This window comes from Nomascus leucogenys, chromosome 19 (assembly GCF_006542625.1).
Source record: "Nomascus leucogenys isolate Asia chromosome 19, Asia_NLE_v1, whole genome shotgun sequence".
Classification (NCBI taxonomy): Eukaryota; Metazoa; Chordata; class Mammalia; order Primates; family Hylobatidae; genus Nomascus; species Nomascus leucogenys.
In genome coordinates this window covers 71010009-71070956 of record NC_044399.1, presented here as the reverse complement: position 1 = coordinate 71070956, position 60948 = coordinate 71010009, and the positions used below count along the sequence as shown (strand labels likewise).

The 60948-nt window shown below is 42.6% G+C and overlaps 1 protein-coding gene across 1 annotated transcript; it reads right to left on the bottom strand.

Moving 5' to 3' along the window:
• Positions 1-390: 390 nt before the first annotated feature.
• On the bottom strand, positions 391-32270 carry TEKT1 (tektin 1). Its single transcript, XM_003274593.4, has 8 exons — positions 32178-32270; positions 30609-30815; positions 19653-19818; positions 16669-16797; positions 15994-16137; positions 13658-13880; positions 3133-3329; positions 391-2619 (listed from the first exon to the last, which is right to left on the bottom strand). The coding sequence occupies exons 2-8, from the start codon at positions 30796-30798 to the stop codon at positions 2412-2414; spliced, it is 1257 nt and encodes a 418-aa protein (XP_003274641.1). The 5' UTR covers positions 30799-30815; positions 32178-32270; the 3' UTR covers positions 391-2411.
• Between the last annotated feature and the right edge of the window lie 28678 nt (positions 32271-60948).

Here is a 60948-nt window from a genome sequence, read left to right as displayed (position 1 = left end):
CAAAATCCTGTGCTAGCCGGGAGGATTCCCACTCGTCACTGCCAAATGAACCACGGAAGAGACAGAAACTTTGCTCCTGGGTTTCTTTTAATTATGTGGATTATAGACATGTTCAACTTTGGTTCTATGTTAAGAAAATTCAAGTTTAAATGACTCCCAATTTAAGTGATGGTATTTAAAAATAAATTTTGTATTATCTATGAAGAAAGTTGTGTTTCATTTTGAAAAGATATCTGGCTTCGATGGGTCAGAGGGGTATGGAACAGGGTGGCCTTCATCAGTAGCTACAAAGGCTAATTGCAAATGTCCTTCATGAAACACAGGCTAAGACCAGATTTCATTTGTGAAACACGCTGATACCCAATAAGACCTAGGAATTGCATGAGCAGGTTTACTAACAAAACATTGATTTCTTGAAATCTTAGATGTTTCCGCATTTTGTGTCTACATGTTGAGAAATGGCCTCAACCATAATCAAAATCACATTTCCCTTAAAAGCAGCGTGTTCCAGAACTATGTTGAGAGCCTTCCACACGTTATCTCGCCAATCTAGGCTTTATTAGTCTTATTTACAGATTAGGCAACTGAAGCTCGGGGCAGTTGAGTAACTTGGCTGGGATCACACCACAGGTAGAGCGTGGAACTGATCCACCAGCTGATCTGAATCACATCTCCCTGCAGAGCCTGAGATTTGAATCCACCACTGAGGCTGGCTGCCTCTGAGAGCTGTATTCACAAGGAAGGATTTTGCCCAATGTCTTCACACCCTGCTGGCCACATCCTCTGGCACAGACCTCATAACCCTGCTAAGTTAGCAGAAACTCTGAGGTCTGCCCAGTGAGCTGGGAAGGCCTATTTGGACTCCTCCGAGCCAGAACAGAAGAGCACCCAGAGGCTTCCCAGTGAGCAGAGAGGGGCCTCCCTCCTTGACTGGGGCATGGGAAGGGCTGTGTATTTGCTGAGCACTCTGAGAGGAGACGTTCAGCACTGGGGTAGCATAAATCAGAATTAACAGAATTAAGCCAGTGCTTTTGGCCTCAAAGGGGGTTTCTCCATCCCAGATTGGGAACATCCCTTTCTGATGGCAAAGAGTCTCTGAACCAAGGAGCACCTAGATTGCAAAGCTCCCAGGAATTAGGCCCACACTCTGAATTATCATTGTGCCCTATGACACCATATGTGCAGCTAGACAGCCAGATTCAGGGAACAGCAAGGTTAGGAAGAGTTCCGGACGATATAGTCCATTCCTTACTTTCCAGGTGGCCCTAAGGAAGGAGAGACACTTTCCTGGTAGTGCTGGAACTAGAAGCTAGGTCTCCTGAGCCCCACACCATCAGGTGCCCAAAAGCATCAGGGAACCAAATGTTAGCAGAGTGTAGCAGCAGCTTCGCACATGGTGCTGAGATGGTAAGCCTCATCCTTGGAAGGTGTTCCTTCAGTGTTAGCGGAATAAGGAACGAATGAGCAGTTTCCCACAGCAAAGGTCTTCCTTTGACAGTTGCCCACATAGATCTCTGACCTGCTGCAGCTCAGCGGAAGGCAACCTCCCACAAGTAGAGCTCTTTTTGGAAAAGAAACAGTAAGTATATAAAACAGTCTTGCTGAAAACTTGTAAAGAGGTACGTAACCATTAAAATAATTATAAAGACAATTTAGCAACATGAACAAAGGCTTGCAATAATTAGCAGTGAAGGAAAAAAATAATCCTGAAATTGAGTTTATGCCATGAGTACAATTGTGCAGAAATTATGTTGGTATAGGGTGGGACTGCTCACAATGGCTCACATTCATTAAACACTCACTGCCCCATGATACAGGCTCAGTACGAAGCCCTTTACGGAGGTGATCTCATTCAACGCCCCCATAGCCCTGTGAGTAGGGATGATTGGAGGTCCTATACGCAGATGGCAGACTCCAGAACCTACAGTCTTAACCATTGACTTGAACCCATGGCATGAATGGAATTTTTTTTTTCTTTATGTTATTTGAGTATTTCAGAGTAAAAAAAACACATTATTTTCTAGAGAAAAGAAATTTTGCGAGCCAAGAGAAAGGTTAGCATCCCATCTCATGAGCAAGAGGGGCATGGTCTACATACGTGATCCAGCCCAACTACTTTATTGAATTGAATCTGAACTGAAATGTCTTGAAACCCTGTCCTGGGGCCCCAAGTCCTGTGATATTATAAGAGTGGCCTGTGCTAAAATATGGAGTTGAATTGTTAGGCAAACACCACGCCAGCATAAGAAAAGAAACTTGCCCCAAAATCAGCCCCCTGAGCAGGCTTGGAATGCCAGCCAAGAGGTTGCAGCAGGCTGGCTAGAGGCCCTGCCAGCCTGAAATGAGAGGTCTGTACTACTCTAACTACTGTTTATGATGTGGTTTAATGAGAATTGGAACTAGCCTTACTATTAGCAGACAGCATCAGGGCGGAGGCCCCCGGCCCAGACCCCATGGTCTTCCCCATCCCGAAGTGGGATGGATTTCCTCATCTGCATACACAGCACTTCATCGATATAAATGGTGTTCTCTTTGACCTGGATCTCCTCCTGCAGGGCAAGCTGTCTGCGATGCAGCCCTCTCAGCTCTGCCTGAGCTTGGGCTAAAGTTTCCTTTAATCTAGGAGAAAGGGAAGAACAGAAGAGAATAATTTCTCTCTATGCATTGCTTTTTCAAGGGAAAGAATGTTCCCCAGTGTTCAGTGCAGGAGCCAAATTGATATGTGCTCTTCCCCTTCCTCTCTCCTCACGAAGACAGAGATCTCACTAATTTTAGAATAAAATGCATACTGAAAAGGCCATAAAAAAAAAAAAAAAGACAGAGATTTCAATTTGGTGGCCACAGGCCAGATTCATGACGTAGACACCTTATGAAATGCTGATGTTTAAAACTGCAGATTTGACCTAAACATCTGGATTTGGGCTTCTTGAGAATCATTCAATATTGGGATCCATTTTCTCCAAGGCAACCATTTTGGCGGGAGGTGGTGGAGGCTGCCCTCTAGGGGGCATTCCTCAAGCGTTACAGAGCAGGCCGGCTTCATTGACCCTGCTGGTCACTATCTAGCCTCTGCTTGAAATCCAGGTTGGGATTGAGACCCGAAGGGCCTCTGCCCACTGGCTGCTAGCCTACCTTGCAACGTTGTGGGTGATCTCTTGAACCTCCTTCATTAGCCTATACTGTGCGACATCACGACACAGCTCCACGTTCGGCCGGTGTGTCCTGGTCTCCAAGCGCGTATGAGCCACCTTGGCTGGCCCTTCTTGGTCAAGGATGGCTTTTTCAAGAGCTTCAATATTTTTCTCCTGGGAAGCAATCTCTTCCATGACCTTACAAAAAGGATTAGAGTAGGTGAGGCCAAGCTCTGCTCCTCAAAACTCAACAGCTGACAGCAGATGGGTTGTAATTTTCGGAAGAGGGAACCTCAGATTTCTTCTTCAGCAGCATGCTAGAGTGAGTCTGATCTCTCTTCCCTAAAGCAGTGATTGCTGGTGGGCAAGGTCACAAAAGACTTAGAACCTTATGGACTCAAGGGACAGGACGGGCCATTGTCACCTCATCTACCCACAGGAGAATGCCCTCAGCAAAGGCCTGGCCAGCATGGGGATCTCACTACTGCTCAAAGCCGCTTGCTCACCTTGGTACAGGGTACCTTTGTATCATGAGCAGAAAGCTGCCCTATTTCCTCACCACTCCTACCCTGCTAGCACCAGCTCTGTCCTCTGGAAGCATGGGGAAAGAAGGAGCAGTTAGGTCTGAGTTTGGTTGTTATTTTTGTGAGTGACTTTATGCACAGAAAAAGACTACTTTTAGGCCAGATGCGGTGGCTCACACCTATACTCCCAGCACTTTGGGAGGCCGAGGCAGGCAGATCATGAGGTCAGGAGATCGAAACCAGCCTGCCAACACGGTGAAACCCCAACTCTACTAAAAATACAAAAATTAGCCGGCGTGGTGGCACACACCTGTAATCCCAGCTACTCAGGAGGCTGAGGCAGGAGAATTACTTGAACCCGGGAGACGGAAGTTGCAGTGAGCCAAGATCGCGCCACTGCACTCTAGCCTGGGGGACAGAGTGAGACTCCATCTCAGAAAAAAAAGAAAAGAAAAAGACTACTTTTAAGTTACTTGGTTTTAACAAAATTAATATTTAACTGGTTTAAAATGTATTTCTTCATTAAGCATTTTTTTAAACTTGTACATCTACTTTTGCAATATACACAAAAGTAGATAGACTAAGGAACCTTGCACACTCATCATCAGTTTCAGCAATGAGCAGTGTGTGGCCAGTCTTGCTCCATCTATACTCCTGTCCATCAGCTTAGTTATTTTAAAACTGATCCCAGATATTATGTCCTTTTAGTTAAATATTTCACTTAAATATTTGAGTGTGTATTTCTAAGCATAAGATTCTTTTTTTTCTTTTGACATAACCACAATACCTTTATCACACCAAAAAAAAGACAAAAGACTTATTCTTTAATATTATAATAATATTTAGTGATCAAATTTCACCAATTGTTCCATATATTTTGGTAGAGTTGGTTTGTCCAAATTACATCCCAATGAGGTCCAGAAATTGCACTTGGCTTTCTTAAGCTTCTTTTTAAACACTTCTTAAAGTTTTCATAAGTCCAGTTCACAGATATGCTACTTTTAAATTTAGCAGATATTAGCAATTACTTTAAGCTGATTTCGACTGATAATTGCTCCCACTTCAAACTTACTTAAAGTCCTTTGAATATTTATTTAAAGCAGCATTTATAAATTTGATATATAACTTTTTAAAATATTTGAATTATCTTAACAAATAAGACCTTCTGGAGTTCTTAAATAGATTTGTCAATCTAATAAATTAGTAAAAAAAAAAAGATGTTTTAAATTTTCTTAAATATTCTAATGCTATCTTCAAATTTAAAGTTTCAACCAAAATCATAAGGCTAAAACAATTATTTAATTATATATTTTAAAGAAATTTTTAAAAAACAGGCCAAATCTCTTTTTTTTTTCACCTTTCATTGCTATTCTTTTTTATTATTATACTTTAGGTTTTAGGGTACATGTGCACAATGTGCAGGTTTGTTCCATATGTATCCATGTGCCATGTTGGTGTGCTGCACCCATTAACTCGTCATTTAGCATTAGGTGTATCTCCTAATGCTGTCCCTCCCCCCTACCCCCACCACACAACAGTCCCCGGAGTGTGATGTTCCCCTTCCTGTGTCCATGTGTTCTCATAGTTCAATTCCCACCTATGAGTGAGAACATGCGGTGTTTGGTTTTTTGTCCTTGCGATAGTTTACTAAGAATGATGTTTTCCAGTTTCATCCATGTCCCTACAAAGGACATGAACTCATCATTTTTTATGGCTGCATAGTATTCCATGGTGTATATGTGCCACATTTTCTTAATCCAATCTATCGTTGTTGGACATTTGGGTTGGTTCCAACTCTTTGCTATTGTGAATAGTGCCGCAATAAACATACGTGTGCATGTGTCTTTATAGCAGCATGATTTATAGTCCTTTGGGTATATACCCAGTAATGGGATGGCTGAGTCAAATGGATTTCTAGTTCTAGATCCCTGAGGAATCGCCACACTGACTTCCACAATGGTTGAACTAGTTTACAGTCCCACCAACAGTGTAAAAGTGTTCCTATTTCTCCACATCCTCTCCAGCACCTGTTGTTTCCTGACTTTTTAATGATGGCCGTTCTAACTGGTGTGAGATGGTATCTCACTGTGGTTTTGATTTGCATTTCTCTGATGGCCAGTGATGATGAGCATTTTTTCATGTGTTTGGCTGCATAAATGTCTTCTTTGGAGAAGTGTCTGTTCATGTCCTTTGCCCACTTTTTGATGGGGTTGTTTGTTTTTTTCTTGTAAATTTGTTTGAGTTCATTGTAGATTCTGGATATTAGCCCTTTGTCAGATGAGTAGGTTGCAAAAATTTTCTCCCATTCTGCAGGTTGCCTGTTCACTCTGATGGTAGTTTTTTTTGCTGTGCAGAAGCTCTTTAGTTTAATTAGATCCCATTTGTCAATTTTGGCTTTTGTTGCCATTGCTTTTGGTGTTTTAGACATGAAGTCCTTGCCCACGCCTATGTCCTGAATGGTATTGCCTAGGTTTTCTTGTAGGATTTTAATGGTTTTAGGTCTAACATTTAAGTCTTTAATCCATCTTGAATTAATTTTTGTATAAGGTGTAAGGAAGGGATCCAGTTTCAGCTTTCTACATATGGCTAGCCAGTTTTCCCAGCACCATTTATTAAATAGGGAATCCTTTCCCCATTTCTTGTTTTTGTCAGGTTTGTCAAAGATCAGATAGTTGTAGATATGCGGCATCATTTCTGAGGGCTCTGTTCTGTTCCATTGATCTATGTCTCTGTTGTGGTACCAGTACCATGCTGTTTTGGTTACTGTAGCCTTGTAGTATAGTTTGAAGTCAGGTAGCGTGATGCCTCCAGCTTTGTTATTTGGCTTAGGATTGACTTGGCGATGTGGGCTCTTTTTTGGTTCCATATGAACTTTAAAGTAGTTTTTTGCAATTCTGTGAAGAAAGTCATTGGTAGCTTGATGGGGATGGCATTGAATCTATAAATTACCTTGGGCAGTATGGCCATTTTCACGATATTGATTCTTCCAACCCATGAGCATGGAATATTCTTCCATTTGTTTGTATCCTCTTTTATTTCATTGAGCAGTGGTTTGTAGTTCTCCTTGAAGAGGTCCTTCACATCCCTTGTAAGTTGGATTCCTAGGTATTTTATTCTCTTTGAAGCAATTGTGAATGGGAGTTCACTCATGATTTGGCTCTCTGTTTGTCTGTGATCGGTGTACAAGAATGCTTGTGATTTTTGTACATTGATTTTGTATCCTGAGACTTTGCCGAAGTTGCTAATCAGCCTAAGGAGATTTTGGGCTGAGACGATGGGGTTTTCTAGATATACAATCATGTCATCTGCAAACAGGGACAATTTGACTTCCTCTTTTCCTAATTGAATACACTTTATTTCCTTCTCCTGCCTGATTGCTCTGGCCAGAACTTCCAGCACTATGTTGAATAGGAGTGGTGAGAGAGGGCATCCCTGTCTTGTGCCAGTTTTCAAAGGGAATGCTTCCAGTTTTTGCCCATTCAGTATGATATTGCCTGTGGGTTTGTCATAGATAGCTCTTATTATTTTGAGACACATCCCATCAATACCTAATTTATTGAGAGTTTTTAGCATGAAGTGTTGTTGAATTTTGTCAAAGGCCTTTTCTGCATCTATTGAGATAATCATGTGGTTTTTGTCTTTGGTTCTGTTTATATGCTGGATTACGTTTATTGTTTTGCGTATGTTGAACCAGCCCTGCATCCCAGGGATGAAGCCCACTTGATCATGGTGTATAAGCTTTTTGATGTGCTGCTGGATTTGGTTTGCCAGTATTTTATTGAGGATTTTTGCATCAATGTTCATCAAGGATATTGGTCTGAAATTCTCTTTTTTGGTTATGTCTCTGCCAGGCTTTGGTATCAGGACGATGCTGGCTTCATAAAATGTGTTAGGGAGGATTCCCTCTTTTTCTATCAATTGGAATAGTTTCAGAAGGAATGGTACCAGTTCCTCCTTGTACCTCTGGTAGAATTCAGCTGTGAATCCATCAGGTCCTGGACTCTTTTTTGTTGGTAAGCTATTGATTATTGCCACAATTTCAGAACCCATTATTGGTCTATTCAGAGATTCAACTTCTTCCTGGTTTAGTCTTGGGAGGGTGTATTTGTCGAGGAATTTATCCATTTCTTCTAGATTTTCTAGTTTATTTCCATAGAGGTGTTTGTAGTATTCTCTGATGGTAGATTGTATTTCTGTGGGATCGGTGGTGATATCCCCTTTTTCATTTTTTATTGCATCTATTTGATTCTTCTCTCTTTTCTTCTTGCTAGCGGTCTATCAATTTTGTTGATCTTTTCAAAAAACCAGCTCCTGGATTCATTAATTTTTTGAAGGGTTTTTTGTGTCTCTATTTCCTTCAGTTCTGCTCTGATTTTAGTTATTTCTAGCCTTCTGCTAGCTTTTGAATGTGTTTGCTCTTGCTTTTCTAGTTCTTTTAATTGTGATGTTAGGGTGTCAATTTTGGATCTTTCCTGCTTTCTCTTGTGGGCATTTAGTGCTATAAATTTCCCTCTACACACTGCTTTGAATGTGTCCCAGAGATTCTGGTATGTTATGTCTTTGTTCTCATTGGTTTCAAAGAACATCTTTATTTCTGCCTTCATTTCATTATGTACCCAATAGTCATTCAGGAGCAGGTTGTTCAGTTTCCATGTAGTTGAGCGGTTTTGAGTGAGTTTCTTAATCCTGAGTTCTAGTTTGATTGCACTGTGGTCTGAGAGACAGTTTGTTATAATTTCTGTTCTTTTACATTTGCTGAGGAGAGCTTTACTTCCAACTATGTGGTCAATTTTGGAATAGGTGTGGTGTGGTGCTGAAAAAAATGTATATTCTGTTGATTTGGGGTGGAAAGTTCTGTAGGTGTCTATTAGCTCCACTTTGTGCAGAGCTGAGTTCAATTCCTGGATATCCTTGTTAACTTTCTGTGTCGTTGATCTGTCTAATGTTGACAGTGGGGTGTTAAAATCTCCCATTATTATTGTGTGGGAGTTTAAGTCCCTTTGTAGGTCACTCAGGACTTGCTTTATGAATCTGGGTGCTTCTGTGTTGGGTGCATAAGTATTTAGGATAGTTAGCTCTTCTCGTTGAATTGATCCCTTTACCATTATGTAATGGCCTTCTTTGTCTCTTTTGATCTTTGTTGGTTTAAAATCTATTTTATCAGAGACTAGGATTGCAACCCCTGCCTTTTTTTGTTTTCCATTTGCTTGATAGATCTTCCTCCATCCCTTTATTTTGAGTCTATGTGTGTCTCTGCACATGAGATGGGTTTCCTGGATACAGCACACTGATGGGTCCTGACTCCTTATCCAGTTTGCCAGTCTGTGTCTTTTAATTGGAGCATTTAGCCCATTTACATTTAACGTTAATATTGTTATGTGTGAATCTGATCCTGTCATTATGATGTTAGTTGGTTATTTTGCTCGTTAGTTGATGCAGTTTCTTCCTAGCCTTGATGGTCTTTACAATTTGGCATGTTTTTGCAGGTGCTGGTACCGGTTGTTCCTTTCCATGTTTAGTGCTTCCTTCAGGAGCTCTTTTAGGGCAGGCCTGGTGGTGACAAAATCACTCGGCATTTGCTTGTCTGTAAAGTATTTTATTTCTCCTTCACTTATGAAGCTTAGTTTGGCTGGATATGAAATTCTGGGTTGAAAATTCTTTTTTTTAAGAATGTTGAACATCGGCCCCCACTCTCTTCTGGCTTGTAGAGTTTCTGCCAAGAGATCAGCTGTTAGTCTGATGGGCTTCCCTTTGTGGGTAACCCAACCTTTCTCTCTGGCTGCCCTTAACATTTTTTCCTTCATTTCAACTTTGGTGAATCTGACAATTATGTGTCTTGGAATTGCTCTTCTCGAGGAGTATCTTTGTGGTGTTCTCTGTATTTCCTGAATCTGAATGTTGGCCTGCCTTGCTAGATTGGGGAAGTTCTCCTGGATAATATCTCACAGAGTGTTTTCCACCTTGGTTCCATTCTCCCCGTCATTTTCAGGTACACCAATCAGACGTAGGTTTGGTCTTTTCACATAGTCCCAAATTTCTTGGAGGCTTTGTTCATTTCTTTTTATTCTTTTTTCTCTAAACTTCTCGCTTCATTTCATTCATTTCATTTTCCATCAGCGATACCCTTTCTTCCAGTTGATTGCATCTGCTACCGAGGCTTCTGCAATCTTCATGTAGTTCTCGATACTTGGCTTTCAGCTCCATCAGCTCCTTTAAGCACTTCTCTCCATTGGTTATTCTAGTTATCCATTCTTCTAATTTTTTTTCAAAGTTTTTAACTTCTTTGCTATTGTTTTGAATTTCCTCCCATAGCTCGGAGTAGTTTGATCGCCTGAAGCCTTCTTCTCTCAACTCGTCAAAGTTATCCTCCATCCAGCTTTGTTCCGTTGCTGGTGAGGAACTGCGTTCCTTTGGAGGAGGAGAGGTGCTCTGCTTTTAAGAGTTTCCAGTTTTTCTGCTCTGTTTTTTCCCCATCTTTGTGGTTTTATCTACTTTTGGTCTTTGATGATGGTGATGTACAGATGGGTTTTTGGTGTGGATGTCCTTTCTGTTTGTTAGTTTTTCTTCTACCAGACAGGACCCTCAGCTGCAGGTCTGTTGGAGTTTGCTAGAGGTCCACTCCAGACCCTGTTTGGCTGGGTGTCAGCAGCGGTGGCTGCAGAACAGCGGATTTTCGTGAGACCACAAATTCAGCTGTCTGATAGTTCCTCTGGAAGTTTTGTCTCAGAGGAGTACCCGGCCAAGTGAGGTGTCAGTCTGTCCCTACTGGGGGATGCCTCCCAGTTAGGCTGCTCAGGGGTGAGGGACCCACTTTAGGAGGCAGTCTGTCCATTCTCAGATCTCCAGCTGCGTGCTGGGAGAACCACTACTCTCTTCAAAGCTGTCAGTCAGACAGGGACATTTAAGTCTGCAGAGGTTCCTGCTGAGTTTTTGTTTGTCTGTGCCCTGCCCCCAGAGGTGGAGCCTACAGAGGCAGGCAGGCCTCCTTGAGCTGTGGTGGGCTCCACACAGTTCGAGCTTCCTGGCTGCTTTGTTTACCTAAGCAAGCCTGGGCAATGGCGGGCGCCCCTCCCCCAGCCTCACTGCCGCCTTGCAGTTTGATCTCAGACTGCTGTGCTAGCAATTAGCGAGACTCCGTGGGCATAGGACCCTCCGATCCAGGTGCGGGACACAATCTCCTAGTGTGCCGTTTTCCAGGCCCGTTGGAAAAGCGCAGTATTAGGGTGGGACTGACCCGATTTTCCAGGTGCTGCCTGTTACCCCTTTCTTTGACTAGGAAAGGGAACTCCCTGACCCCTTGCACTTCCCGAGTGAGGCAATGCCTCACCCTGCTTCGGCTCGTGCACAGTGCACTTCACCAACTTTCCTGCACCCACTGTTTGGCACTCCCTAGTGAGATGAAACCGGTACCTCAAACAGAAATGCAGAAATCACCCGTCTTCTGTGTCGCTCAGGCTGGGAGCTGTAGACCGGAGCTGTTCCTATTCGGCCATCTTGGCTCCACCCGCCAAATCTCTTAAATTTTACAAATACCTTAACCATCCAAAATACATGGATAACAATACACTTATAATAAAACTACTACTGCTATGAGTGAGATCAAGAATCAGCAAACTATGGCCTACAAACTAAATCCAGTCTGTAACCTGTTTTTGTACAGACTGTGAAACAAGAATTTTTTTTTTAAGTAATAGTCTTCAATTTTTTTAGAGCCGTTTTAGGTTTAAAGGAAAATTGAGCAGAAAGTAAAGTTCCCATATGCTTTCTCCCCCTACCCAGGTTTTCCTAATTATTAGCATCTTCCATTAGTGTTGTACATTTGTTATTAATACAATTGGTGAGCCAATATTGATATATTATTATTAACTAAAGTCCACAGTTTACATTAGAGTTCACTGTTTGTGTTGTACATTCTGTGGGTTTTGTTTGTTTGTTTTGTTTTTGAGATGGAGTCTCACACTGTCGCCCAGGCTGGATAGCAATGACATAATCTCAGCTCACTGCAACCTCTGCCTCCTGGGTTCAAGCAATTATCCTGCCTCAGCCTCCCAAATAGCTGGGATTACAGGCATGCGCCACCACAGCCAGCTAATTTTTGTGTTTTCAGTAGAGACAGGGTTTCACCATGTTGGCTGGGCTGGTCTTGAATCTCTGACCCCAGGTGATCCACCCGCCTCAGCCTCCCAAAATGCTGGGATTACAGGTGTGAGCCATCGCGCCTGGCCGTGACATCTTATTTTATTGTTTTATTACCAGTGTGTCTTTGTTTCTGCTCCTTAGCCTCTTCTCTTCCTCTCTTCTCTTCTCAGTGCTCTCCCCTCCTCACCCCTCTCCTATCTCAGATCCATCTTTCAAGGCTTATACTAAGTTCTTATTCCACTAGGAAGTCTCTGGATTATTCTTTGGCTATCATCATCATCATCTCAATCAACTAATTTTTATTATTTATATGTATGATATATGTTGATCATATATGCAAATTCTGTGTGTGTGTGTGTGTGTGTGAAGTGTATACTTGCCAGGTGCTGTTCTAAATATTTTATATGAGTTGTCTAACTTAACTCTGGCTGAGGAAGACTATTGTTTCTCCCCATTTTATCAAGGAGGAAACTAAGGAACAGGGGGCTTCAGGGTCTCCCTAAGGTCACACAGCTAGTGTTGAAACCACGATTCAAACCCAAGATATCTGGCTCTGATGTCTACCCATTTCCACTAGGCTCGTCTACCTCTCCATTTGCTGAATATTGCAGTTTCACCCTCGATGATACTGTGGTTTCTCCTGCACATCACAGAAATAAATCTTGTCCACAACTGGACTCTGAGCTCTGGGAGGGAGTATTCAGGATGTGGCAGCAGGGCAGGGATTCAGGGGCTGAGAAGGCCTGGGCTCCACTCCCACCCTGCCGCCCTGGGGCCCTTCCCCTCTCTGTTTCAGCTTCACCAGCAGTAAAGTATAGGGTGGGCTGACAGTGGCCTGCTGAAATGGGTAGCTTGAAATCCATGAATGTGGGAGTACTTGTACTACAGGCATCAACAAATTCCACAGGAAGGACCCTAATCTGTAGAATTTGCCGGTATCTGTAGTACAAATGCTCCCACTTTGTATTTGCAGTACAAATACTAACCCCCTCTGATATGGTTTGGCTCTGTGTCCCCACCCAAATCTCATCTTGCATTGTAATCCCCACATGTTGAGGGAGGAATCTGGTGGGAGGTAATTGGGTCATGGGGGCAGCTTCCCCCATGCTGTTCTCATGATAGTGAGGGAGTTCTCAGGAGATCCGATGGTTTTAAAAGTGGCAGTTTCCCCTGCACTCTTTCTGTCTCCTGCCGCCTTGCGAAGAAGGTGCTGGCTTCTCCTTCACCTTCTGCCATGACTGTAAGTTTCCTGAGGTCTCCCCAGCCATGTGGAACTGTGAGTCAATTAAACCTCTTTCCTTTATAAATTACCCAGTCTTGGGTAGCTCTTTACGGTGGTGTGAAAGTGGACTAAAACACCCTCTGAGAGCCAGTTTACCAGCACAACACTGGATAACCAGGAGAAACGACCAGCTAGAGTCCTAAAGCTCCAACCAGGTTTGGAAAAACTGGCTACATCGACTCCTGTAACTTCAGAGTCCTAAAGGACACGTGAGAGCATGTAGTCCATTTCCGTATTTCACATACGGAGAAATGGCAACTGGAGTGGGAAGACAGCCAGGCACAAAGCTGCAGCCAGCCCCTAAGCATCCTGTCTCTTGCCTCAGGGCTCTGTCATCTGCATTTCTGTTCTCTGCAGTAGTGAGTGACAATGAAGACCCAGAGTGGGGCAAAGTCCCACTCCAGTCCCCAAAAATGCAAAGCCTGCTGCTAAGCTGGAGAGATATGAGTGACACTTGCCCACAAGTTAACCCAATATCCCAAGCCCAGAAGTCTAGCGGTCTGGCCCAGGGGGCATTCTTGTTTTCCATGGTGAAAGCTCCTGAATCTGCTCTTCTTCCATGCTCCCTCAAGGGACCTCACCTTGGCCAGATGAACAGCCAGCTTGTCCCTGGCATCCTTGGTATCCTTCAGCCCATTCTTGAATGCCGTGTCCACCACATCACACTGCTTGCGCAGATCATTGGCTGTCTGGGACAGGATTCGATCCACCAGGGCTTTCAGCATCAGGGAGTTGTTCCGCTGCTTGTCAGCCTTCTCCACATTGGTGCTGGAGAAGTCCAACCAGTCTTCCAGACTCACGGAGCTGAAACAGATCCCACGCTTTCATTCACAGCATATTTGGGGTGGGGAAGGGGGTTGAGAGAGAGGGATGAGCTACACCTTCCTCTCATCAGAAGCACCTAGAATGATACCCTGTCTCTAGGCAGAGCAAATAGTGGTCTGGCAGTATCAATAGCTGTCACTTTGGGCAACCTCCCTACTCTGGCATTGGGCTGGCAGCTTACAGACATTATCTCATTTAATCCTCATGACGGCCAAGTGAGCTAACTTTTCTAATCCCCATTTTACAGATGAGGGAAACTGAGCTCAGAAAAATGAAGTAACTTGGGTGAGAATGCTCAGCTAGAGATAATTTGAACATCAAAATAAATACTAATGTAATAGATTACACTGAATAAAATAGAAACCATCCATCTATACAGATTTAAATAAACAAGTGAATAAATTACTCATTTGAAGAGGAACTATCTTCTGGAATGACACTGATGAACTTCAAAATAATGTTAATTGGAAGAAACCAGACACACACACACACACACACACACACACACACACACACATATCTAGTTTATAATGCTGTTTAATGAAAAGCAGGCAAAACCACCCTATTACAAGTCAGGAAAGTTATTACCTTCAGGATGGAGGGAGGGACTATTGATTGGAAGAGGACAGGATGATAGGGATGGTGATAATGTTTTCTTTCTGGACCTGGTGGTGATATGAGGCTTGTTCAGTTTGTGATTAGAGGCAGCCTCTGAGATGGCCCTTAGTGATCCCCCCTCCTGGTGTTCATGCCTTTGTGTAGTCCCCTCGCCTTGAGTATGGGATGAATTTATTGACTTGCTTCTGACAAATAGAAGGATGTCACTTCTGGGATTAGGATATAAAAAAGACTGTGGCTTCTGTCATCGGCTCTCTCTCTCTCTCTCTCTCTCTCGGATCACTCATTATGGGAGAAAGCAGTTGCCATGTCATGGGACACCCCATGGTGAAATTCACAAGGCAAGGAACCAAGGCCCACCATCACCCACAATCAGCTTGGAATTGGACCCCACCCAGGTCAAGCCTTCAGATGGATTGCAACCCTGGCACCTGGCTTGACTACAACCTCAGAAGACATCGAGCCCGGGGCATCCTGTTGAACAGGGCCTGGCTTCCCCACCCAAGGAACCATGAGATAATACATGTTTATAGTCTTAAGCTGCAAAGTTTTGGGATAATTTATTATATAGCAAAAGCTAACTCACACAATGAAAATGCTACGAACTTCTGCGCTTTTCTATATGTATGTTTCATTCCAAACAGAAGGTTTTAAAAATTAGAGTGAGTTAGGCTGTGATATAATGTTAACTGAAAAATGCAAATTAGATGTCACAGAAAAGGTACATAGTATCATCTCATTTTTATAAACTAAACAAAGTTTACCATACGTGTGTGAGTGCATATGTACATATGTTTGTATGAACATGCAGCTAACACCAGTTATCTCAGTGGATGTAAAAATGGAAAGGGGAGGCTGGGCGCAGTGGCTCACGCCTGTAATCCCAGCACTTTGGGAGGCTGAGGCGGGCAGATCATGAGGTCAGGAGATCAAGACCATCCTGGCTAACACGGTGAAACCCCGTCTCTACTAAAAATACAAAAAATTAGCCGGGCATGGTGGTGGGCACCTGTAATCCCAGCTACTCAGGAGGCTGAGGCAGGAGAATGGCGTGAACCCAGTAGGCAGAGCTTGCAGTGAGCCGAGTTCGTGCCACTGCACTCCAGCTTGGGCAACAGAGCCAGACTCCATCTCAAAAAAAAAAAAAGAAAAAAAGGAAAGGAGAAAAATTAACTTGCTCTTCATACATTTTTAGATTCTTTTACTTGTTAAAAACATGTATAGATAAAGGAATAAATTGTTTTATTCTTTCACGGTTTAAAGGTTTTATGTCAGACTTTCTTAGTTAGTGGGCCTAACCTGGAGGATCAGCAGCCTCTGGGCCCGATGCGAAGGTCACCATTCAACACTGTCTTTGCCCCAACCCACCACTTCCAAGCTCTCAGCCAGCTGCAAGGACGAGCCGCTAGGTCTTGCCTGTCTGAGAAGCACTAGGACATCACCAGCAAGGAGGAAGACGGTCAGGCCCACTCACTTTGGCTCAATCCTCACGGCATTCTCGGAGTATCTGATGTTTGGTGAGTTGTTGTTGAGCGAGAAGCAGATATCATCTATGGTCAGGGCCACAAACTTGTCCTTCAAATCCTTCTCAAGATTGTACTTGGCAGAGCGGTTCATCCTGAAGGGAGAAAGCAAACTGGGTTTCTGCCTCTGGAGTGCCCAGGTGGCACCCACAGGTCCTCGGGGAGGTCCTGGAAAGTGAAGCTGCAGCTAGGTCTGGTGCAGGATGATGGTGCTGACCCCCCCCCACCCATCACCCCAGCACTCATCCGTATACCATTTGATGCCCGGTGACAAATCAACGTAACCAAACATGGACTTGGAGATTCTCCCTTCTACTGTGACATTTTCCAATGTCACCATCGCAGCCTACTATATGTGACGGGTCAGCCTCACCAGTGGGTTCCAGCGTCCTCCAGTTTATAACCAGGGTGAAATCCAGCTCCAGCCCCACCCTTACCAGAGGGCGGCTGCCATGTATGAGGGATGTGGCCAGCTCTTACCCTGAGTGCTGGGGCGATCTGGGGACACAGTGGGAGTGGGAATATTGAACCCCTTTCTTTCTGTGCCATGGAGCCCGGCTTTTGTGGACACTGCCTCTTCTCAAAATTCCCAGTGGAGATTTGGAGGGCAGGCCAAAGAGTCATACCGAATCTGCTCAGAAGCCTCCTCCAAGGTACGGGTCAGCAGAGCCATAATGCCCCGGATGATCTCAGCCTCCTTTATCAGCTCATGCTCCACTGTGTCATGCACCAGGTCAGTGCCAAAGCGTTTCTCCCTGGCAGGGGGAAAGGCAGCCACTCAGCCAACACGTGCAACATGAGGTGACTCAACGTTGGCTAATGTCTGCACACTCAGAACTACCTGTACAACTGATTTGAGTGTCACCCGATCCATCCGATGACACAGTGGGTGACAGATATTAGTTGGTGTCTATGTGACTTCAAAATATCCAAATGAATACAATTTGAATACAATGAAGAAAAATTGATTGATGACTGGTCACTTGGTCTGAAACATGCCAAATGGACTTTTTTTCTCTCTCTCTTTTTCTTTTCTTTGTATTTTTTTAAAATTATACTTTAAGTTCTAGGGTACGTGTGCACAAGGCGCAGGTTTGATACATAGGTATACATATGCCACATTGGTTTGCTGCACCCATCAACTCATCATTTACATGAGGTATTTCTCCTAATGCTATCCCTCCCCCAGCCCCCCACACCCTGACAGGCCCCATTGTGTGATGTTCCCCACCCTGTGTCCAAGTGTTCTCATTGTTCGACTCCCATCTGAGTGAGAACATGCGGTGTTTGGTTTTTTTGTCCTTGTGATAGTTTGTGCAGAATGATGGTTTCCAGCTGCATCCATGTCCCTGCAAAGGACATGAACTCATCCTTTTTTATGGCTGCATAGTATTCCATGGTGTATATGTGCCACATTTTCTTAATCCAGTCTATCATTGATGGACATTTGGGCTGGTTCCAAGTCTTTGCTATTGTGAATGGTGCCGCAATAAACAAACGTGTGCATATGTCTTTATAGTAGCATAATTTATAATCCTTTGGGTATACACCCAGTAATGGGATTGCTGGGTGAAATGGTAATTCTAGTTCTAGATCCTTGAGGAATCGCCACACTGTCTTCCACAATGGTTGAACTAATTTACACTCCCACCAACAGTGTAAAAGTGTTCCTATTTCTCCACATCCTCTCCAGCACCTGTTGTTTCCTGACTTTTTAATGATGGCCATTCTAACTAGCATGAGATGATATCTCACTGTGGTTTTGATTTGCAGCCAAATGGACTTTTTTTCCATTTCCAATAGTAATAATAACTATGAATAATAATAACTATGAATAATAATAACGCCAATAGTAATATTGCCTCTGCCAGTGAGCACTTCACTCCGTGACAGGCATTGTGCTGAGTTTTATTTATATATAAACATTCTTTCTTAGCCCTTTCAAGTACAGATGGGGAAACTGAGTTTCTGAGAGATTAAGTGGTCTACCCAGTGTCACAGAACTGTGTGTCACATGTGCTTCTAGCCAAGATGCCATCCTCCTCCCGAACTGACCCTGCTGCATGACGTTTTGCTCTTTTTCAACCCGCATGATAGTGCTTGGAAAGGAGGTTCCCCTACTCACTAGCTGGGTGCCCTCAGCCACCATATAACCTACCTGTGCCTTGGTTTCCTTTTCTGTAAAATAGGGGTAATTATTAGTACTTCATAGGATTGTAGCACACTACAAATGAGCTATAAAAGCATAAGCTACAGTACCTGGCACATAGTACATGCTCAATAAACTTAGCAGCCTCTACATTATCATTATTCTTAGGTTTAGATTTGAGCCAACTGGGTGTTGAGCTCTTTGATGAGCTGCTATTTCTCTTTGCTTCATAGACTTTCTAAATCTAGCTGGGGAGACTGCTGCCTGGTTCCTGCAAAGGGTCCTGGTTAAGCTTATGGAAGGAATAGGGCTTTCCAGGAAGACAGGGGCATGGTGCATTTGAGAAACTGCAAGTAGCTCTACACACCTAAGCACATCCCACTACTGGGGACAAGATATGGACCCAGAGAGGTCACTGGGGGCCCTATTATGAAGAACCTTGGTTTGCTAAGCTAAGAAGCTTAAAATTTATCTTGAAGCCATTGGGGTTTGAAGGATTCTAAGCATGGCGGTGACCGGGAAAAACTTGCATTTGGAGAAGTTCACTCAACAGGCAGTGTGGAGGGTGCACTAGATTATAGGGGACTATGCTAACAGCAAGAAGACCTGTCAGGGCACTCCAGCTAGGGCTGCGGCAGGACCCAGGTCTGGAAACCAGCATCACCCCAGAGTAGAAAGGATCGTTCTACTCACTGGATTTATAGGAGGGAAATAATAATCAAAAGCATGTTCCTATGGTGCTGTCTGGATTACAAAGTGCTTCCGTGTGGCTCTGCGTGGGAGAGACAGACTGTCCCCTGGGAGCTGTAGTGTCTGTTCTCACCTTCTTCCTTGGCAACAGAACCCCTGGCTTTTTAGCTGAGCACCTGGCTGCCCAAAGTAAAACCAATCATTTCCCAGCTTCTGTTGGTGTGGCCATGTGATTAAGTTCTGTCAGTAGGATGCAAATAGAAATGATGAATGCCAGAACCCACTCACTCCTACTTGCTGGAATGTAGACATAATGGCTGGAGCTCCAGCTGCCATCTTAAACCACGAGGTAACATTAGGAGTGAAAGCCATGTGCAGTAGAACAAGAAGATAGACAAAGCCTGGAACCCTAAAACTGTGGCCCACCATTCCAACCCTGGACTGACTATCTCTAAGCTCTTTGAATGTAAGAGAGAAAGAAATCATTTTCTTTAAATTCAATGTTATTTTAGAGTTTTCTGCTACCCACAGCCAAACCTAGTCCTAACATATATTTGAGTTGAGTTAGTCAAGAGCAGAGTTGAGGCATGAACCAAGTCCAGTGCCCCTTGCACTGCCCAGCACCAGGGGCATGCCAGGATAACTTCAGGCTCTAAAAGAACACCTGCTCAATTGCCGTGTTCTAATTCACCATCGCGCACAGCCAGCATTTACTACCCAGCATCTCATTTGTCACAACACGTGAATCATTTGAGGGCCCTTCACTCCTACCTGTATGCCAGGCACGTCTCAGTAATGTGCAAGGGCTCTTTCAATCTCTCCAGGGCTTTTTCCAATCTGATCTTATATACGAGTAGATCATTGATTACATTCACAAGCTGCTCAAGTTTGTCATCTAACTCCTTCTTCCAGAACCGGACTTCCTCAAGTCTCTGTTCTGAAGCACACAGGGAAGTTACACCAGGGTTAATCTACCCCAAGGTAGCCAACATTTGAATTAGAAACTTGAGGACTGTTTTAAAACTACCTATGATATGCTCTTTTCCTCTTAGCGCTGTGCTATTTGGGGTGTCTTTTCATCTTTTTAAATGTTTATTTGCAGGAAGGAAGGAAGATATATTTTCTTACAGTCCACATCAGATTTATCATTCTATACCCACTAGTTCTTTGGTGCCCACTGTTTTTAATAACTTTTAATTTTATCAAAGATATAAGTGTATGTTGTTTGAAAAGTCAAATAGTATCACAAAGAATTAAAACTCTCTGACCTGTACCCACCCATGCCCACCTTCTGGGGCAGCCACTTTAAACATGCTTATCACTTTCTTCTGACATTTGCTTATACTGCTATTCACTCATTATCAGTTTTGATATTATACATTAATTTCCTGTGATGAAAGATAATGATTTGCTCTTAACCAGCTCACACAGCATACTTCCATCTCCCAATATGGTTGTATCACCATTTTGTTAAACAATAAATAAGCAAACTTATTGTTTATTTATATTTTGTAAATATATAAATGTTATTTACACCTGAGCCCTATCATACACTGTAGTACATTTCTTTTCTTATAAAATTTTCTGTCTCGGGGAGGAGTTAAAATGGCATTTTTGCTTCACTTTCTTTTTTAAATGATAATTAAAGGCAGATTTATTAGGCACTATCAGTAAAAAATGACTGATTATACTAGGAAAACTATATATTATATATATATTTAATTGATAATGAGTAGTTCAGCATTTGAATCTTAAAGTCATAATGTGCTGGTTGTATTGTAGTGTCAGTTTCCACTTCCATAAACTGACTCTGTTTTTTAAAAAAAAAGTTATTGTATATATTTGAGGTTTGCAACATGACATTATGAGATAGTAAAATGGGTAGCATAGTGATTGCTTCACTGTCTTTATATTATTAATTTTTTCTCAATATGCCCTCAATATATTCCAACCCACCAAGTAAGCTATCAGTTTTCTTTCTTCCTTGGAGATGTCTCTCCTAGAGCACCTTCTCCCCCTGCTGGATGAGTTGCTCTCTAGTTTGCTGTGTAGCTGTCATTCTATGACTTTGCTTCCGGGAATCCCCTTCATTCTTCTCATGTTGCTGTCCCATTTCCTGGATTGTATTTCTTCCTCTTCCTTGATTTACTCTTTCAGTATGCTGAAGCATATCCTTCAGTAACTTCCTAAGAAATGGATGCATGTGAGGTAAAGTTTTTGAAAACCTGCAAGTCGGCCGGGCGCGGTGGCTCACGCTTGTAATCCCAGCACTTTGGGAGGCCGAGGCGGGCGGATCACGAGGTCAGAAGATCGAGACCACGGTGAAACCCTGTCTCTACTTAAAATACAAAAAAAATTAGCCGGGCGTGGTGGCGGGCGCCTGTAGTCCCAGCTACTCGGAGAGGCTGAGGCAGGAGAATGGCGTGAACCCGGGAGGCGGAGCTTGCAGTGAGCCGAGATTGCGCCACTGCACTCCCGCCTGGGCGGCAGAGCGAGACTCCGTCTCAAAAAAAAAAAAAAAAAAAGAAAACCTGCAAGTCTGCAAATGTCTTTATTCTACCCTCACCATTTCATTCTATTTGGCTGTGCCCTGAGTTACAGTTTGTAACTCTTTTTTATTTAGAATTGTGATTGTGTCCCTCCATTTCCTTCTAATTTCTGGAGTTTCTGTTGAGAAGTGTGATGACATTCTGATTCCTGATTCTTTGTATATGACCTGTTTTTTCCACTCTGAAAAATTTTAGTAATCTATTTTCCTAGTGTCCTGAAATTTCACACCGGTGTCAAACTTATTTAATTGTTGTGCCACATGCCAGATATACCCTTTGATATGGTTTGGATCTGTGTCCCCACCCAAATCTCATCCCCAGCTCTAATCCCCACCTGTTGAGGGAGGGACTTGGTGGGAGGCAATTGGATCATTGAGGCAATTTCCCCCTTGCTGTTCTCCTGAGAGTGAGTGAGCTCTCTTGAGATCCAAAAGTTTTACAAGGGTCTCCTCCCCCTTCACTTTCTCTTCTCTCTCCTGCCACCATGTGAAGAAGGTCCTTGTTTTCCCTTCACCTTCCACCATGATTGTAAGTTTCCTGAGGTCTCCCTAGCCATGTGGAACTGTGGGTTCAGAAGAAGACAGAAAGTTTTGGGAAAGTTTGGAACTTCCTAGAGACTTCTTGAATGGTTTTGATCAAAATGTTGACAGTGATATGGACAATGAAGTCCTGCTGAGGTAGTCTCAGATGGAGATAAGGAACTTACTGGGAACTGGAGCAAAGTTCACTCTTCTTATGCTTTAGCAAAGAAACTGGCAGCATTTTGCCCCTGCCCTAGAGATCTGTGGAACTTTGAATTTGAGAGAGATGATCTGAAATTGGAACTTATGTTTAAAAGGGAAGCAGAGCATAAAGGTTTAAATAATTTGCAGCTTGATCATGTGGTAGAAAAGAAAAACCCATTTTGGCGGGAGGAATTCAAGCCAGCTACAGAAATTTGCATAAGAAACAGGAAGCCGAATGCTAATTGCCAAGACAATGGGGAAAATGTCTCCAGGGCATGTCAGAGATCTTCACAGCAGCCCCTCTCATCACAGGCCCAGAGGCCTAGGAGAAAGAAATGCTTCCTGGGCCAGGCCTAGGGCCCTGCTTCCTCATCTTCTTCTTTTTAGAGACAGGATCTCACTCTGTCACCCAGGCTGGAGTGCAGTGGCACAACCATAGCTCACTGTAACTTTGAACTCCTGGGCTCAGGAGATCCTCCCACCTCAGCCTCCTGGGTAGCTGAGACTACAGGTACACACCACCACACCCACCTAATTTTCTTATTTTTGTAGAGGCAAGGGTCTCTCTATGTTGCCAAGGCTGGTCTCAAACTCCTGGTCTCAATTGATCTTCCCATTTTGGCTTCCCAAACTGCTGGGATTCCAGGTGTGAGCTACCATATCTTCTCCATTTTCTCTATGCTCTTTCTGAAACTCCTATTAGTTATTGAGACTCCCAGATTGATCCTCTAATTTCCTTGTCTTTTCTTTGCTGTTATTTATTTTGTTGTCCTTTTTTCCCACTTTCTGGAGATTCTCAACACTTCTTTTGATTTTTAAAATTTTTCTGCTCTTATATTCTTAATTTCTAAGAATGCCTGTTCTCCAAATGTTCTCTTTTTTAAAGACTCCTCTACATGTTCCAAGGATGCAATCTCTTCTGTAAATTCTTGATGGATTTGATAGTGTATTTCTTCATTTTCTCTATGCACTGTCTGTCTCCTGAGTTTCTGTGTCTTTGATTATTTGTTTTGGTGTCTGCCATGTTAGTGGCTCTCCTCAATTATTTGGTTATCATCTGATTTAGACTGAGATGCTAAAGTGCTACCTGGAAATGCTGTCTACAGGGACAGTGCTTGTCAACCAGAATGCTTTATTGTACAGAGTGATCAGGTGAGACCCTGGCATCTCACAGGAGAATCCTCAAATGTTAATATTTATAGATCTTTCCTTTTGGGGCCAGTTACTTTCTACTTTCTCCACAGAAAAGTCCTCCATTCTCCTGTCTGAGGGTAGAAGCCTGGCTACCAGTGTCCTAGGAACCAGCTGGAAGAATTACTATGTAGACATAAGAATGAATGAATCACTAAGTAGACATTCATTGAACCCTTTAACTTTTAACCTTCTGCTGGGGTGAGGGAGAGCCAGAATGAAGAGGAAGCTCTTTATAAAGACTTTCAACCAATCTTGTTTCTGGTTCTATCCTGACCCTCCAGCTTCAGAAGTAACTGGATGCATCCAGTTTCGAGCATTACAAGATTTCTGCAGCATGAATCAGCTGGCTTCTTATTGTTCTCTACCCACCCTGATTTTCTGCAGTCCCTAGGTCTGTTACAGGCTGACATTTGCTTTCTAAAATCTTGATTTCATTATTTGTCTACTGTTGCTTCCTCTCTAACTCTGTGTGTGTGTGTGTGCGCACGTGCGCTTGCATGTGTATGTGTCTCAATCTCTCTCATGCTTGGGGCATAGCTTTATTATTCATTTTGTTAGCTTTACTGTTATTAATTCTTTACTGCTATTTTGTTGGAATTCTAAAAGGAAGAGAAGACACTGCATGTGCTTCATCCACCATATAGATGGGCATCTTCCCATTGACACCTTGTAACTGATTTTCACCTCTACTGTGTACCCTCCACTATCCTACTGGACATCTCTTATCTCAGAGGTCACCAATAATCTTCAAGTCACCAGTCCATATTTATTTTGGCTCAGCTCTCAGCCTCTTTGACATTTAGACAACCACTGATACAATAGAAGACTTCCTCGCCTGTGAAACCTCATCTTTTTTTCTTTTTTTTTTTTTGAGACAGTGTCTCACTCTTTCACCCAGGCTGGACTGCAGTGGCACTATCCCAGCTCACTGCAAGCTCCGCGTCCCAGGTTCACGCCATTCTCCTGCCTCAGCCTCCCAAGTAGCTGGGACTACAGGTGCCCACCACCATGCCCAGCTAATTTTTTGTATTTTTAGTAGAGACGAGGTCTCACCACGTTAGCCAGGATGGTCTCGATCTCCTGATCTCGTGATCTGCCCACATCGGCCTCCCAAAGTGCTGGGATTACAGGCGTGAGACACCGCACCCAGCCAAAACCTCATCTTTTGGCTTTCATAACCTTGGTCTCATCTTTATATTCTTCCACCTGAACTTATGTTCCTCAGCTCTTCTCTTGGTCCTCTTCAACTCATGTGCCCTTTTCTTCTCTTTTGATGCATTCTTTGGGTAGTCTAATCTACCCTTATGGCTCCCCTCACCCATCTTTATGTGATTACCTCCAGATTTCTAGCGTTACCTCTTAAATTCTAACAGGCTACCCAATGAACTGAACATTCCAAAATCAAGGTCTTCCTCAGACTTGACCCTGCTTCATCTCCCTCTCATCTTCATCACACTGCTCTTCCTCATGTACTCTATACATCAACTTGGACCTCTCTACTCATTCCCCATAAATGTCACACTCATCCTGCCTTTATTATTTTGTCCAAGCTATCTCCTTGACTTTTGTTGTTAAAATTCATTCATAAATCTGACATACATATTATCAAACATGTTTTCTCTCCATCTTTACTGCCATTGCCTTCATCTAGGCCAGCAACTTACAATAATTTTAGTTACTTGTCTTTTTACTTGTGTTGTGTCTCTTTTACATAGTAGAATGTATCAGTCTTTTTTCAATTTTATACTCCTAAGCATTTAGCACAGGGTCAGACCTATTTGAAGGATGAATGAATTAATGAATGAATAAGCTCTGGTCCCATTAACCAGGATAGGGAACTACAGAAGCAGAAGCAAGTTTTGAAGGACAATGATGAGTTCATCTTGGGATATACTTATTTTGAGGTGCCTGAAGGAATCTAGATGGCAATATATAGCAAGTAGTTCTCTATTTCCCCAAAAAGTTCTCATGAGAAATTAAAGCTGAAGATTTCTATTTGCAAACCAATAACACAAAGAAAATAGTGATAAAATTTCTAATGAGATCATCAAGAGAGATTGCATAGAGGGAAGAGAAGAAAAAGCTAAGAAGACCAAGAACAAAACACTAAAGAATACCAATAGGAAATGAATGGGGAAAGCAGCATCAACAATAGAGAAGAGGAAGAAATGGCCAGAGAGAAAGGAAATGAATCAGGAAAAATTTGTGTCATAGAATTCTAAAAGTAACTGGACACATCCAGTTTTGAGCATCCAGTATTATAGAGAGATCAAGTTGGATGAAGACTAAGTGATCATTAGATTGGAAAATTGAGTAGTCATTTGATGTGACCATTTGGAAGTGATTTGCCCTCTCCTCCAATCTGACGGTGCCTTATTGGTGCCTCTTATGGGATGAAGCACACCATATCCTGGGTATCCTGTACTGGACTCATCTCTACTTTCAGACTGCAAGCTCCCCAAGGGCAAGCACCAGTTTAGTGTGTCTATATCATCAGAACCAGCACAGGTACTTGCAAGTTATTTTTAACTTTTTATTGAAGCACCAAAAACCTATAGAAGAGTACACATATCATAAAATCATAAAATTCAATGTATTTTCATAGTGAACACACACATATAAGACCCAACTCAAGAAACAGAATATAACAGAATATAACTGGCATCCTAGGAGGTCTCTCATGACCCCTTCCAGTTCCTATCATTCCACACACCAAGGTATAGATTAATTTTTCATTTTATTTGGTTTGTTTTACTTTACATAAATAGAATAATATGGCATGTACTCATCTGTGTGTCATTTATTTCACTCAACATCTTACTAAGTTTGTAAGATTCATAGGTAGTGTTGTATATAGCTGTAGGCCACTCATTCTCTTTGCTGTGAGGTATAGCATATTTATCTATCCTACTGTTGATGCACATGTGGGTAATTTCCAGTTTGGGGCCATTACAAATGGCACTCCTTTGACCATTGCAGCATACATCTTTGGTAAACATATATTTCTGTATGATAAAACTCTAAAGGTAGAATAACCAGGTGAAAAGTATGCATGTCTTCAACTGTAGTCAATACTGCCAAAGCTTTCCAAAGTGATTATAGCAATTTATATTTCCACCAGCAGAATATGACAGTACCAGTTGCTCCACATCCTCTTTCCTCTGCTTTCTTCTTGTTCTCTTCCTTCTTTTTAATTGTAGCCATTCCATGGCTGTATAATGGCATCTCAACTTGATTTTAATTTGTATGTCCCTGATGACTCATAAAATTAGAGCACCTCTTCACATGTTCATCGGCTGTTTGAATGTCCTCACTTGTAAGGTGTCTGTCAAGATTTGTCCATTTGTTTATTGAGTTATCTGCCTTTTTCTTTTGTATTCTTAAAAGTTCTTTATATATTTTGGATATGGATTTGTCAGATATATATATTGCAAATATCTTCTCCTACTCTTTAAATTGCTGTTCAGCCTTTTGATGAGGTATTTTTGTTAAACAAAACTTCTTCATTTTAATATAGTCTAATTTATTGTTTTTCTTTTCTATGAATGGTTCTTTTCAGGCCTGCTTAAGAATAAGAAATCTTTGCCTTCTCCAAGTCATAAAGATCATAAATATATTCTCCCCTAAGTGTCATTGTTTCACCTTTCCCATTTAGATATGCACTCCACTTAGATTTGCAGATAGATAGATACATAGATAGATAGATAGATAGATAGATAGATAGATAGATAGATAATAAGAGGTAAGGGTTGGGATTTTTTTTTTTTTTTTTTTTGCGATGGAGTCTCGCTCTGTTGCCCAGGCTGGAGTGCAGTGGCACTATTTCAGCTCACTGCAAGCTCCGCCTCCTGGGTTCACGCCATTCTCCCGCCTCAGCCTCCCGAGTAGCTGGGACTACAGGCCCCCGCCACCACACCTGGCTAATTTTTAGTATTTTTAGTAGAGATGGAGTTTCATCATGTTAGCCAGGATGGTCTCGATCTCCTGACCTCGTGATCCGCCCGCCTCGGCCTCCCAAAGTGCTGGGATTACAGGCATGAGCCACCGCGCCTGGCCGGGATATCATTTTTTTATATGAATATCCAATTGGCCAATTCATTGAAAAGGCTCTCCTTTTCCCATTAAACTGTAGTGTTGCTTTTGTCATACTCAGATGAATGAATGTATGTGGGTTTGTTTCTGGACTCTGTCATGTTTCATTGGTCAACAGGTCTATCCTCACTTATACTTTGCTGTCTCAATTACCATAGCTTTGTCACAGCTCTCAGTACCTGTGGTAGAAGTCTTCCAACTGTGTTCTTCTTTAAGATGGTTGTGCCTTTTTCTTTTTTTGAGATGGAGTCTCGCTCTTGTCGCCCAGGCTGGAGTGCAGTGGCGCAATGTCGGCTCACTGCAACCTCCGCCTCCCAGGTTCAAGCGATTCTCCTGCCTCAGCTTCCTGAGTAGCTGGGATTACAGGCACCCACCACCACGCCCAGCTAATTTTTTTGTACTTTTAGTAGAGACAGGGTTTTGCCATGTCGGCCAGGCTGGTCTCCAACTCCTGACCTCAGGTGATCCACCTGCCTCGGCCTCCCAAAGTGCTGGGAGCCAGGCATGAGCCACCACACCCAGCCTCATGCCTATTCTTGACGCTTTGCATTTCCATATGAATTTCAGAAGCAGTTTGCCAATTTCACCGTAAAACCTGCTGAGATTTTCATTGGCATTGTATTGAATCTATAGATTAATTTTTGAAGGGAATCAACTTTTTAAATACTAGGTTTTCCAATCCATTAACTCATAAATCCCTGCATTTACTAAGAATTTCTTTAATTTCTTGCAAAAATGATTTTTCAGTGCAAAACACTTGCACATCTTTTGCTAGATTTATTCCTACGTATTTGATGTTTTTAATGCCTAATGGCTAATTTTTAAAATGATTCTATCAATCAATGAAGGTTCACTGTTTTCCCATATCTACTGAAACACAGTATTGTGAAAATGAATAATGCCTTCTCTTTTTTTTTTTTTTTGAGACAGAGTCTTGCTGTCACCCAGGCTGGAGTGCAGTGGCATGATCTCAGCTCGCTGCAACCTCCACCTCCTGGGTTCAAGCGATTCTCCTGCCTTAGCCTCCTGAGTAACTGGTACTACAGATGCGTGCCACCATGCCCCACTAATTTTTTGTATTTTCAGTAGAGACAGGGTTTCACCGTGTTAGCCAGGATGGTCTCAATCTCCTGACCTCGTGATCCGCCCACCTTGTCCTCCCAAAGTGCTGGAATCACAGGCGTGAGCCACCATGCCCGGGCGCCTTCTCATTTTTAACACCTACCTATTTGTACAATTATTTAGAACAGGCCTGTCTACAGGGTGGTATCAATGTTAAGGGTCAACCTATCAGGAGAGCCTAACATCTAACATTGCTGACCTGAATGAAGGTTTTGTTTATTGGAAATTAGAAAACTACAGTCCTCAGACCAGGTTTGATCCATAAATGTGTTTGTTGAGCTGGCCCAGTGTTATAAATAAATTAAGTCAGTTACCAACATTTAAAACGTGACTAAATTCCAGCTTTCCAGATTTTCTTGAAAAAATCGGACAGTCAGGCAACACTGGGCCCATGTTCTTTCTTGGAAGCAATGGGTTGAAATCGAGTAGCAGCTTCCTCCTTAGATGGGGCACACGTTCTCCAGGTCCCCACAGTCCATACTAATCCCTAATGCCTTACATTCAACCCCTATGCTACCTGCTTGGTCCCTATAGATAGTTTAGTTGGTGACCTCTGGTTAATCCCTTTTGGCATTTAGCAGATGTTGGTTGTTTGTTTTGTTTTATGATGTTTATTTTTGTTTTGATTATTTAAGGACACTATCTTTTTATTTTAATGTGCTTTCCTGAGATCTTTGCTAAAGAACGCTACCTTTTAAATACTGTTTTAGGCCGGGTGCGGTGGCTCGAGCCTGTAATCCCAGCACTTTGGGAGGCTGAGGTGGGTGGACCACCTGAGGTCAGGAATTCAAGACCAGCCTGGCCAACATAGTGAAACCCCATCTCTACCAAAAATACAGAAATTAGCTGGGTGTGATAGTGCACACCTGTAATCCCAGCTACTCAGGAGGCTGAGGCAGGAGAAGCGCTTGAACCTGGAAGGCAGAGATTGCAGTGAGCTGAGATTGTGCCACTGTACTCTGGCCTGGGTGATGGAGTGAGACTCTGTCTCAAGAAATTTAAATAAATATAAATAAATACTGTTTTAAGTAAGGAATTGTCAAGAGAAAATGACTCTTCTTTGAAGACTCAAGTAAACGTTCTTCCTAGAAAATCTTTTCCAATTTTTCGTGTCTATTCCACCGCTGTCTTTGTTCCCCTACCCCAGCACCTATCTGGTTATACAACTGCCCCTTGGTATCCTTGGAGGATTTGTTCCAGAGTCCCTGGCAGGCACCAAAATCCATGGATGCTCAAGTCTTTTATACAAAATGGTGTAGTGTTGCATATAACCTATGCACATCCTCCCATATACTTTCCTTTTCTTTCTTTTCTTTTCTTTCCTTTTCTTTTTTTTCTTTCTTTCTTTTCTTTTCTTTCTCTCTCTTTCTTTCCTCCTTTTCCTTTTTTTTTTTTTTAAGAAACAGGGTCTTGCTATATCACCCAAGGTGGTCTCTAACTCCTGGGCTCACAGGATCCTACTGCCTCAGCCCTCCAAGTAGCTGGGACTACCAGCACATGCTACCACACCCAGCCAGTATACTTTAAATCATCTCCAGATTACTTATAATACCTAATACAATGCAAATACTATGTAAATAGCTGTTGAACTATATTGCTTTTATTTGTATTCTTTAATTGTATTGTTATCTTTTATTGGTTTTTTTCCTAAGTGTTTTGGACCTACAATTGGCTGAACCCGTGGATATGAAGGGCTGACTGTATTCTGATGGTTAATTTTTGTATCTTTATCCTCTTCAAGCTAGAAGCCCCTAAAAAGCAGAAATTCTGATCATTCCCTGTGATATGCCTAGTGTGTAGTACATAGATGCTCAATAACTGTAGATCAAATCAACAAATAAATGAATGATGGGTGGCTGAAAATCAGGTTGGGTTACCTTGCATCTGTCTTAGGGCAGTGAACTTAAACATAGAACCTGGAGAATACACATGATTTTCTCTAATATTCAAAAATAATATGTTGCCACACCTGAACATGACACTATAGCTAAACTCAGCAGCCTCATCCTAGCATGTTCACGAATATGCCAAGCATGTTGTCTTACCTAGTTTCTTGTTCACATCGCTTTGAGATTTTCTTGTGGTCTTTTCAATTTCATCCACAAGCCTCTGGCTTTCTGCGACCAGGCGTTCCGATCGGGACCTTTGAGCGTCTGCTCTGTGGCACTGGTTCTTGTTAGCAATGTGCCACTCTGAGGGCAGGAACTTGGGCGGAGGTTGTAATAGTTTAGCCATCTGAGGTTTCCAAAGTCCTGATCAAAAGCAGACTCTTTTAGATTAAATGAAAGCAATTTGTCCTTTTTTATGGCAATTTTTATTCAAGCGTGACATATATATGGAAAATTGCATAAATCATAATCTGTACACAAAATGAATCCGTCTGTGTAGCCGGCACCCAAACCGAGAATCAAGCATTACCAGCATCTCTAACTTCTTCCCAGTTACTCCACCTCAAGCCCCTCAGGGTAACCAGTATCCTGACTTTTAACACTACAAATTTGTTTTGCTGTTTTTGAATTTAACATAAATGGAATAATACAGTGTGTATTATTCTGTCTCTGACTTCTTTAGCTCAACGTTATGTTTGTAAAATTCATCCATATTGTCTATATGATTGCAGTTTGTTCGTTCTCATTGCTGTGTAGGTGACATTATATGAATAAAATCTAGCTTTCTTTTCTACTGTTTATGGATATTTGGGTTGTTTACACTCTAGGGCCATAACGAGAATGCTATTAATAGTCTCATACATGTCTTTTGGTGAACACATGTATGCATTTTTATAACTCATTAGAATTGTGGGTTCATGGAGTAATGTTCTGCCAAACACATGAGCCCAGACATGTTTTCTTTAAAAAAGAAGAAGAAAGAAGGAAGGAGAAGGAGGAGAAGGAGGAGGAGGAGGAGGAGAAAGAAGAAGAAGAAGAAGAAGAAGAAGAAGAAGAAGAAGAAGAAGAAGAAGAAGAAGAAGAAGAAGAAGAGGCAGAGGCAGCAGGAGGAGGAGAAGAGGAGGAGGAGGAAATGTAACATGTGTAAACTGACAACTGGGTATTCAACTTGTTCAACATATAAAAGAATCTAAAAACTTCCAGGACAAAGAAAAGGAGAGAACAGGAAGGGGAACAACACAGGGGAAGCCAGCTGGCAGAGGCTGCCGGCATTGGAAACGCTAAAATTACCCACTTCATCTTCATACAACTCTGATGGACCGTGAGGACTGCCTTCCTCAGACAGGGCTGAAATCTGCCCCTACTCCCATCTCTGCCCTAAAGTCCGAGCCCCTGCTCTTAGGGCCCTCTGGATCTCTGAAGCCTTCACATATATAAGGATGAAACTAGAGTCAGATCTTGACCAGGCTGAGAACCTCAGCCCACTCAGCCCCCTCAGACAACATGGAGTTTCTCCATTTCTTCCTAGCTCGGTCCCTTTTATGGCTTCTACCAAATTTATCTGAGTGTGGAGCCTAGCATTTAACCCAAGACTCCTGGATAAGTCTGAGTAGCCCCCAGAGAGGTGGGGACCTAAATTAGGGCTCATCCCAACGGCATAAGGATTTGGTTAGGCGGGGAGGGTTGCAGGTAGGGGTCGGTGGGGTGGGCTCAAGGTTTACTTACCTCAGCGCCACACAGAACCACCACGCAAGCTCGGAATGGGAGCCTCCTTACCCAAACTGGAGCTTCCAGCTCCTGCAGAACAAAGAGGTAAACATCGCGGTCTCCATGACAACAAGTGACACGCGTTGCCAGGGCAACGAGGGCGGGTTCCGCCGCTGAGCAGCCTGGCCAAAGGCTTGGCGCAGGCGCAAATTCTGCGGACCCCATAGCCAGAGACCCAGGAGTGTGGCGCGTGGGAAGGGTAGGGCCAGATGCTCCGGCCACCTCAACCTATCGCGAAGACGTGGGGCACCAAACAGAAGACAGCAGCCAAAGCCCCGAGCTGGGAGTCAGGAGACCTGCGTCTAGTCCGGGCCCTCCCGCGGGCGGGATCATCTCGGGTCGCGCTGTACCCCAGGTCTCGGACTCCCCGGCTATACAGTGGGGTTGGGCTGGGTGATGCCTCCAGGCCCTCGCAGCCGCAGGCGAAATTGAGGGTTAAAAATCAGGAAGCCAAGTTGATTGTTTCTGTAAGCTACAGTGAGTTTCCTCCAGAGTTTGTATAGGTCTGTCACCACAACTGGCTTATTTCTGCGTGGAGCGCCCGACGGGGCACACTGTGAGGGCAGGTGTGAGTAGAACGCCTTCAGGCAAACACTCCAGAAGTCACTCTGCATCCACTAGGAGATGGAAAATATGGGAGAAAAATTAAATCGGAGGGCATAGCTCCAGAAGATTTAATATTTATCAAGTAGGACTTCCAGAAAGAAAGAAAAAAGAGAGCAAATGGCAAAACAATTGTGAAAGTGAGAGAGAGAGAACTTGAGCCGAAGACTCAAGTCTTTGGATTAACGACCCACTTGAAATTAACACACACACGCCCACTCCTTACATATAGTCCTCCCTGTGCATTATACATATAATCCATAGAGTGATTAGCTCCAGGATCCCCCTCAGATACTGAAATCTGCAGATTCTCAAGTCTCTTATATAAAGTGGTGTAGTATTTGTATATAACCTATGCACATCCCTAGATAGGCATACTTTACATCATCTCTAGATTGCTACAATACCTAATACAATGCCTAATACAATAGCTAATATAGTGCCTAATACAGTGCCTAATACAATACATAATACAACGCCTAATACCTAATATAATACCTAATACAATGCCTAATACAATGTCTAATAGAATACCTAATACAATGCCTAACAATGCCTACTCATCACTTCATTCACATGGATTCAACATAGCACTCAGGGTGCAACAAATTCAAGTTTTGCTTTTTGGAACTTTGTGGAATTTTTTTCCTGAATATTTTTTATTTGTGTGTCATCGCATCCAAGGATGTAGAATCCACGGATATGAAGGGCCAACTTTATACCTATTCTGGTAGAATTTCTTAATTCAAAGAATAAGGAGATAAAGAAAGAATAGGAATCAAGCATTTCATCTCTAACACACGTGTCTAGAAATGATGGTTGCTAGAAATGATGCTAGAATAATGCCTTCAAAATTCTATAGAAAATTATTTCAAATCTGGGATTCTACAACCAGTCAAAGCGTTTCAAGTATGGGAGCAAAATAAAAGACTTCTTTGGACACGTCAGTACTCAAAATGGTGAGCGCACATTCTTTATGGAAAAAAATAATAGAGCAAAAGTGAAAAATCCAGAAAGAAGAAGATATTGGACGTAAGACATAGTGGAACCAACCCAGCTGTGTGATGAAAAGAAGGCTCAGTGTAATAGCTATAGAACTAAAAAGCAATCAGTCCAAATTACAACTGAAAGTCAAAAGAAGTTTTGAACAATATCTTTAAGAAGAGTTATACAATCTATGATTCATAACCCAGAAGTATAATCACATGGTGAGTTGAAATTATGTCTCTTCTGATCAATAAAAAGTAGATAAATGATGACAGGCTCCGTGATGCATGCCTGAGGTGCCGTCACTTGGAATGCCTGGGAGGGATGGCTTGAGCTCAGGAGTTTGAGACCGCAGTGAGCTATAATCACACCATTGCACTCCAACCTGGGTGACCCAGACCCCTGTCTATTAAAATATTTTTTAATTTTTATAAGTTAAAAATAGACAAATACAAATTCTGAGAAAAGTTAAAAGCTGCACAAGGGCTGAGCATGGTGGCTCACACCTGTAATCTTGGCACTTTGGGAGGCCAAGGCGGGAGGATTGCTTGAGCTCAGAAGTTCAAGACCAGGTTGGGCAACATGGTGAGACCCTGTCTCTAAAAAAATAAAAATAAATTAAAAACCTACAGAAGAAAGTTATAAGTATGAAGAAAATTAAATTTTGATGTCATTTTCAGAGTAGTATATGAAATACAATAGATGGTGCCAAAAGTCACCATCTCCGTCATGATCATCCCAGCTGAACTCATTCATTCTCTGAACTCACTCATTGATTTGTTCAACAAAGATTTGTTGACCACTCTCTGAACTCGTTCTCTGAATTCACTCATTCATTAATTTGTCCACATACCTATTGAACATCTATGAAGTATCAAGACCTGTGCTAGACACTAAGGATAGATGAAGATAAAACACAGTCTCTGCCTTCTGTGGAGATTACAGATGCACAGCTATTGACACAGCAATTCAATTCCACACCTAGGGATTTATCCTACAGATACATCTGCACATGTGCAAAATGATGTAACTGTGTGTAAAAAGTTATTCATTGCAAAATTGTTCTTAATAGAAAAAAATTTAAATATCCCAAATGTCCACCAAGAGGAGACTGATTAAATAAATTATGAAACAGTCATACAGTATTTTTTACTGCAAAATACATAATTGGAAATCTTTTTTACATCTCTTTGATATGGAGTGACCAACAAGATATATTAAATGAAAAAAGCAAGGTTCAGAGGAATTATATATATAGTATTTTACCATTGTTATGATAGAAAATGGTAAAATGTAATTGTTTGTGTACCCGTAGAATTTCTCCAGACAGATACATAAGAAACTGGTAACACTGGTTGCCTCTGGAAAGAGAACTGGATGGCTGGGGTGTGGAGGGGAAAGGAGGCTTCACTGAATAATCTTTTGCCTTTTGAGAGTTGTACAATATATTATCTCTTTTAAAAGAATATAAAAATGCAGAAACTCTTTATAATAAATGATTTCAGTAAATGAATGACACAAATAGGGCAGCCGATAGAAGAGCAGGAGGTGTGAAAGCATTGAGAAAGAGCTAACTAGTTATTTTGAAACCAGAAGAATTTGGAGGGAGATGAACAGAGGCGGTACGTCTAGGAGACGACACACTTAGCCAGGGACCTGAAGACTGGCTTCCAGCCTGGATCTCACCGCGGACGAGCCTCAGGTTTCCCATCCTCGATAAATCTGTCATGCTATCCTGAGTATTTTATGGATGCAAAAGTGCTACCCAAACATCAGATCTTATTCACTTCTTGTTTAACTTTCATACAGTGGCCACTGTGACCCTTGACCTCTGTTTTGGTAGCATGGCCAGTGGTATCGGGATCTGTGTCAACTTCCCCACTGAACTGCACCTGGATGAGGGGGGAAAAGAAACTTCCTTCATATAAGGGTATTGGTAAGATGTGAATTGTTTTCCATCTTCGGTTTCACTGTGGAACAGTGAGTTCATTGATAAGAAACCACCAGCCTTTTATGCTCGCTATTCCTTATAATAAGTGTCAATATCACAGGCCATTGTGTGAAGCTGGGCATTCAAGATCCCAGTGTCCTGGGTCTGTAGCAGGGACTTAGTCCCCTGTTGTGTGACGCTATCCCCAAATTAGCAGCTGACAAACATGATAACTTAAAAGCTCTTCACTGGAATTTTAACCTACCAAATAACTGTGGTGTGCTTTTAAGAGGCCCTTAGGGGAATAAGAGGATGTAAAGCATGTGCTTCCCCTTTGAAATAACAGATTTTCACTGCCAGTAAGGATGAAGAGATGTTCTCCACCATCTTTTCTTTCAGGTGTTCACAGCAAATCAACAAGGAAGAAAAAAATGGGAAAGTTTCATAAGACACTGATCAATTACAGGACTGTATGGCACACACCAGGATGTCCCAGCACAGTTCACAAGCGAGGCCCCATTCAGGGTCCCCATTTCTCATTTCTAGAAGGTGGCTTTTCTCTGTAACTGACACCACAGTACAAAATAAATCAAAATCCTGAGGCTAGAAACATGATAGTCAAGAATATGTGCAACATGTATTTATTTCTACAAGTCGTCACGAAATTTTAAAGTAGCTTGTGGTATAGAATTAAGTTGTGAAATGCTTTCTGTTTTTCGAATGATCACCACCACCACCATTTATCAAGCATGTAGTGTGTGGCAGGCACTGTGCTTTGGAGATATTATCCCATGTAATCTACACACAGCCCTTTAGGCGAGCTGTTATTAATGACCCAATTTTTTAGAAGAGAGGAGGCACAAAGAAGTTACCTACAGCTACTACATGGTTTAAAAAAGGGGAGGATTTTAATCACCTGACCCTAGAGCCTGCAATGTTAACTACTATACCCATTGTCAGAGCATTATATTGACTCACATGCTCCTAAGAGACAGGTTAGTTCTTTTCAAGGTAGTGCATAATGATCTTTTCATTGTGTAATGTTGGAGGCTTGACTAGACCTTTCTTAAGTCTGGTTCCTATTTGCCTTCTGGAGTTTGAGCAAAGTGGCTATTTCCTGCCCGCTGTATGGTTCTCCTTAAAGAAAAACCAGGCATGTGCGTGATCCTTTGAGCACCCCATCTGCCTCCACGGGCTCTCCTGTAAGCTTCTTCACCCAGCCGACAAGGTCCTGAGCAGGAGCCTTGTTTCCAGGCTGTCTCCTACGTCTGGAAGTCTGGGCTCTTGAATCACAACAGGATCCTGACTGTGCTTTGGCAGTCTGAATTTGAGGATGATGAGCGGCACTCATCTCCAAAAACTACTGGAGTAACTTTTATGAAACTCTTTTGTTGTCAGGGTCTAAGGTTTTTGCTTTGGAGACTCTCAGGGAATATGTATCTACTCGATCAGGCTTAGAAGGCTTGCTCTTGGCTGCTTTGTAGGCAACCAAACCAAATGTTGAACATATTCAGGGTTTTACCAAGTACTCCAAAAACAAGACCAAATATAATCAAAAGTAAGCGAGAAAGAAATGATGAGACGGCTTTAAAATGACACCTGCATGCACAATGTTATTCATTCCAGCATTGCTGGTAATAGGAAAAGACTAGAAACAACTTGCATGCCCATCAATAGGTATCTTGCTAAACAAATTATGGCACATCCTTACCATTGGAAACTATGAAGCTACAAAAGAATGAGGAAGGACCTTTTGTAGCCAAATGAAATGGCCTCCAAAGGATAATTTTCAGTGAAAAACAATAAAAAAATCAATGTGATCCTCCTGCCTCAGCCTCCTGAGTAGCTGAAGCAGAAAGGTTGATATTCCCTATTTTGTCCTCAAAAATATTTCTATAAATAAGAGGGGAGGAACAAAACATATATACATACTTGCTTGTAAATGCATAAATATCTCTGGAAGGATACACAAGAAACTGGTGACCTTGGCCGACTCTGAAGCAAACTAGGCGGCCAGGGACAGTGGTAGAAGGAGACTTTTCACTGAATACCCTTTTGTGTCTTTTACACTTTGAACCATACACATGTATGTACTACCTTTGCAAAAATATAATTGAATTTTATTTTATTATTATTAAAATTAGTTCTAGACCAGTATTGATAAGTAGGAACAAGATAGAAAATCTTATAACAAGTAAGACAAAGGGCTAGAATATTTCAGTTACAATGATGGGCTATGAACCGGGTCAGGACTAGCCAGTTAAAAGAGTTACTACATCTGGTCATTTGCTGTAAAGAAAGCCGAAATCAAATCTGTGCTTTGGTGAAGCCATTACATAACCTACATTTGGATTAATTCCAGTTCCTAATCATTGTTTCTTCTTGCAGTGAGGCCCCAGAAGTGATTCAGGCAGAATAATGAATAGAAATTTCGTAGTTTTCCTGAATAATAGTAGTTGAGTGCCTGTATATCAGAAAGTGTTTGCATTATTTATCCATCATTTAATAAGTCTCTTTTTAAGCTCTGCTCCCTGCATCTCACAGTGCTAGGTGCTTCAGGGTGGGTAGCACGGGGTCAGCCTCTGGTATCAGACCCAAGTTCAAGTCCAATTCAGGCTTATTCTACTTGCAGGATTTGTTTCCCTTGTTTTTTGTTTGTCTGTTTGTTTGGGGGATGTTTAGTTTTATTTTTTATTTTTATTTTTTTGCCAGGGTCTTGCTCTGTTATTGCCCAGGCTGAATGCAGTGGCAGCAATCGTGGCTCACTGCAGCCTCCAACTCCTGGGCTCAAGTGATCTTCCCACCTCTGCCTCTTGACTAGCTGGGACTATAGGCATATGGCCACCTGCCACTGTGCCTTGCTTTCTTTCTTTCTTTCTTTCTCTCTCTCTCTCTCTCTCTCTTTCTTTCTTTTCTTTCTTGTTTTTTTTTTGTAGAGTCACAGTCTCCTATGTTGCCCAGGCTGGTGTCAAACTCCTGGTCTCAAGCGATCCTCTGGCCTCAGTCTCCCAAAGTGCTGGGATTACAGGTATGAACAACTGTGCCCAGCCCCAGCTGTGTGATGTTGGGCAAATTGCTTGTCTCTCTGCATCTGTTTCCTCATCTGTGACAAATGAACACAACAATATCTACCACATAGGGCACTATAAGGATTAAATGAAATCATGTATATGTATTAGTCCAGTTTCATACTGCTATAAAGAACTGCCCGAGACTGGGTAATTTACGAAGGAAAGAGGTTTAATCGACTGACAGTTCATCATGGCTAGGGAAGCCTCAGGAAACTTACAGCCATGGCAGAAGGCAAGAAGGAAGCTAGACACCTTCACAAGGCAGCAGGAAGAAGTGCAGAGAGAAGAAGGAAGAGCCTCTTATAAAACCATCAGATCTTGGCCGGGCGCAGTGGCTCACACCTGTAATCCCAGCACTTTGGGAGGCCAAGGCAGGTGGATCACCTGAGGTCAGGAGTTCGAGACCAGCCTGACCAACATGGTGAAACCCCGTCTCCACTAAAAATACAAAAATTATCCGGGCATGGTGGCGGATGCCTGTAATCCCAGCTACTCAGGAGGCTGAAGCAGGAGAATCACTTGAACCTGGGAGGTGGAGGTTGCAGTGAGCCAAGATCGCGCCACCGCACTCTAGCCTGGGTGACAGAGCAAGACTCCATCTCAAAAAGATATATATATATATATATGTCAGATCTTGTGAGAACTCACTCACTATCACTCACGATCACTATCAGAACAACACGGGGAAACTACCCCTAAGATTCAATTACCTCCACCGTATTGATACGAACCATATCACTAGGCAAATTGCAACAGATGCTCAATAAGTATGTTATGTCCTTCCTTTCTCTTTAAGGTTCTTGGTGTCTTAACATACTCCGGAATATTTATTTACAAGGCAGCATATTGTAACAAATACGTGATACAAACAGCGTATATCACAGGACAGTAGTTCCTAACTAGCAGCTCATATCAATAGCAAACAAAAACCTTCTTATAAAGTTATTCTTAGACCTGCTCACTTAGAGTCATCAAAGGTAGGGCTAGGGCATAAAAATTCAATATGTATCTATTTCCTGTTAAATCAGTAATATGTGCTGAGGATTAAAATTTTAAATAATATAAAGGGGAATACAGTGAGAAGTAAATCTCCCTCCCATTCCTATCCCTCTGGCTCCTTTTTCCCTCCAAAAGGCATTCATTTTGTCCAAAGATATGTCTCATTATTTTTTTTTCTAATCTTTGTTCTATGTGTTCCTCAAATTGGATAAGTCCTATGTTTCTATCTTCAAGCTTGCTGACTTTTTTTGGTCGTTTTCATCCTGCTGTAAGCCCATCCAGTGAATTTAATATTTTAGATATCGTATTTTTTTAGTTCTAGAATGCAACCATTTGGTTGTGTTTTGGTAGTTTCTATTTCTCTGATGAAATTTCCTATTTGTTCATTCGTTCTGAACATATTTCCATTTATATCCGGTTCTTATCTCATGAACTATTTCCCCTGAATCACAGACTAAAAATACATATTTTTCCCTTCTATTTAATTCTTAGATGGATTCCCTGTCTAGAGAATGAAGAATTTAGATTCAGTGATCATCACAGAAATAAAATTGTTACAATCTTTTAAAATCCTTTTATTCACCTTGAAAGCAATTTTGGATTTCGGACTTTAAAAATAATATTTCACGTGAAAACTGTCTCAAGCATCTAACGTAAATGAAAACAGCAGGAATTCTGCTAAGTGATTTGAAGAAAGACATCAAAACACACTGACTGACTTTTGCACATATATTTTTAATTGAGACAGAGTCTTCCTCTGTTGCCTAGGCTGAGCGCAGCAGTAAAAACATGGCTCACTGCAGCCTTGACCTCCTGGTTCAAGCAATTCTCCCACCTCAGCCTCTTGAGTAGCTGGGACCACAGGCACATGACACCACATCTTGCTATTTTTTAAATTTTTTGTAGGGACAGTGTTCCACTATGTTGCCCAGCCTGGTCTTGAAATCCTGGGTTCAAGTCATCCTCCTGCCTTAGCCTCCCAAAGTGCTGGGATTACATGCGTGAGCCACCTCACCTAGCTTGCATATTTTTAATTGGGAATTTTTGGGCTCTCTCTCCAGTGCCTCATTATGTAAGGTATATAACTTGCAGGGCATGACCTCAGGGAACTTCCTAGTTGCCTGAACTTTCTAATGGCAACAACTAGGACACCAGAACACTTTTGCCACCTGTCCTACTGTTGCTAGAATAATGTTGGCCCTTGAGTTCATAGACAAAGAGAAAGCATTTCTCTCCTGGCCACTCAGGGGCAGAAAAAGCATCCCCACTCCTCTGCATTAGGAGAAAACATATCTTCTACACATGAAAGAAAAGGAAGCAGAACTTCTGCTAAAATGATGCCCAGGAAAAACCATTTCTTTTGAAATTAACTATTCTATCTTATATTAGTCAATAAGGCAGTGTATAGTATATAATCGATATATATTATATTCACTGAAAATTGCTTTAAAGATGGTGCTAGGCCAATACTGAAAAGAGTGCCTGTAACAAAATAGGCACTCAGTAATCTTTTTTAAAATTCATAAGCAAAAAAATATATATGTATGGTTAAACTGGATTGCATTTCCCATACAAATACCAGAAACTTCCAAGAAAAGTATATTTTGAGAGCCTTTTTTTCTCGAAGGGCATTTTTTTTCATATAAAGTTTGTATTGAACAAACTTTTACAAAGAATAATTCTATGCTGTGGCAGAGTATGTCTGCACATCGCAGTTGTCTTTGTTCTTTATGATGAAATTATCAAACACATTAATAAGATCTGAAGGTCCAGTTTCCAAGAAAGGAAGATAGTCATGGATGCTGGTGTAAGCCTTCTAGAAAATTTTCAGGCCTTCAGAAAAATTTGAACAACTGCCTGATCCGTTGAGTTGCGAAAGGTATTTTAAAATTAGTATTACGGCCGGGCGTGGTGGCTCACGCCTGTAATCCCAGCATTTTGGGAGGCCGAAGTGGGCGAATCACAAGGTCAGGAGATCAAGACCATCCTGGCTAACATGGTGAAACCCCGTCTCTACTAAAAATATAAAAAATTAGCTGGGCGTGGTGGCGGGCGCCTGTAGTCCCAGCTACTCGGGAGGCTGAGGCAGGAGAATGGCGTGAACCCGGGAGGCGGAGTTGCAGCGAGCCGAGATGGCGCCACTGCACTCCAGCCTGGGTGACAGAGCGAGGCTCCATCTCAAAAAAAAAATTAAAAATAAAAATAAAAATAAAATTTGTATTACATAGTAAAAATTATGTGTTAATTATTGTTAATAGTCTTCAGTGTTAATTATGGACTTACTAATTGCATAAATCATGACTATTCCTTAATGTTTTATTTCAAAGTAGAGTTTAGGATGCTAAACATATGTTTATTGTTTGCAAATACCTATGTGCTGGCATTTATGTGAGCCAAGCAAAGTCTGATTGGGCCAAACCCTGGGAAACGTAAATATATTTATTCTTATTTTACTATTTGGCGCAGCTTGTGTCTCCTGATAATTGTAATAGTGTCTGCTATTGAATCTTGGCAGACACCATCCAGTGTTTCTCAGAATACAGGCAGCCCTCCTACACTCTGCATTAGAGCCCCTCCCGCAGGGGATGCTTGTTGAAGGATGGATTCGCAGGACCCGCCGCCAACCTGCTGATCAGAACTTAAGTTTAAAAAAGGCTGCACCTTCACGGGTGCTTGCTCCGTCCTACCAGTGAGCTTCCCTTTGGTTTCACGTATCCACAGGAAACAGGACATAGATCTAAAACTGCCTTTGCACTTGGACTGGTTTCCTTTGCTGATCTAATACAGAATAGCTTTTTGTACTGTGACTGCGAGTGCGTTGAACAGATCCTCTGTATTTTAGGAGAAGAAATTTAGTGCCTCGTTGCTCACCATCACCACTGGCCTTGGTAGCCCTGCGGATAAACCAGCTTGGATTTCACCCTTGAGGATTAACATTGCAACACCGCATAGGCACATAAAGCCACCTGAAAGTCAAGACGAGGCAGGGAAAACCCTGCCTGGAACCCTGGGATCTCGTGTGGTTGGTTTCTAGTCATTTGCCATTTGTCAGGCACAGCAGCTGAGGTTGCTGAAGCGGGTGAGTAACTTTCAAGATCCGAACCAACTGCAAGAAGCTCTCCTGGAAAAGGGCATCAAGGCTGCTGACCCTCGTCCTGCCCCTCTGCCGACCAACTCCACACCTGGGATTAGAGGGGAGGAAACCTTTATCCCATACTCTCTTATGTTCTATTCCTGGGGACCTGCAAATTAAGCTGATAAAACACAGATTAACAAGAGAAAAACAATACCATTTTAATTGATGTTAATATTTTTATGTTCACTGGAGCTTCACAAAAAGAAGTGAAAACCCAAATAAGTGGTGAGACATGAGAAAGTATATACTATTTTCACAAAGGGTGATAAATTATGGTTAAGTGACTGGACAAAGGAAAGAATGTTTGGGCTTCTGGAGTAATCAATTGTGAGAAAGTGCTTAGGAATATATGGGAGAAAATGATGAAAGATTAAAGTTCTCTCCATAAGGTTGGTTTATGCAGATTCTTCTCAATGCAACTCCCGTCACCAGTGATAAGAGTCACTCTTTTTCTTCCGGGTATAGAGGGGCATCTTCTTCAAAGCAAAATTTAGGTCCTGCATTTAGGCAGATAAGGGAAGGCAGAAAACTTTTACTGTATCTTTTGTTTCTTCCTTGCCTATAGCTCAAAATATTCTTCTGCCGAGGTACCATATTTTGGGGGTGGCATGTTCTGACCCTCTTTAGGATCATCAGCACCCCCAGCCGGGGTGAGGCTGGACAGGGGCTGGCACAAAGGAGGCTTTCAGGCAGTTTCCTTGAGTTCTAACCGCAACCCCTGCGGAACAATTGTCCTGTGGCCTGTGGCCTGCTCTCCCCACTATGCCTGAATTGCTGTGGACTAATTTATGAGTAGCCCTCTGAACCCAGGGGAAGCTCGAGGAACAGAACCGACATACCCATCAGGTAGAATCGCTGTAGGAAGACAGAATCAGTGAACATCAAGACACCAAGTTCAAACAATTGAAAATGAAATAATAATTAATTTTTAAAAGAGCTTTGTGAAATATGTGGATAAAGCATACTTTCCGATGAGCCTAATACTATGAATGATAAATTATAAATGGGAGTCCTATTTCAAATCTAAGCAAGGATTTTAATCAAGGAAATCAGTATGTTCCACAAGAGGGCAGTATAGTAACTCGTTTATGAAACAGTAGGCTCAGAAGAGCCAAGGACGTTTGTGATCAGTTTTTAAATTTGTGATAAGAACTGCTTTGAGCAGAAACAAAAATCAAATACCATTTTTACCATAAAGAGTTTTTCTATATGACATGAAAGCTACTCAAGAAGATTGGGGAGTTTTTTAAGTCTGAATGACATACTTTTGAAAAAGTAAGCTCCTGGACTTGGAACTGTACAGAATTGCTTTCATTACTGGCTATGTTCCTCGGTTGCTATATGGTCTAGTAAAAGCTACAGACAAAATCAAGGAAATCACATTTCCTCTGATTCCTGAAGTTGTGCCTGACAAAGTTTGTGGGAGAGTCTAAACTGGGAAAGATAGTAATCCTTACAGCTAGCTTTATATGAACTCTGAGTACCAGGCTGGGCCCTTTACGTGGATTATTTCTTTCAGCCCCATCATAGCTCTATGAGTTAGGAACTATTATTATCTTCATTTGATAGATGAGGAAACCAAGGCCCATAGAGGACTGAGTGCTTGCCCATGGGACATGGCTCATGCAGAGTTGGGATTCAAATCGGGCACATCAAATCTAGATCCCAAGTTTGAGCTATTTCTAGGCAATTAGTAGCAAAGACAGAACTAGAACCCATATCTCTTTGTTACAAATTAAAGAGTGACTTTAATGTTGAAAACGATGTGTGTGGCGGGACTGAGTAGAAGAAACCTTTGGAAGAGGGCTGATGGGCCAGACACAAACTGACTGTGTTTGCAAAAAGACAGGTTCATGCCAAGAAACGAGAACATTCCAGGCTGAGCTGGGATGCCCCATTTATGCCGATTACGCAGTGTCAGAGTGGCCAAGACCAGAGGGATGTCTCCATTTCCTTCTCAAACTCCAAAGAGCTCTGAGATCCACAGGCTGGTGGGGTCCCCAGAAGCCTGCAGAAGGTGCTTCCTCCTTCAGGGCACAGAAGAGGACGGAGAGAAGTTCCCCTAAATCCCCAGAGCCCTTAGTCAAGTTCATCCCCAAACTATCAGAATAATCATCACTGCTATCCCTTGAGAACTCAAATGCCAAGCCCCGTGCTAAGCATTTTACTTGTGTTAGCTCATTTAATCCTCATAGCAATTCAATGAGGTGGGTCCTATGTTCACTATCTGGGAATTTCACAGGCTGGCCCCTCTCACAGGAGTTTCATCATGTAAGGTATGCGTACATATATGCATGAGAAAGTATGTCTTGTACACAAATTGGTTTTCCTAAACCCTCCCTCATCTTTGAGCGATGCAGCCGATTTTGTTTTTAAAATGCAGCCCACTTCTGAGTAAGCATGGCAGATTGCTCACTTCCCGCTTCCAAAACTCCACTGAAATGGCAATAAAGGAATCAAGAATATATAAACTCATAAGGGGATAAAATGAGGGAAGAGATGAACATGGATGAGAGAGTCCCAAATATCTGGAAGAGGGAGAGGAGCAGGAGCTGACTTGGCAGAGCTGGGGATCACTACCTGGCTCCCTGCAGACGAGGAAACTAACAAGCAGAAGGGGGGTGGTCTTGTAGAACTCTAGGTGCTGAGGACGGGGAGATTGAAATCTACAGAAGGTGGGCATAAGGCATGGGACTAAAAACAGGGGGGCTACGTGGCCTGTATAGGGGGTGGATGGACCCCCTTCCTCCTCCTACAGCAGGCGCACCCCAGCTCTCTCCACCCACCCATTGCACACCTCCCCACCCTCACTGCCAGCAGGAGGTTTGACACATTCTCTCGGGATAACCGACTGGCTCCAGACAAAAGACCTCCACATTCTGACATCTTGGAGTCCCGCCCCAATTTAAAAGCCAGTTTGCTGTCCAACGACCTTGTTGTAAGTCCTTCTGTGGACAAGCCTCACCTACTCCCTCAGAGTTCTCATTCATTTTTTAGTGAGTCACACTTAGACAGGAACAGGTAGCCCAGGATCGCCAAATGTTTAAAGACAGCCTCCAACTTGGAAGAAAGTGATCCAAACAAATAGGAAAAAGGAACTTGGAGAAAGCAGAAATGATGGAAGACGTAGAAAAATATGTGAAAATAAAAATTTCATAAGCAATTTCTTCAGAAAAATAAAATAAGGTGTTATATCCATTAATCAAGAGTTAGATTTTTTTTTATATACTTTAAGTTCTGGGGTACATGTGCAAAATGTGCAGGTTTGTTACATAGTAACATACACGTGCCATGATGGTTTGCTGCACCCACCAACCCATCATCTACATTAGGTATTTGTCCTAATGCTCTCCCTCCCCTTGCTCCCCACCCCTTGACAGGCCCCAGCGTGTGATGTTCCCCTCCCTGTGTCCATGTGTTCTCATTGTTCAACTCCCACTTATGAGTGAGAACATGCGGTGTTTGGTTTTCTGTTCCTGTGTTAGTTTGCTGAGAATGATGGTTTCCAGCTTCATCCATGTCCCTGCAAAGTACATGAACTCATTATTTTTATGGCTGCATAGTATTCCATGATGTATATGTGCCACATTTTCTTTATCCAGTCTATCATTGATGGGCATTTGGGTTGGTTCCGAGTCTTTGGTATTGTGAATAGTGCTGCAATAAACATATATGTGCATGTGTCTTTATAGTAGAATGATTTATAATCCTCTGGGTATATACCCAGTAATGGGATGGCTGGGTCAAATGATATTTTTGGATCTAGATCCCTGAGGAATCGCCACACTGTCTTCCATAATGGTTGAACTAGTTTACAGTCCCACTAACAGTGTAAAGTGTTCCTATTTCTCCACATCCTCTCCAGCATCTGTTGTTTCCCGGCTTTTTAATGATCGCCATTCTAACTGGCATGAGATGGTATCTCATTGTGGTTTTGACTTGCATTTCTCTAGCGACCAGTGATGATGAGCTCTTTTTCATGTTTATTGGCTGCATAAATATCTTGTTTTGAGAAGTCTCTGTTCATATCCTTCACCCACTTTTTGATAGGGTTGTTTTTTTCTTGTAAATTGGTTTAAGTTCCTTGTAGATTCTGGATATTAGCCCTTTGTCAGATGGGTAGCTTGCAAAAATTGTCTCCCATTCTGTAGGTTGCCTGTTCACTCTGATGATAGTTTCTTTTGCTGGGCAGAAGCTCTTTAGTTTAATTAGATCCCATTTGTCAATTTTGGCTTTTGTTGCCATTGTTTTTGGTGTTTTAGTCATGAAGTCTTTGCCCATGCCTATGTCCTAAATGGTATTGCCTAGGTTTTCTTCTAGAGTTTGTATGGTTTTAGGTCTTATGTTAAAGTCTTTAATCCATCTTGAGTTAATTTTTGTATAACGTGTAAGGAAGGTGTCCAGTTTCAGTTTTCCACATATAGCTAGCCAGTTTTCCCAACACCATTTATTAAATAGGGAATCCTTTCCCCATTGCTTGTTTTTGTCGGGTTTGTCAGAGCTCAGATGGTTGTAGATGTGTGGTGTTATTTCTGAGGCCTCTGTTCTGTTCCATTGGTCTATATATCTGTTTTGGTACCAGTACCATGCTGTTTTGGTTACTGTAACCTTGTAGTATAGTTTGAAGTCAGGTAGCATGATGCCTCCAGCTTTGTTCTTTTTGCTTAGAATTGTCTTGGCTATGAGGGCTCTTTTTTGGTTCCATATGAAATTAAAATAGTTTTTTCTAATTCTGTGAAGAAAGTCAGTTGTAGCTTGGTGGAGATAGCATTGAATCTATAAATTACTCTGGGCAGTATGGCCATTTTCATGATATTGATTCTTCCTATCCATGAGCATGGAATGTTTTTCCATTTGTTTGTGTCCTCTCTTATTTCGTTGAGCAGTGGTTTGCAGTTCTCCTTGAAGAGGTCCTTCACATCCCTTGTAAGTTGTATTGCTAGGTATCTTATTCCCTTTATAGCAATTGTGAATGGGAGTTCACTCATGATTTGGCTCTCTGTTTGTCTATTATTGGTGAACAAGAATGGTTGTGATTTTTGCACATTGATTTTGTATCCTGAGACTTTGCTGAAGTTGCTTATCAGCTTAAGGAGATTTTGGGCTGAGATGTTGGGGTTTTCTAAATATACAATCATGTCATCTGCAAAGAGAGACAATTTGACTTTCTCTTTTCCTATTTGAATACCCTTTATTTCTTTCTCTTGCCTGATTGCCCTGGCCAGAACTTCCAATACCATGTTGAATAGCAGTGGTGAGAGAGGGCATCCTTGTCTTGTGCCAGTTTTCAAAGGGAATGCTTCCAGTTTTTGCCCATTCAGTATGATACTGGCTGTGGGTTTGTCATAAATAGGTTTTATTATTTTGAGATATGTTCCATCAATGCCTAGTTTATTGAGATCTTTTAGCATGAAGTGTTGTTGAATTTTGTCAAAGGCCTTTTCTGCATCTATTGAGATAATCGTGTGGTTTTTGTCATTGGTTCTCTTTATGTGATGGATTACACTTATTGATTTGCATATGTTAAACCAGCCTTGCATCTCAGGGATGAAGCTGACTTGATCGTGGTAGATAAGGTTTTTGATGTGCTGCTGGATTTGGTTTGCCAGTATTTTATTGAGGATTTTCACATCAATGTTCTTCAGGGATATTGGCCTGAAATTTTGTTGTTGTTGTGTCTCTGCCAGGATTTAGTATCAGGATGATGCTGGCCTCATAAAATGAGTTAGTGGGGATTCCCTCTTTTTCTATTGTTTGGAATAGTTTCAGAAGAAATGGTACCAGCTCCTCTGTGTATCTCTGGTAGAATTCGGCTGTGAATCTGTCTGGTCCTGGACTTTTTTTGGTTGGTTGGCTATTAATTACTGCCTTAATTTCAGAACTTGTTATTGGTTTATTCAGGGACTCGACTTCTTCCTGGTTTAGTCTTGGGAGAGTGTATGTGTCCAGGAATTTATCCATTTCTTTTAGATCCTCTAGGTTATTTGCATAGAGGTGTTTATAGTATTCTCTGATGGTAGCTTGCATTTCTGTGGGATCAGTGGTGATATCCCTTTTATCATTTCTTATTGCATCTATTTGATTCTTCTCTCTTTTCTTGTTTATTAGTCTTGCTAGTGGTCTATCAATTTTGTTGATCTTTTCAAAACAACGAAACAGGTTGTTTTGAAATTAATGAAACAGGTCCTGGATTCATTAATTTTTTGAAGGGTTTTTTATGTCTCCGTCTCCTTCAGTTCTGCTCTGATCTTAGTTATTTCTTATCTTCTGCTAGCTTTTGAATTTGTTTGCCTTGCTTCTCTAGTTCTTTTCATTGTGATGTTAGGGTGTTGATTTTAGATCTTTCCTGCTTTCTCTTGTGGCATTTAGTGCTATAAATTTCCCTCTAAACACTGTTTTAGCTGTGTCCCAAAGATTCTGGTATGTTTTGTCTTTGTTCTCATTGGTTTCAAATAACTTATTTATTTCTGCCTTAACGTCATTATTTACCCAGTAGTCATTCAGGGGCAGGTTGTTCAGTTTCCATGTAGTTGTGTGGTTTTGAGTGAGTCTCTAAATCCCAAATTCTAATTTGATAGCATTGTGGTCTGAGAGACTGTTTGTTATGATAGCCATTCTTTTGCATTTGCTGGGGAGTGTTTTACTTCCAATTATGCGGTCAATTTTAGAATAAGTGCAACGTGGTGCTGAGAAGAATGTATATTCTGCTGATTTGGGGTGAAGAGTTCTGTAGATGTCTATTAGGTCTGCTTGGTCCAGAGCTGAGTTCAAGTCCTGAATATCCTTGTTAATGTTCTGTCTCGTTGATCTGTCTAATATTGACAGCAGGGTGTTAAAGTCTCCCACTATTATTGTGTGGGAGTCTAAGTCTCTTTGTAGGTCTCTAAGAACTTGCTTTATGAATCTGAGTGCTCCTGTATTGGGTGCATATATATTTAGGATAGTTAGCTCTTCTTGTTGCTTTGATCCCTTTACCATTATGTAATGCCCTTCTTTGTCTCTTTTGATCTTTGTTGGTTTAAAGCCTATGTTATCAGAGACTAGGATTGCAAGCTCTGCTTCTTTTTGCTTTCCATTTGCTTGGTAAATATTCCTCCATCCCTTTATTTTGATCCTATGTGTGTCTTTGCATGTGAGATGTGTCTCCTGAATACAGCACACTGATAGGAATTGACTCTTTATCCAATTTGCCAGTCTGTGTCTTTTAATTGGGGCATTTAGTCCATTTACATTTAAGGTTAATATTGTTGGCCGGGTGCGGTGGCTCACACCTGTAATCCCAGCACTTTGGGAGGCCGAGGTGGGTGGATCACGAGGTCAGGAGATCAAGATCATCCTGGCTAACATGGCGAAACCCCATCTCTACTAAAAATACAAAAAATTATCCAGGCATCATGGCGGGTGCTACTTGGGAAGCTAAGGCAGGAGAATGGCATGAACCCAGGAGGTGGAGCTTGCAGTGAGCCGAGATTGCACCACTGCTCTCCAGCCTGGGCTACAGAGCAAGACTCCATCTCAAAAAAAAAAAAATCGTTATGTGTGAATTTGATCCTATCATTATGATGCTAACTGGTTATTTTGCCCGTTAGTTGATGCAATTTCTTCATAGTGTTGATGGTCTTTACAATTTGATATGTTTTTGCAATTGCTGCTACTGATTGTTCCTTTCCATGTTTAGTGCTTCCTTCAGGAGCTCTTGTAAGGCAGGCCTGGTGGTGACATAATTTCTCAGCATTTGCTTGTCTGTAGAGGATTTTATTTCTCCTTTGCTTATGAAGCTTAGTTTGGCTGGATATGAAATTCTGGGTTGAAAATTCTTTTCTTTAAGAATGTTGAATATTGGCCCCCACTCTCTTCTGACTTGTAGGGTTTCTCCAGAGAGATCCGCTGTTAGTCTGATGGGCTTCCCTTTGTGGGTAACCCAATCTTTCTCTCTGGCCCTTAACATTTTTTCCTTCATCTCAACCTTGGTGAATCTGATGATTATGTGTCTTGGGGTTGCTCTTCTTGAGGAGTATCTTTGTGGTGTTCTCTGTATTTCCTGTATTTGAATGTGGCCTGTCTTGCTAGTTTGAGGAAGTTCTCCTGGATAATATCCTGAAGAGTATTTTCCAATTTGATTCCATTCTCCCCTTCACTTTCAGGTACACCAATCAAATGTAAGTTTGGTCTTTTCACATAGTCCCGTATTTCTTGGGGGCTTTGTTCGTTCCTTTTCATTCTTTTTTCTCTAATCTTGTCTTCACGCTTTATTTCATTAAGTTGATCTTCAATCTGTGATATCCTTTCTTCCACTTGATCGATTCGGCTATTGATACTTGTGTATGCTTCACGAAGTTCTCATGTTGTGTTTTTTACCTCCATCGGGTCATTCTCTAAACTGGTTATTCTAGTTAGCAATTCATCTAACCTTTTTTCAAGGTTCTTAGCTTCCTCGCATTGGATTAGAACATGCTCCTTTAGCTTGGAGGAGTTTGTTATTACCCACCTTCTGAAGCCTATTTCTGTCAATTCGTCAAACTCATTCTCCATCCAGTTTTGTTCCCTTGCTGGCAAGGAGTTGTGATCCTTTGGAGGAGAAGAGGCATTCTGGTCTTTGCAATTTTTAGCCTTTTTGCACTGGTTTCTCTCCATCTTCATGGATTGATCTACCTTTGGTCTTTGATGTTGGTGACTTTTGGATGGGGTTTTGGTGTGGACGTCCTTTTTGTTGATGTTGATACTATTCCTTTCTGTTTGTTTGTTTTCCTTCCAACAGTCAGGCCCCTCTTCTACAGGTCTGCTGGAGTTTGCTGGAGGTCCACTCCAGACCTTGTTTGCCTGGGTATCACCAGCAGAGGCTGCAGAACAGCAAAGATTGCTGCCTGCTCCTTCCTCTGGAAGCTTAGTCCCAGAGGGAAACCTGCCAGATGCCAGCCGGAGCTCCCCTGTATGAGGTGTCTGTCAACCCATGCTGGGAGATGTCTCCCAGTCAGGAGGCATGGGGATCAGGGACCCACTTGAGGAGGCAGTCTGTCCCTTAGCAGAGCTCTAGTGCTGTGCTGGGAGATCCACTGGCCTCTTCAGAGCCAGCAGGCAGGAACATATAAGTCTGCTAAAGCTGGGCCCACAGCTGCCCCTTCCCCAAGGTGCTCTGTCCCAGGGAGATGGGAGCTTTATCTATAAGCTCCTGACTGGGGCTGCTGCCTTTCTTTCAGCGATGCCCTGCCCAGAGAGGAGGAAACTAGAGAGGCAGTCTGGCTACAGCGGCTTTGTTGCACTGTGGCAGGCTCCACCTAGTCCAAACTTCCAGGTGGCTTTGTTTACACTGTGAGGGGAAAACTGCCTACTCAATTCTCAGTAATGGCGGATGCCCCTCCCCACACCAAGCTCAAGCATCTCAGGTTGACTTCAGACTGCTGTGCTGGCAGCAAGAGTTTCAAGCCAGTGGATCTTAGCTTGCTGGTCTCCATGGGGGTGGGACCTGCTGAGCAAGACCACCTTGGCTCCCTTGCTTCAGCCCCTTTTCCGGGGGAGTGAAAGGTTCTGTCTCACTGGGATTCCAGGTGCCACTAGGGTACCAAAAAAAAAAAAAAAACTCCTGCAGCTAGCTCAGTGTCTGCCCAAATGGCCACCCAGTTTTATGCCTGAAACCCAGGGCCCTTGTGGTGTAGGCACCTGAGGGAATCTCCTGGTCTGCTGGTTGCAAAAACTGTGGGAAAATCATAGTATCTGGGCTGAATAGTACAGTCCCTCATGGCACAGTCCCTCATGGCTTCCCTTGGCTACAGGAGGGAGTTCCTGACCCCTTGCACTTCCTGGGTGAGACGACGCCCCACCCTGCTTCTGCTCGCCCTCCGTGGGCTGCACCCACTGTCTAACCAGTCCCAATGAGATGAACTGGGTACTTCAGTTGGAAATGCAAAAATCACCCATCTTTCTCATTGGTCTCACTGGGAGCTGCAGAATGGGGCTGTTCCTATTTGGCTATCTTGCCAAGTTCCCCTCGCATTTTCTTGAATTATAGCTTTTAGTATTTTTTCTGATCCTTTGCTTTAGTTTTTGTTCATCTTTCCATTGTGCTTTTATTTTGTGTAATGATATTATTTTGTCCTTTATTGTCTCTTTTCTTATAGTAACTTTGTATGGGATTTGACTTCACTACTTTTCTATTGCCATTTTTTGTAGGGACCAGCCCCACAGGGTCAGCGGGTTTCTCCCTGTGTGCGGAGACAAGAGAGTGTAGAAATAAAGACACAAGACCAAGAGATAAAAGAAAAGACAGCTGGACCCGGGGGACCACTACCACCAAGACGCGGCGACCAGTAGTGGCCCCGAATGTCTGGCTGCGCTGTTATTTATTGGATACAAAGCAAAAGGGGAGGGTAAAGAGTGTGAGTCATCTCCAATAATAGGTAAGGTCACGTGGGTCACAGGTCCACTGGACAGGGGGCCCTTCCCTGCCTGGCAGCCAAGGCAGAGAGAGAGAGGGAGAGAGAGAGATGGCTTACGCCATTATTTCTGCATATCAGAGACTTTTAGTACTTTCACTAATTTTGCTACTGCTATCTAAAAGGCAGAGCCAGGTGTACAGGATGGAACATGAAAGCAGACTAGGAGCGTGACCACTGAAGCACAGCATCATAGGGAGACGGTTAGGCCTCCGGATAACTGTGGGCGGGCCTGACTGATGTCAGGCCCTCCACAAGAGGTGGAGGAGTAGAGTCTTCTCTAAACTCCCCCGGGGAAAGGGAGACTCCTTTTCCCGGTCCACTAAGTAGCGGGTGTTTTTCCTTGACACTGAGGCTACCGCTAGACCACGGTCTGCTTGGCAACAGGCATCTTCCCAGACACTGGCATTACCGCTAGACCAAGGAGCCCTCTGGTGGCCCTGTCCGGGCATAACAGAAGGCTCACACTCTTGTCTTCTGGTCACTTCTCACTATGTCCCCTCAGCTCCTATCTCTGTATGGCCTGGTTTTTCCTAGGTTATGATTATACAGCGAGGATTATTATAATATTGGAATAAAGACTAATTGCTACAAACTAATGATTAATGATATTCATACATAATCGTGTCTATGATCTAGATCTAGTATAACTCTTGTTGTTTTATATATTTTATTATACCGGAACAGCTCGTGCTCTCGGTCTCTTGCCTCGGCACCTGGATGGCTTGCTGCCCACAATTTTTATGTGAATTTTGTTTTCCATGTTAATAAAAAGAAGCTTGTTCAGATAACACATCTAACTTCTTGGATCCCCATCCATTTTTGTTCTTGTAATGTTCAAAAACATGATGGCCTGCTTTCCGAGATTTCCTGGCTTTGTTTCCCCGCCCTGTGCTTTTCTGGATCTTTTCTTTCACTTATTTCAGTTGAGTTTTTCCAAGGGTTTCTCTGAAGTGTTCCACTCCATCCTGGAAGACAGCCTTGGCCGACCAGTTTCAGGAGTTCCCTTAGGCCCTTAGGTCTTATCACAGTGCCTGGCACCTACTTGCTATTAGAGTGGTGATAGGCTTTAGATCTGTGTCCCCTCTAAATATCACGTCAAACTGTAATCCCCATTGTTGAAGGTAGGGCCTGGTGGGAGGTGACTGGATCATCGAGGAGATTTCTCATGAATGGTTTAGCACCATCTCCTTGGTGCTGTTCTTGAGCTAGTGGGTGACTTCTCCTGACATCTGGTCGTTTAAAAGTATGTGACACTCTTTTAGTCTGTTCTTGCATTGCTATGAAGAAATACCTGAGACTGGGTAATTTATAAAGAAAAAAGGTTTAATTGGCTCATGGTTCCACAGGCTGAACAGGAAGTATGATGCTGGCATCCACTTGGCTTCTGGGAGGCCTCAGGAAACAAAATCATGATGGAAGGTGGAGGGGGAGCCACATGGCTGGAGCCAGAGGAAGAAAGAGAGAGGGGAGAGGTGCCACACACTTTAAAGCAACCGGATCTCATGAGAACTCTATCATAAGAACAGTACCAAGGGATAGTGCTAAACCATTCATGAAGGATCCACCCCCATGATCCAATCACCTCCAACCAGGTCCCATTTCCGACATTTGGAAATTACAATTTGACACAAGATTTAGGTGGGGACACAGATCCGAACCATATCAGGCACCTTCTCCCTCTCTTCCTTGCTCCTGCCTTCAGGATGTGATGTGCCTGCTCCCCCTTTGCCTTTTTCCATGCTTGGAAGCTTCCTGAGGCTTTCCCAGAGGCAGAAGCCACTATGTTTCCTGTACAGCCGGTAGAACCATGAGCCAATTAAACCTCTTTTCTTGTAAATGAGCCAGTCTCAGGTATTTCTTTACAGCAGTGCAAGAATGGCCTAAAACAAATGGGCATGATCCCTCCTAGTTCCAGCTGTTGTTCCCAAATTGGCCTACTACAATATTACCATTTTCAGGTTTGTCATATGTCCTGTTGTTTTCTTCCACGTTCTCTTGCACAGGTGAGATGTGGATAACACACAGGTCTTATGGCTATTGGTGGTTTGTCCTGTTTTGGAGTTCACAGGGATTACTTGTCTAGCTTTTTGTAAATGTGATTCATGAGTATTTGATTTTGCTATCTAGCTGTTCTGTCTGTTTTTATGTGCATATCCAGGAAGATCCAAATTCTATGCTGCCTCCACTGAAACTATCTTCCCAGAAATGTATTACTTTTTATCATTAAAAAGGAGGTATAGGAAGATTAATCTACGCACTGAATTTGGAAAGGTGTTTGTTCGTTTGTTGTTTATGTTTAGGTTGCAGTGATGGCAGGGAGCCAGTACTGATTTCTGATATGGGAAGATGATGATCAGAGCAGGTCATCTGAAAGATTAACGTGGCAGAAATTTGAAGATTGACGAAAGGTAGTGGAGTGAGAAGGCCAGTTCTGACACTACATCAGCAGTCCAAATAGGAGATGATAATGAGGGAAAGGTGAGTGGGAAGGGCAAGGAAAAGACAGCTGTGGGGAATTCAATAAACGCTGAATCAGCGGCTTGGTGGTAAGGGAAGGGTGAAGAAGAGTTAGAAGAATCAGAATTGACCGAAAATTTGTAGGATGAATGTCTAGGGGAATAACGTTACCCAAAACACCAGTGTAGATGAGGACAATGATATGGTGACAGTAACAATGAGGGGTTAGAGGGAGAGCAGTGACTAATTTTTTTTTTTTTGAAAACTTGCATTTGACTAGCTGGAGGTACCTCAAGATAAAGAGTGTGTGTGTGAACGTGCAGGGCTCAGGGAAAAGTCCATGCTAGACACGCACAGATTTGAGAGTCATCTGCAAAGTATACTCCAGGAAAGATTGAACAAATGGCACTAAATATCCACAGAAAACTTAGAAACACTATTCCTGAAATAAAGATTGCCTTTGCTCATTGAAAATATTCACAGTGTTTCAAGTTAACAACTAGTGAAGGACCAAGAGCAAGAACTATCCTCAAGAAAATACTGGCTATGAAAAGAAAGACCTGAAGCTCTATGTGTACAGGTGGTGCTGGTGAATTTTTCTGAGTAGTCTGGTGGTGATTATTGGGGCATCCCCAGATATTGATATTTGGAGATATTTTCTCTGGGGCAATTCAGAATTTTTTTTTTTTTTTGAGTTGGAGTCTCTCTCTGTTGCCCAGGCTGGAGTGCAGTGGCGCAATCTCCGCTCACCGCTCCACCTCCCGGGTTCACGCCATTCTCCTGCCTCAGCCTCCCAGGTGGCTGGGATTACAGGCGTGCCCGCCACCACGTCCGGCTAATTTTTTTGTATTTTTAGTAGAGGCGGGGTTTCACCATGTTAGCCAGGATGGTCTCGATCTCCTGACCTTGTGATCCGCCCGCCTCGGCCTCCCAAAGTGCTGGGATTACAGGCATGAGCCATCGCGCCCGGCCCAGAATTTTTTTTAATAGATGATTCTTCCAATTGCCTGAATTCAGAACAACAACTGGCTCCTGATGTTCTAGGGGCAGGGAGCGGGAAAAAGGATGGGGCTTCACTGTTGATTTTGCACACTTTGTCGTTATCCCCATTTTACCTTATCCCCCAATCCAACTGATCTCTGCACCTAATGCTCTAAGTTCAGATCCTCTTCATTTTAGTTTCTCCAGAGAATAAAACTCTAGGGTCTTGACAAAGGTGTATCTTCTGTGCAAGGTGGGGTATGTGGGTTGGGCATTGTTCCATACATAGACTTTCAGCCAGTCCTGGCATTTCTCACTTTCACGTATTCTAGGAAACAGGTAACTGCAAGGCTTGGATCTTTGAGGGGTTCTCTGAGAGCTCTTTGGCTTGGTACTTACTGGTATTCCCCCTCAACGCATTTTAGGGTATAGCTTCTACTATGTAAAGCTGGAATCCATTTCTCCATCTGTGTTAGTCTGTTTTGCATTACTATTAATATAAAGGAATACCTGAGGCTGGGTAATTTATCAAGAAAAGAGGGGCCTCCCACTTTGGGAAGCTGAGGCAGGTGGATCGTGAGGTCAAGAGATCGAGACCATCCTGGCCAACATGGTGAAACCCGTCTCTATTAAAAATACAAAACTTAGCTGGGCGTGGTGGCGCGTGCCTGTAATCCCAGCTACTCGGGAGGCTGAGGCAGGAGAAGCACTTGAACCTGGGAGGTGGAGGTTACAGTGAGCCAAGATCGCACCACCGCACTCCAGCCTGGCTACCGAGCGAGACTCCGTCTCGAAAAAAAGAAGAGAGGTTTGTTTGGCTCATGATTCTGCAGACTGTACAAGAAGCATGTCACTAGTATCTATGTCTGATAGGGGACTCAGGAAGGTTCTACTCATGTTGAAGGGTGAAGGGGGAGCAGGCATGTCACACAGTGAGAAAGTGAGCAAGAGAGATGCCAGTCTCTTTTAAACAATCAGCCCAGCTCTCACGTGAAGTAATAGAACAAGAACTCACTAATTACCAAAGGGAAGGCACCAAACCACTGATGAGGGATTTGTCCTCATTACCCAAACACTTCCCACCGGGCCTCACCTTGAACGTTGGAGATCAAATTTTAACATGGTATTTGGTGGGGGGGGGGGACAAACCCTATCACCAGCTGCTTTTAATATTTAGAAAAATATTTTGAGAGAGGGCCCACAGACCCTCTGAAAGAAGCAGACTGCTCCTGCAGGACCCGGGAGACACCCCAAATACTGTGAGTGCCCCAACTGCGGAAGTGGGAAAGGGAGACACACCCCCCACACTGGCGAAGCTGAAGGTCTGTTTCCGGGAGATGCTTCCAACTTCACCTGGAGCTGAGTCAAGTTAGAGAACGGGACCAAGCGAAATACAGGGGCGGAGGAGGCAGCAGGGAGGCCCTGAGAGCTGGCTGAATCCCCAAGTAGCCTATTCCTGCCTGGCACCACTGGGATTCATCAGGAGGGAGGCCAGAGGAGCAGGGGGTATTTACCCTACCGGGAGAAGGACTTCCCTAGCTGAATTTTGTAACAATTTGAGTGGGGCGAGAAGCCTCTTGGCCGGAACTTGGGGGAGGATGCGGATCTGGCTTGCAGACTTCACAGGTGGGGGAAGAACTAAAGCCCTTTTCTTTCACAGGTGGGAGGCGGAAAGCCTCGGGCAAGTTTTCAAGCCCGCCCTCTGTCTGGAAACAGACTCAGAGGTGTTGCGGGGGACACGGTGGGAGTGAGACCAGCCCTTCAGTATGCGTGGGATCCGGGTGAGGCCTGTGACTGCCGGCTTTCCCCTGCTTCTCTGACAGCCTGCATGACTCAGCAGAGGCAGCCGTAATCCTCCTAAGAGCCCGGTTTAAGATCTCCAGGTGAAGTAGATTTTTATTATAAGTAACTCCTGTACTTTTTAAGTTGTGAGACATGCATTCAAGGTTGAATTCTGAAATAATGTCTGAATTAACTTCCCTGGAGTCTTCTGTTGCCCATATACAGTAGGGAATTCTCATAGTTCTGCTAGTAATTATTTTTTGAGGGGGCTGGTGTGGTCTAACAAGGAAAGGCTAGAGAGCAATTAGGACCAAGGGAAAGACCTTGGGCCATGGAAGGTTGAGTTCTCTGAAAGTTTTAAAAATCTAAATATGTATTTTTACTCTAGAGATGTGGTCTCACTAAGTTGTCCAGGCTGGTCTCAAGTGATCTTCCTGCCTTAGCCTCTCAAAGTTCTGGGATTACAGGAAGGAGCCACACCTGGCCTCACCTCAGAACGTTTTGAAAATTTTAGTTTTAATTGTTTGCTTGTTCAATCATTCTGCATGACTGGATATGGTGAGGATCATGTAATTTGGGGGACAGAGGAAGAACTCTTGGATTTTTTTGGATGACTTTACTGGTGCGGTAAGTTCCCTGGTCACTTGACAGGGCAAGCAGAATTCCTCAGGAGGGGAAAATTTGTTCTAACAGAACAAACAGTAGTAGCTGTAGGCTTCTTACGTGGAAAAGCTTCTAGGCAATAAGTGAACATAAAAACAATGGCAAGGGCATATTAATAACACTGACTTAGGAAGTTGAATAAAATATTGCCAATAGAGAAAGAGTCCTGCTAGAGGTGGCTGTCTTCCTTGCTCTACCTTTATAACTTTTCCAGAATTCTATTTTTGGCAGATATTCCAAGTAAGGAGTGAAGTTTCCCCATAAATGATGATGAAGGAGTTGAGTCAGTATTTTTCCCATGATGAAAAATTTTGTGAAGACTGAACTTCAGGTCAGGGACCGGGGAGAGACCAAGTAGCCTTCTTAGTGTCTTCAAAGCCTATCTTTGGACTTTTTGGTGGGTAAAACATGCACCTTGTTTTCAATTAGCCTTTTCATCTTCAGGGGCCTTTAACTGAGATATTTTAATGTCCTCAATTAGAGGATACATTGGCAAACAGAGTAGGCTTAATAGCTGGTCTGATTACAGTGGGAATGGGACAGATTTATAAACTGCTACTTAGCGTATTTATTAGCTGAGCTTTCCCTTGCCTTAGGGGTCTTATTGCCCACATAAGCTTCTGTCTTGAGTATGGCCAGCTCTTGTAATAATAAGGCCTCTAGGAGGTTACCCACATTTCCCATTTTAAACTAGTGTTCCGGCTGTAGTCACAAATTCCCTGGCTTTCCACAACATGTCAAAGTCATGTAATACCCTAAAAACATATCTGTTATCTGTGTTGATGTTAACTCTTTGATTCTTAGCTAAAGTGTAGATTCTTGTGAGAGCCACAAATTATTCTATCTGATATAATTTGCACTGGGTAAAGCCTCATATGTTATGGGACTGTGGATATATGCAATGGCATATCCAGCCTGGAAACCTCTTTCCGAGGTCAGAGGTATGAACTATCAACAAAGAAAATGAGATCTGGATCTATAAGAGGTACTTCAGAAAGATCAGGACCGGGAAAGGTTAGAGCTTAGGTGGCTGAAATACAGGCATGGTGGTTGTACTTCAGTTGGGAGAGAAATGGTAACAAGGTTAAGGTTTTTGTAATGGTGAATAGTAATGTGAGAAAGAGCAAACAAAAGGATCTCATAAGAGGTAAGGTTAGAGGTTGAAAAATGTTGGGGGTTTGCAGCCAGGACAAAGATGTGAACCACTTGGGCACAGAAGTGTGCAAAGTATGACCTAGCACAAAATCAACTGTGGCTTGAATCAAATTTGCTGTTGCCATGACAACTCAGAAGCAAGGAAGGAAGGCTTGAGCTATAGGGCCTAGCATGAAGGTAAAATATCCAATGGGCCTCGGGCTCCTTTTGTATTTCTGAGACAGGACATCTAAAGTATGTTCTTCTCTCTCATGAATGAATAGGGAGAAGGGCAAGGAGTAGTTTGGGAGTCCCAAGCTGGGGGAAGAGGAAACGGAGGTTTTTAAAAGGATCCAATACTCTTATAGAGGCTAATTGTCATTGTAGGGGTTCAGACAAGGAATCCACATTCTACAATAGCCAACCAGTCTCAGAAAGTCCAGGAGTTGTCTCATTGTTTTAGATAAAGTGTAATTAAGGATGCTCTTGATACATTTGGAGACAAAGTTTTTCCCTTACAGGAGATGTCATGTTTTGGAGAGTGAAACTGAAC

What these genes read in the sequence shown, in the direction of transcription:
- TEKT1 (XM_003274593.4), bottom strand. Translation starts at nt 30,798, where the DNA reads ATGGCTAAACTATTACAACCTCCGCCCAAGTTCCTGCCCTCAGAGTGG. An exon ending in CGATGTGAACAAGAAACTAG is followed by an intron (nt 19,819 to 30,608) that starts GTAAGACAACAT and finishes TGTGTGCTTCAG; the next exon opens with AACAGAGACTTGAGGAAGTC. An exon ending in TGGCTGTTCATCTGGCCAAG is followed by an intron (nt 3,330 to 13,657) that starts GTGAGGTCCCTT and finishes CCTTTTTGTAAG; the next exon opens with GTCATGGAAGAGATTGCTTC.